Source organism: Canis aureus, chromosome 22 (assembly GCF_053574225.1).
Source record: "Canis aureus isolate CA01 chromosome 22, VMU_Caureus_v.1.0, whole genome shotgun sequence".
Taxonomy (NCBI): domain Eukaryota; kingdom Metazoa; phylum Chordata; class Mammalia; order Carnivora; family Canidae; genus Canis; species Canis aureus.
In genome coordinates this window covers 58,466,840-58,538,365 of record NC_135632.1, presented here as the reverse complement: position 1 = coordinate 58,538,365, position 71,526 = coordinate 58,466,840, and positions in this window count along the sequence as shown.

Here is a 71,526-nt window from a genome sequence, read left to right as displayed (position 1 = left end):
AAGAGAGTCACCAGGTACCAATGATGCCCAAGTGAACCAGAGTCACCAGATCTGGGTGAGGCGCAGATAGGATCAGAGTCACCAGTTGCAGGTGAGGCCAAGAAAGATTTCACAGCAATCAGGTCCAGGTGGGGAAGAAAGTCATCAGACCTGGGTGAGACCCAGATGGGGACCAGATTCACCAGGTCCAGGTGAGGCCCAGGGGGGATAGAGTCCCCGGGTCTGGGAAAGGACCAGGTAAGGACCAGATTCACCAGGTCCAAGAGGCTCACGTGGGGACCTGAGTCACCAGCTATGTGTGAGGCCTAGGTGGCAACCCCACTCACCAGGTCTAGGTGAGGCCAACCGGCGGGCCAGAGTCACCAGATCCAGGTGAGGCCCTAGAGGGGGCTGGAGTCACCAGGTACATGTGAGTATACAAGAACACCACAGTCACCAGGTCCAGGTGTGCTTCATCTGGGAAAGAGAGTCACCAGGTCCAGGTGAGACCCAGGTGGGGACCACAGTCACCAGGTCCAGATTGAGGCCTAGGTGGGGGACCAGAGTCATCAGGACCAGTTGAGGCCAAAGAGTGGAGCAAAGTTATCATATCCAGGTGAGGCCCAGTGGGGAACAGAGTAACAATGTCCCATTGATGCCAGGTGGGAAATGAGTCACAAGGTCCAGACGATGCCTAAGTGAGGAGTAGATTCACCAGGTCCTATTGAGGCCCAGTTGAGGACCAGTGTCCCCATTTCCGGGTGAGTCCCAGAGGGGGACCAGAGTCACCCGGTTCTGGTGATATCCAGGTGGGGACCAGAGTCACCACGTCAGGGTGAGGTCCAGAGGGGGACGAGAATAACTAGGTACAGGTGAGGCCCCGATGTGGAACTGAGAAACCAGTTACCATAATGCCCATATGAGGACCTGAGTCACCAGGTCCAGGTGAGGTCCCTGTGGGAACCAGACACCTCGTCCAAGTGAGGCCCAGGTGGGACCACAGTCACCAGGTCCAGGTGAGGCCCAGGTATATAAGTGAGTATCCAGGTCCCAATGAGGCCAGGTAAGGACCAGAGACAACAGATCCAGGATAGGTCCAAATATGGATCAGAGTCATTGTTGTCCAGGTGAGGCCAGATGGGACCACAGGAACCAGGTCCAGGAGAGCCCAATATGGGAACCAGAGCCACCAGATCCATGTGAGGTCCAGGTGGGAACACAGTCACAAGGTCCAGTTTAGGCGCAATTGGCAACAGGATTACCAAGTCCAGGGGAGGGCCAGGTGGCGACCAGTCACCACATTCAGGTGCGGACCAGCTAAGGTCCAGATTCACCAGGCCCAAGAGAAGTCAAAGGGGTGACCAGAGTCACCATGTAAGGGTGAGGCCCAGAGGGGGAACCAGAGGAACCAGTTTAGTTTGAGGCCCAGATGGGACCAGAGGTCCCTGGTCAGAGTGAGGCCCAGGTATTTAATAGAGTATACAGGTCCCAAAGATGCCTGGGTGTGGAACAGAGTTACTAGGGCCATGCAGGCCTAGATGGGGAACAGAATCACCAGTTCCTGGTGAGGCATAGAATAAGACCACAGTCAGCAGTATCAGGTGAGCCCCTTGTGGGACCCAGAGCCACTCTATCCAGCTGAGTCCCAGGTCCATGTGAGACCCACGTGAGGACCAGATTCATCAGGTCGAATTGAGGCATAGCTGGGGACAAGAGTCACCAGGTCTGGGTGCGGCCTAGGTGGGGCAAGATTCAGCAGTTCTGAGTTAGGTCAAAGTGGGGAAAAGAGTCAACAGGTCCAGGTGAGGCCAAACTGAGGACCAGAGTCACCAGGTCCAGGTGAGGTCCAGGTGGGGACCAGTGTCATCAGATCCATGTGAAGTCCAGGTGGGGACCAGAGTCACGAGATCCAGGTGAAGTCCAGGTGGGGACCAGAGTCACTAGGTCCAGATGAGGCCCAGGTGAGGACCAGAGTTACCAGGTACACGTGAGGCCCCGTTGGGGATCAGAGGCAACAGGAACATGTGAGGCCGGCTTAGGGACCATGGTCAACAGGTCTACTTGTGGCCCAGGTGTGGAACACAGTAAGTAGGTCCATGTGATTCCCCGGTGGTGACAAGTGTCACCACGTCCTGTTTTGGCCCAGGTGGGGACCAGAATCACCAGGTACAGTGGAGGCCCTTGAAAGAACCAGAGTCAACAGCTCGAGGTCAGGCGCAGGTGGCAACCAGGGTCAGCAGGGCCAAGTCATTCTAAAGAGGGGTTCACAGTCACTAGGGCACGTGTGACCCAGAGGGGGACCAGAGTGACTTGGTCCAGGTGAGGTCCAGTGGTGGAACACAGTCACTGGGTCCCAATTTTGCCCAGTTGAGGCCCAGGGTCAACAGGGCCAGGTGAGGCCCCGATGGGGACCGGAGTCCCGAAATCCAGGTGAATCCCAGGTGGGGACCACAGTCACCAGATCCAGGGTAGTCTCAGATGCAGACCAGAATCACCAGGTCCAGGTGAGGTGCAGGTGAAACCAAACTCACCAGGACCCGGTGAGTCCCTGGTGGGGATCAGAGTCACGAGGTACATGAGAAGCTAGAAACACTGCAGCCACCAGGTCCACATGATGTCCATGTGGGAAAGAGAATCTCCAGTTACAGGTGAGGACCAGGTGGGCATCCGACTCACCATGTCCAGGTGAGACCCAGGTGGGTACCAAGGTCACCATGTCCAGGTGTGGCCCATGTGAAGACCAGAGTTAATAGGTCCGGCTTGGTCACTGATAGTGAACAGGGTAACCATATCCTGATGCTACCCAGGTGGGTACCAGAGACACCAGGTCTCGGTGAGGCCCAGGTGGGATCAGAGACATGAGGTCCAGGTGAGGTCCTGATGGGAACCACAGTCACCAGGTCAGGTGATGTCATGCTTAGAATGAGTGTCACCAGATAAAAGTGAGGCCCAGGGGGTGCCAGAGTCTCCTGGTACAGACGAGGCCAAAGTCAGGACGAGAGTTACCAGGATCAGGTCAGTCCCAGTGGGGAATAGAGTAACCATGTCCCGATGATGCCCAGGTAGAACCAGAGTCACCAGGTCCAGATGAGGCGCAGGTGTGGAGCATGTTCACTAGGTCCCGGTGACGGCCAGTTGAGGACCAGAGTCACCAGGTCTAGTTGAGGCCTAGAGGGGTACCAGATTCACCTGGTCTAGGTGACATCCAGATGAGGACCAGAGTCAGCATGTCAGGGTGAGGCCCATAGGGGATCCAGAGTCATCATGTCCAGGTAGGGCTCAGGTGTGGAACAGAGTATCCAGGTCACAATGGACACAGGTGAGGACGAGACTCAGCAGATTTGGGTGAGGCCCAGTTAGGATCAGAGTCACCAGTTCCAGGTGAGCCCAAGAAGGAGTCCACAGCAATCAGGTCCAGGTGGGCTACAAATTCACCAGGACTGGGTGAGGCCCAGATGGGGACCAGATTCACCAGGTCCAGGTGACTTCCAGGTGGTGACCAGACTTACCAGTTCCGGGTGAGGACCAGGTAAGGACAAGATTCAACAGGTCCACGTGAGGCCCACGTGGGGACCTGTGTCACCAGGTATGGGTGAGGCCCAGGTGGCAACACCACTCCCCAGGTCCAGGTGAGGCCAACCTGCAGGCCATGCAGTGGAACCATGTCCCGATGATGCCCAGGTAGGGACCAGAGTCACCAGGGGCAAATGAGGCCCAGATGGAGCATATTCACTAGGTCCAGGTGAGGCCCATTTGAAGAGCAGAGTCACCAGATCTAGTTGAGGCCTATCGGGGTACAGACTCACCTGGTCCAGGTGACATCCAGATGGGGACCAGCCACACAAGATCAGGCTGAGGCCCAGAGAGGTTCCAGAGTCATCATGTCCAGGTGAGGCTCAGGTGTGGAACAGAGTCACCAGGTACCAATGATGCCCAGGTTAGAGTCAGAGTCACCAGGTCTGGGTGACGCGCAGATAGGATCAGAGTCACCTGTTCCAGGTGAGGCCAAGAAAGAGTCCACAGCAATCAGGTCCACGTATGGAATGAAGTCACCAAGATTGGGTGAGGCCCAGATGGGGACCAGATTCACCAGGTCCAGGTGAGGCCCAGGTGGTGACCAGAGTCCCTGGGTCTGGGAGAGGACCATGTAAGGACCAGATTCACCAGGTCCAAGATACCCACGTGGGGACCTGAGTCACCAGGTATGGGTTAGGTCCAGGTGGCAACCGCACTCACCAGGTCCAGGTGAGGCCAACGTGCAGGCCAGAGTCACCAGAACCAGGTGAGGTCCTAGTCGGGACCGGAGTCACCAAGTAAATGTGAGTCTACAAGAACACCACATTCACCAGGTCCAGGTGTGGTTCATGTGGGAACGAGAGTCACCATGTCCAGGTGAGACCCAGGTGGGGACCACAGTCACCAGGTCCAGATTGAGGCCTAGGAGGCGGGACCAGAGTCATCAGGACCAGTTGAGGCCAAAGAATGGAGCAAAGTTATCATGTCCAGGTGAGGCCCAAGTGGGGATCAGTGTAACCATGCCCCATTGATGCCAGGTGGGAAAAGAGTCACAGGTCCAGACAAGGCCTGAGTGAGGAGTAGATTCACCAGGTCTTGTTGAGGCCCAGTTTAGGACCAGTGTCCCCAGCTCCGGGTGAGTCCCAGAGGGGGACCAGAGTCACGCAGTTTTGGTCATATCCAGGTGGGGACCAGGGTCACCACATCAGGGTGAGGCCCAGAGGTGGGACGAGAATCACTAGGTCCAGGTGAGGCCCCGATGTGGAACTGAGAAACCACTTCCCATGATGCCCATATGAGGACATGAGTCACCAGGTCCAGGTGAGGTCCCTGTGGGAACCAGGCACCTCGTCCAGGTGAGGCCCAGGTGGGACCACAGTCACCGGTCCAGGTGAGGCCCAGGTATATAACAGAGTATCCAGCTCCCAAAGATGCCCAAGTAAGGACCAGAGTCAACAGGTCCAGGAGAGGCCCAAATATTGTTCAGAGTCATTGTGTTCCAGGTGAGGCCAGATGGATACCACAGCAACCAGGTCCAGGAGAGCCCCATATGGGAACCAGAGCCACCAGATCCAGGTGAGGTCCAGGTGGGACCACAGTCACAAGGTCCAGGTGAGGTGCAGGTGGCAACAGAATTCACCAAGTCCAGGTGAGGCCCAGGTGGCGAGCAGTCACGAGATACAGGTGCGAACCACCTAAGGTCCAGATTCACCAGGGCCAAGTAGAGCCCAGGGGGTGACCACAGTCACCAGGTAAGGGTGAGAACCAGAGGGTGTACCAGAGTAACCAGTTTAGTTTGAGTCCCAGAATGGGACCAGAGGTCCCTTGTCAGAGTGAGGCCCAGGTGTGGAATAGAGTATCCAGGTCCCATTGATGCCTGTGTGAGGACCAGACTCACTAGGGCCATGCAGGCCCAGATGGGGAACAGAATCACCAGGTCCTGGTGAGGCATAGTATAAGACCACAGTCACCAGTATCAGGTGAGCCGCTTGTGGGAACCAGAGCCACTCAATCCAGCTGAGTCCCAGGTCCATGTGAGGCCCACGTGAGGAGCAGATTCATCAAGTCGAATTGAGGCATAGCTGGGGACAAGAGTCACCAGGTCTGGGTGCGGCCTAGGTGGGGCAATATTCAGCAGTTCTGAGTTAGGTGAAAGTGGGGATGAGAGACACCAGGTGCAGGTGAGGCCAAACTGAGACCAGAGTCACCAGATCCAGGTAAGGTCTATGTTGGAAAGAGAGTCAGCAGGACCAGGAGAGGTCCAGGTGGGGACCAGTGTCACCAGATCAAGGTGAAGTCCAGGTGGGGACCAGAGTCATCAGATCCAGGTGAAGCCCAGGTTGGGACCAGAGTCACTAGGTCCAGATGAGGCCCAGGTGAGGACCAGAGTTACCAGGTACACGTGAGGCCCCGGTGGGGATCAGAGGCAAGTGTTCCATGTGAGGCCCGCTTGGGGACCATGGTCAACAGATCTACTTGTGTTCCAGGTGTAGAACACAGTAACCAGGTCCAGGTGAGTCCCCGGTGGTGACAAGAGTCACCAGGTCCAGGTGAGGCCCAGGTGGGGACCAGGATCACCAGGTAAAGGGGAGGTCCATGAAAGAACCAGAGTAAACAGTTCGAGGTCAGGCGCAGGTGGAAACCAGTGTCAGCAGGTCCAAGTCAGGCCAAAGTGGGGTTCACAGTCACTAGGGCACAGTGACACCCAGAGGGGGACCAGAGTTACCTGGTCCAGGTGAGATCCAGTTGTGGAACACAGTCACCGGGTCCCAATTTTGCCCAGTTGAGGACCATGGTCAACAGGGCCAGGTGACGCCCAGATGGGGACCGGAGTCCCCAAATCCAGGTGAAGCCCCGGTGGGGACCACAGTCACCAGATCCAGGGTAGTCTCAGGTGCATACCACAATCACCATGTCCAGGTGTGGCCCAGCTGAAGACCAGAGTAAATATGTCCAGCTGGTTCAGTGTTAGTCAACAATGTAACCATATCCTGATGCTACCCATGTGGGTACCAGAGACACCAGGTCCTGGAAAGGCCCAGGTGGGAACAGAGACATGAGGTCCAGGTGAGGTCCCGATGGGAACCACAGTCACTAGGACAGGTGAGGCCATGCTTAGGATCAGAGTCACCAGTTACAGGTGAAGCCCAGGTGGAGCCAGAGTCACCTGGTACAGAAGAGGCCAAAGTCAGGCCCAGAGTTACCAGAATCAGGTCAGTTCCAGTGGGGAATAGAGTAACCATGTCCCGATGATGCCCAGGTAGAACCAGAGTCACCAGGTCCAGAGGAGGCGCAGGTGGGGAGCATATTCACGAGGTCCCGGTGAGGCCCAGTTGAGGACCAGTGTCACCAGGTCTAGTTGAGGCCTAGAGGGGTACCAGATTCACCTGGTCTAGGTAACATCCAGATAGGGACCAGAGTCACCAGGTCAGGGTGAGGCCCAGAGTAGTTCGAGAGTCATCATGTCCTGGTGAGGCTCAGGTGTGGAACAGAGGCACCAGGTACCAAAGATGCCCAGGTGAGGACAAGAGTCACCAGGTCTGGGTGACGCGCAGATACGATCAGAGTCACCAGTTCCAGTTGAGGCCAAGAAAGAGTCCACAGCAATCAGGTCCAGGTGGGGAACAAAGTCACCAGGACTGGGTGAGGCCCAGATGGGGACCAGAATCACCAGGTCCAGGTGAGGCCCAGGTGGTAACCAGAGTCCCTGGGTCTGGGAGAGGTCAGGAAAGGACCCGATTCACCAGGTCCAAGAGGTCCACGTGGGGACCTGAGTCACCAGGTATGGGTGACGCCCAGGTGTCAACCCCACTCACCAAGTCCAGGTGAGGCCAACCTGCAGGCCAGAGTCACCAGATCCAGGTGAGGCCGTAGTGGGGACCGGAGTCACCAGGGAAATGTGAGTCTACAAGAATACCACAGTCACCAAGTCTAGGTGTGGTTCATGTAGGACCGAGAGTCACCAGGTCAGGGGAGACCCAGGGGGGGACCACAGTTACCAGGTCCTGATTGAGGCCTAGGTGGGGAGACCAGAGTCATCATGACCAGTTGAAGCCAAAGTGTGGGGCAATGTTATCATGTCGAGGTGAAGCCCAGGTGGGGAAGAGAGTAACCAAGTCCCATTGATGCCAGGTGGGAAAAGAGTCACAAGGTCCAGACGAGGCCTAAGTGAGGAGTAGATTCACCAGGTCCTGTTGAGGCCCAGTTGAGTGCCAGTGTCCCGAGCTCCGGGTGAGGCCCAGAGGGGGACCAGAGTTACCCGGTTCTGGTGATATCCAGGTGGGGACCAGAGTCACCACGTTAGAGTGAGGCCCAGAGTGGGACGAGAATCACTATGTCCAGGGGAGGCCCCGATGGGGAACTGAGAAACCAGGTCCCATAATGTCCATATGAGGACCTGAGTCACCAGATCCAGGTGAGGTCCCTGTGGGAACCAGTCACCTCATGCAGGTGAGGCCCAGGTGGGACCACAGTCACCAGGTCCAGGTGAGGCCCAGGTATATAAGAGTGTTCCCAGGTCCCAATGATGCCCAGGTAAGTACCAGAGTCAACAGGTCCAGCAGAGGGCAAATATGGAACAGAGTCATTGTGTTCCAGGTGAGGCCAGATGGAGACCACAGGATCCAGGACCAGGAGAGCCCCATATGGGAACCAGAGCCACCAGATCCAGGTGAGGTCCAGGTGGGACCACAGTCACAAGGTCCCGGTGACGCGCAGGTGGCAACAGGATTCACCAAGTCCAGGAGAGGCCCAGGTGGCGACCCGTCCCCAGATCCAGGTTCGGACCATCTAAGGACCAGATTCACCAGGCCCAAGTGAAGCCTAAGGGGTGACCAGTGTCACCAGGTAAGGGTGAGGCCCAGAGGGGGAACCAGAGTAACCAGTTTAGTTTGAGGCCCCGAGTTGGACCAGAGGTCCCTGGTCAAAGTGAGGCCCAGGTGTGGAATAGAGTATCCAGGTCCCAATGATGGCTGAGTGAGGACCAGAGTCACTAGGGCCATGCAGGCCCAGATGGGGAACAGAATCACTAGGTGCTGGTGAGTCATAGAATAAGACCACAATTAGCAGTATCATGTGAGCCCCTTATGGAAACCAGAGCCACTCTATCCAGCAGAGTCCCAGGTCCATGGGAGGCCCACGTGAGTAACATATTCATCAGGTCGAAATGAGGCATAGCTGGGGACAAGAGTCACCAGGACTGGGTGCGGCCTAGGTGGGGCAAGATTCAGCAGTTCTGAGTTTGGTCAATGTGGGGACGAGAGACGCCAGGTCCAGGTGAGGCCAAACTGAGGACCACAGTCACCATATCCAGTTGAGGTCCATGTTGGAAAGAGAGTCACCAGGTCAAGGAGAGCTCCATTGGGGACTAGAGTCACCAGATCCAGGTAAGCCCAGGTGGGGATAAGAGTCACTAGGTCCAGATGAGGCCCAGGTGAGGATCAGAGTTATCAGGTACACGTGAGGCACCGGTGGGGATCAGAGGCCACAGGTCCATGTGAGGCCGGCTTGGGGACCATGGTCAACAGATCTACTTGAGGCCCAGGTGTGGAACACAGTAAGCAGGTCCAGGTGAGTCCCCAGGGTTGACAAGTGTGAACACGTCCAGGTGAAACCCAGGTGGGAACCAGGATCATGAGGTCCCGGGGAGGCCCTTGTAAGAACCAGAGTCAACAGTTCGAGGTTAGGCGCAGGTAGCAACCAGGGTCAGCAGGTCCAAGTCAGGCCAAAGTGGGGTTCACAGTCACTAGGGCACGGTGAGACCCAGAGGGGGACCAGAGTCACCTGGTCCAGGTGAGGCCCAGTTGAGGACCAGTTTCACCATATCTGGTTCGGCTTAGAAGGGTACCAGAATCACCTGATCGAGGTGATATCCAGATGGGGACCAGAGGCACCAGGTCAGCGTGAGGCCCAGAGTGGTTCCAGAGTCATCGGGTCCAGGTGAGGCTCATGTGTGGAACAGAATCACCAGGTACCAATGATGCCAAGGTGAGGACCAGAATCACCAGATCTGGGTGACACGCAGATAGGATCAGAGTCACCAGTTCCAGGTGACGCCAAGTAGGCGTCCACAGCAATCAGGTCCAGGTGGTGAAGAAAGTCACCAGGACTTGGTGAGACCCAGATTTGGACAAGATTCACCAGGTCCAGATTATTTCCAGGTGGTGACCAAGGTCCTCGGGTCTGGGAGAAGACCAGCTAAGGACCAGATTCAACAGGTCCAAATGAGGCCCACGTGGGGACCTGAGTCACCAGCTATGTGTGAGGCCTAGGTGGCAACCCCACTCCCCAGGTCCAGGTGAGGCCAACCTGCAGGCCAGAGTCACCAGATGCAGGTGAGGTACAGGTGGGTACCAGAGTCACCAGATCCAGGTGAGGTTCATGTTGGAAAGAGAGTCACCAGGTCCAGGAGAGGTCCAGGTGGAGACCAGAGTCACCAGATCCAGGTGAAGTCCAGGTGGGGACCAGAGTCATCAGATCCAGGTGAAGCCCAGGTGAGGACCAGAGTCAGTAAGTCCAGATGAGGTCAAGGTGGGGACCAGAGATACCAGGTACAAGTGAGGCCCCGGGGGGGAGCAGTGGTAACAGGTCCATGTGAGGCCGTCCTGGGTACCATGGTCAACAGGTCTACTTGAGGCCCAGGTTTGGAACACAGTAAGCAGGTCCAAGAGAGTCCCCGGTGGTGACAAGTGTCACCACGTCCAAGTGAGACCCAGGTGGGGACCAGGATCACCAAGTCGAGGGGAGGCCTTTGAAAAACCAGAGTCTACAGTTTGAGGTCAGGCGCAGGTGGCAACCAGTATCAGCAGGTCCAAGTCAGGCCAAAGAGGGGTTCACAGTCACTAGGGCACGGTGAGACCCAGAGGGTGACGAGAGTCACCTGGTCCAGGTGAGGTCTAGTTGTGGAACACAGTCATCGGGTCCCAATTTTGCCCAGTTGAGGACCATGGTCAACAGGGCCAGGTGAAGACCAGATGGAGACCGGAGTCCCCAAATCCAGGTGAAGCCCAGGTGGGGACCACAGTCACCAGATCCAGGGTAGTCTTAGGTGTAGACCAGAATCACCAGGTCCAGGTGAGGTGCAGGTGGCAACCACACTCACCAGTTCCCGGTGAGGCCCTGGTGGGGACCAGAGTCACGAGGTATATAAGAAGCTAGAAACACTGCAGCCACAAGGTCCACATTATGTCCATGTGGGAATGAAAATCACCAGTTACAGGTGAGGACCAGGTGGGGATCCAACTCACCATGTCCAGGTGAGTCCCAGGTGGGAACCAGTGTCACCATGTCCAGGTGTGGCCCAGGTGAAGACCAGAGTTAATAGGTCCGTCTGTGTCACTGTTAGTGAACAGGGTCACCATATGCTGATGCTACCCAGGTGGGAACCACAGAAACCAGGTCCTGGTGAGGCCCAGGTGGGCCCAGAGACATGAGGTCCAGAAGAGGTCCCGATGGGAACCACAGTCACCAGGTCAGGTGAGGCCATGCTTAGGATCAGAGTCACCAGTTACAGCTGAGGCCCAGGTGGAGCCAGAGTCACCTGGTACAGAAGAGGCCAAAGTCAGGACCAGAGTTACCAGGATCAGGTCAGTCCCAGTGGGGAATAGAGTAACCATGTCCCGATGATGCCCAGGTAGAACCCGAGTCACCAGGTCCAGATGAGGCGCAGGTGGGGAGCATATTCACTAGGTCCCGGTGAGGCCCAGTTGCGGACCAGAGTCACCAGGTCTAGTTGAGGACTAGAGGGGTACCAGATTCACCTGGTCTAGGTGACATCCAGATGGGGAGCAGAGTCACCATGTCAGGGTGAGGCCCAGAGTGGATCCAGAGTCATCATGTCCAAGTGAGGCTCTGGTGTGGAACGTAGTATCCAGATCATAATGGTCCACAGGTGAGGACCAGAGTCACCAGATCTGGGTGAGACCAAGTTAGGATCACACTCACCACTTCCAGGTGAGGCCAAGAAGGTGTCCACAGCAATCAGGTCCAGGTGGGGAACAAAGACACCAGGATATGGTGAGGCCCAGATGGGGACCAGATTCACCAGGTCCAGGTGATTCCCAGGTGGTGACCAGAGTTACCAGTTCCATGTGAGGACCAGGTAAAACCAGATTCACCAGGCCCAAGTGAAGCCCAAGGGGTGACCAGAGTCACCAGGTAAGGGTGAGGCCCAGCGGGGGAACCAGAGAAACCAGTTTAGTTTGACGCCCAGAATGGGACCAGAGGTCCGTGGTCAGAGTGAGGCCCAGGTGTGGAATAGAGGATCCAGGTCCCAATGATGCCTCGGTGAGGACCAGAGTCACTAGGGCCATGCAGGCCCAGATGGGGAACAGAATCACTAGGTCCTGGTGAGGCATAGAATAAGAACATAGTCAGCAGTATCAGGTGAGCCCCTTGTGGGAACCAGAGCCACTCTATACAGCTGAGTCCCAGGTCCATGTGAGGCCCACGTGAGGACCATATTCATCAGATCGAATTGAGGTATAGCTTGGGACAAGAGTCACCAGGTGTGGGTGCGGCCTAGGTGGGGCAAGATACAGCAGTTCTGAGTTAGGTCAAAGTGGGGACGAGAGACACCAGGACCAGGTGAGGCCAAACTGAGGACCAGAGTCACCAGGTCCAGGAGATGTCCAGGTGGGGACCAGAGTCACCAGATCTAGGTAAGGTCCATGTTGGAAAGAGAGTCACCAGGTCCAGGAGAGGCCCAGGTAGGGACCAGAGTCACCAGATCCAGGTGAAGCCCAGGTGGGGACCAGAGTCACGAGGTCCAGATGAGACCCAGGTGAGGAACAGTGTTACCAGGTACACGTGAGGCCCCGGTGGTAATCAGAGGCAACAGGTACATGTGAGGCCGGCGGGGACCATGGTCAACAGGTCTATTGAGGCCCAGGTGTGGAACACAGTAACCAGGTCCACGTGAGTTCCCTGTGGTGACAAGAGTCACCAGGTCCCGGTGAGGCCCATGAGGGCACCAGGATCACCATGTCCAGGGGAGGCCTTTGAAAGAACAAGAGTCAACAGTTCGAGGTCAGGCGCAGGTGGCAACCAGGGTCAGCAGGTCCAAGTCAGGCCAAAGTGGGGTTCACAGTCATTAGGGCACGGTGAGATCCAGAGGGGGACCAGAGTCACTTGGTCCAGGTGAGGTCCAGTTGTGGAACACAATGACCGGGTCCCAATTATACCCAGTTGAGGACCATGGTCAACAGGGCCAGGCGAGGCCCAGATGGGGACCGGAGTCCTCAAATCCAGGTGAAGCCCAGGTGGGGACCACAGTCACCAGATCCACAGTAGTCTCAGGTGCAGACCAGAATCACCAGGTCCAGGTGAGGTGCAGGTGCAAACACACTCACCAGGTCCAGGTGAGGCCCTGGTGGGGACCAGAGTAACGAGGTACATGAGAAGCTAGAAACACTGCAGCCACCAGGTCCACATGATGTCCATGTGGGAACGAGAATCACCAGTTACAGGTGAGGACCAGGCGGAGATCCGACTCACCATGTCCAGGTGAGACCCACGTGGGAACCAGTGTCACCATGTCCAGGTGTGGCCCAGGTGAATACTAGAGTTAATAGGTCCGGGTGGGTCACTGTTAGTGAAGAGTGTAACCATATCGTGATGCTACCAAGGTGGGTACCAGAAACACCAGGTCCTGGTGAGGCCCAGGTGGGACCAGAGACATGAGGTCCAGGTGAGGTCCCGATGGGAACAACAGTCACCAGGTCAGGTGAGGCCATGCTTAGGATCAGAGTCACCAGTTACAGGTGAGGCCCAGGTGGAGCCAGAGTCACCCGGTAGAGAAGACGCCAAAGTCAGGAACAGAGTTACCAGGATCAGGTCAGTCCCAGTCGGGCATAGAGTAACATTGTCCCGATGATGCCCAGGTAGAACCCGAGTCACTACGTCCAGATGAGGCGCAGGTCGGGAGTATATTCACTAGGTCCCGGTGAGGCCCAGTTGAGGTCCAGATCACCCGGTCTAGTTGAGGCCTAGAGGGGTACCATATTCACCTGGTCTAGGGGACATCCAGATGGGGACCAGAGTCACCATGTCAGAGTGAGGCCCAGAGGGGATCCAGAGTCATCATGACCAAGTGACTCTCAGGTGTGGAAAAGAGTATCCGGGTCATAATGGTCCACAGGTGAGGACCAGAGTCACCAGATCTGGATGAGGCCCAGTTAGGATCAGAGTCACCAGTTCCAGGTGAGGCCAAGAAGGTGTCCACAACAATCAGGTTCAGGTGGGGAACAAAGTCACCAGAACTGGGTGAGGCCAAGATGGGGACCAGATTCACAAGGTCCAGGTTATTCCCAGGTGTGGACCAGAGTTACCAGTTCCGGGTGAGGACCAGTTAAGGACGAGATTCACCAGGTCCAAGTGAGATCCACGTGGGGACCTGTGTCACAATGTATGTGTGACGCGCAGATTACCACCCCACTCACCAGGTCCAGGTGAGGCCAACCTGCAGGCCATGAAGAGGAACCATGTCCCGATGATGACCTAGTAGGGAACAGAGTTACCAGGTCCAGGTGAGGACAACCTGCAGGCCATGCAGTGGAACCATGTCCCGATGATGACGAGTTAGGGACCAGAGACACCAGGTCCATATGAGGCCCAGATGGAGCATATTCACTAGGTACAGGTGAGTCCCCTTTGAAGACCAGAGTCACCAGATCTGTTTGAGGCCTAGGGGGTACCAGAATCACCTTGTCCATGTGACATCCAGATGGGGACCAGAGTCACTAGGTCAGGGTGAGGCCCAGAGCGGTTCCAGAGTCAACATTTCCAGGTGAGGCTCAGGTGTGGTACAGAGTCACCAGGTACCAATGATTCCCAGGTGAGGACAAGAGTCACCCGGTCTGGGTGACGCACAGATAGGATCAGACTCACCAGTCCAGGTGAGGCCAAGAAAGGGCACAGCAATCAGGTCCAGGTGGGGAACAAAGTCACCAGGACAGGGTGAGGCCCAGATGGGGACCAGATTCACCAGGTCCAGGTGAGGCCCAGGTGGTGACAAGAGTCCCCGGGTCTAGGAGAGGACTGGGTAAGGACAAGATTCACCAGGTCCAAGAGGCCCACGTAGGGACTTGAGTCACCAGGTATGGGTGAGGCCCAGGTGGCAACCACACTCACCAGGTCCTGGTGAGACCAACCTGCAGGCCAGAGTCACCAGATCCACGTGAGTCCCTTGTGGGGACCAGATTCACCAGGTAAAAGTGAGTCTACAAGAATGCCAGAGTCACCAGGTCCAGGCGTGGTTCATGTAGGAACGAGACCACCAGGTCCAGGTGAGACCCATGTGGGGACCACAGTCACCAGGTCCAGGTGTGACCCAGGTGGGGACCACAGTCACCAGGTTCAGTTTGAGGCCTAGGTGCGGGGATCAGAGTCATCAAGACCAGTTGAGGTCAAAGTGTGGAGCAAAGTTATCATGTCCAGGTGAGGCTCAGAGGGAACAGAGTAACCATGTCCCATTGATGCCAGGTGGGAAAAGTGTCACAAGGTCCAGACGAGACTTAAGTGAGGAGTAGATTCACCAGGTCCAGTTGTGCCCAGTTGAGGACCAGTGTCCCAGCTCCGGGTGAGTCCCAGAGGGGGAACAGAGTCACCCAATTCTGGTGATATCCAGATGGGGACCTGAGTCACCATGTCAGGCTGTGGACCAGAGGGGATCCAGCTTCATCATGTCCAGGTGAGTCTCAGGTGTGGAACAGAGTATCCAGGTCATAATGGTCCAGAAGTGAGGACCAGAGTCACCAGTTCTGGGTGAGTCCCAGTTACGATCAGAGTCACCCGTTCCAGGTGAGGCCCAAAGGAGTCCACAGTAATCAGGTCCAGGTGGGGAACAAAGTCACCAGGACTGGGTGAGGCCCAATGGGGACCAGATTCACCAGGTCCAGATGATTCCCATGTTGTGTCCAGACTTACTAGTTCCGAGTGAGGACCAGGTAAGGACCAGATTCACCATGTCAAAGAGAGGCCCACGTGGGGCCCTGTGTCACAAGGTATGGGGGAGGCCCAGGTGGCAACCCCACTTACCAGGTCCAGGTGAGGCCAACCTGCAGGCCATGCAGAGGAACCATGTCCTGGTGATGCTCAGGTTGGGACCAGATTTGCCAGGTCCAGTTGAGGCCAATCTGCAGGCAATGCAGTGGAACCATGTCCCGATGATGCCCAGGTAGGGACCAGAGTCACCAGGTCCAAATAAGGCCCAGATGGAGCATATTCACTAGGTCCAGGTGAGGCCCAGTTGAGGACCAGTTTCACCATATCTGCTTGAGCCTTAGAAGGGTAAAAGAATCATCTGGTCCAGGTGATATCCAGATGGGGACGAGAGTCACCAGGTCAGGAGGAGGCCCAAAGTGGTTCCAGAGTCATCGGGTCCAGGTGAGGCTCAGGTGTGGAACAGAGTCACCAGGTACCAATGATGCCCAAGTGAGGACCAGAGTCACCAGATCTGGGTGAGGCCCAGATAGAATCAGAGTCACCAGTTGCAGGTGAGGCCAAGGAGAGTTCACAGCAATCAGGTCTAGGTGGGGAACAAAGTCACCAGACCTGGGTGAGACCCAGATGGGGACCAGATTCACCAGGTCCAGGTGAGGCCCAGGTGGGGATAGAGTCCCCGGGTCTAGGAAAGGACCAGGTAAGGACCAGATTCACCAGGTCCAAGAGGCTCACGTGGGGACCTGAGTCACTAGCTATGTGTGAGGCCTAGGTGGCAACCCCACTCACCAGGTCCCGGTGAGGCCAACCGGCGGGCCAGAGTAACCAGATCCAGGTGAGGCCCTAGAGGGGACGGGAGTCACCAGGTACATGTGAGTATACAAGAACACCACAGTCACCAGGTCCAGGTGTGGTTCACCTGGGAACGAGAGTCACCAGGTCCAGGTGAGACCCAGGTGGAGACCACAGTCACCAGGTCCAGATTGAGGCCTAGGTGGGGGGACCAGAGTCATCAGGACCAGTTGAGGCCAAAGAGTGGAGCAAAGTTATCATGTCCAGGTGAGGCCCAGGTGGGGAACACAGTAGCAATGTCCCATTGATGCCAGGTGGGAAAAGTGTCACAAGGTCCAGACGATGCCTAAGTGAGGAGTAGATTCACCAGGTCCTATTGAGGCCCAGTTGAGGACCAGTGTCCCCATATCCGGGTGAGTCCCAGAGGGGGACCAGAGTCACCCGGTTCTGGTGATATCCAGGTGGGGACCAGAGTCACCACGTCAGGGTCAGGTCCAGAGGGGGACGAGAATAACTAGGTACAGGTGAGGCCCCGATGTGGAACTGAGAAACCAGGTACCATGATGCCCATATGAGGACCTGAGTCACCAGGTCCAGGTGAGGTCCCTGGGGGAACCAGTAACCTCATCCAGTAGAGGCCCGGGTGGGACCAAAGTCACAGGTCCAGGTGAGGCCCAGGTATATAAGAGAGTATCGAGGTCCCAATGATGCCCATGTAAGGACCATAGTCAACGGGTGCAGGAGAGGCCCAAATATGGATCAGAGTCATTGTGTTCCAGGTGAGGCCAGATGGAGACCACAGGAACCAGGTCCAGAAGAGCCCCATATGGGAACCAGAGCCACCAGATCCAGGTGAGATCCAGGTGGGACCACAGTCTCAAGGTCCAGGTGAGGCACATGTGGCAACAGTATTCTCCAAGACCAAGTGAGGCCCAGGTGGATACCATTCACCAGATCCAGGTGAGACCAGCTAAGGCACAGATTCACCAGGCCCAAGTGAAGCCAAACGGGTGACCAGAGTCACCAGGTAAGGGTGAGGCCCAAAGGGGAACCAGTAACTAGTTTAGTTTGAGTCCCAGAATGGGACGAGAGGTCCATGGTCAATGTGAGGCACAGGTGTCGAATAGAGTATCCAGGTCCTAATGATTCCTGGGTGAGGACCAGAGTCACTAGGGCCATGCAAGCCCAGATGGGAACAGAATCACTAGAACCAGGTGAGGCATAGAATAAGACCACAGTCAGCTGTATCAGGTGAGCCCTTGTGGGAACCAGAGCCACTCTATCCAGCTGAGTCCCAGGTCCATGTGAGGCTCACGTGAGGACCAGATTCATCAGGTCGAATATAGGCATAGCTGGGGACAAGAATCACCAGGTATGGGTGCGGCCTAATTGGGGAAAGATTCAGCAGTTCTGAGTTAGGTCAAAGTGGGGACGAGAGACGCCAGGTCAAGGTGAGGCCAAACTGAGGACCAGAGTCACCAGATTCAGGTGAGGTCCATGTTTGAAAGAGAGTCACCAGGTCCAGCAGAGGTGCAGTAGGGGACCAGAGTCACCAGATCCAGGTGAAGCCGAGGTGGGGATCAGAGTCACTAGGTCCAGATGAGGCCCACGTGAGGACCAGAGTTACAAGGTACACGTGAGGCCACGGTGGGGGTCAGAGGCAACAGGTCCATGTGAGGCCGGCTTGGGGACAATGGTCAACCAGTCTACTTGAGGCCCAGGAGTGGAACACAGTAAGCAGGTCCAGGTGAGTCCCCGGTTGGGACAAGTGTCACCACGTCCAGTTGAGGAGCAGGTGGGGACAAGGATCACCAGGTACAGTGGAGGCCTTTGAAAGAACCAGAGTCAACAGTTCGAGGTCAGGCGCAGGTGGCAACCAGGGTCAGCAGGTCCAAGTCAGGCCAAAGTGGGGTTCACAGTCACTAGGACACGTGAGACCCAGAGGGGGACCAGAGTGACCTGGTCCAGGTGAGGTCCAGTTGTGGAACACAGTCACCGGATCCCAATTTTGCCCAGTTGAGGACCATGGTCAACAGGGCCAGGTGAGGCCCAGATGGGGACCGGAGTCCCCAAATCCAGGTGAATCCCAGGTGGGTACCACAGTCACCAGATCCAGGGTAGTCTTAGGTGCAGACCAGAATCACCAGGTCCAGGTGAGGTGCAGGTGAAACCAAACTCACCAGTTCCCGGTGAGGCCCTGGTGGGGATCAGAGTCACTAGGTACATGAGAACCTAGAAACACTGCAGCCACCAGGTCCACATGATGTCCATGTGGGAACGAGAATCACCAGTTACAGGTGAGGACCAGGTGGGGATCCGACTCACCATGTCCAGGTGAGTCCCAGGTGGGAACCAAGGTCACCATGTCCAGGTGTGGTCCATGTGAAGACCAGTGTTAATAGGTCCGGCTTGGTCACTGATAGTGAACAGGGTAACCATATCCTGATGCTACCCAGGTGGGTACCAGAGATACCAGGTCTCGGTTAGGCCCAGGTGGGACCAGAGACATGAGGTCCAGTTGAGGTCCTGATGGGAACCACAGTCACCAGGTCAGTTGACGTCATGCTTAGTATCAGTGTCACCAGATAAAAGTGAGGCCCAGGTGGTGCCAGAGTCACCTGGTACAGACGAGACCAAAGACAGGACGAGAGTTACCAGGATCAGGTCATTCCCAGTGGGGAATAGAGTAACCATGTTCCAATGATGCGCAGGTAGAACCAGAGTCACCAGGTCCAGATGAGGCGCAGGTGTGGAGCATGTTCACTAGGTCCCGGTGAGGGCCAGTTGAGGAACAGAGTCACCAGGTCTATTTGAGGCCTAGAGGGCTACCAGATTCACCTGGTCTAGGTGACATCCAGATGAGGACCAGAGTCACCATGTCAGGGTGAGGCCCAGAGGGGATCCAGAGTCATCATGTCCAGGTAGGGCTCAGGTGTGGAAGAGAGTATCCAGGTCACAATGGACACAGGTGAGGACCAGAGTCAGCAGATCTGGGTGAGGCCCAGTTAGGATCAGAGTCACCAGTTCCAGGTGAGCCCAAGAAGGAATCCACAGCAATCAGGACCAGGTGGGCAACAAATTCACCAGGACTGGTTGAGGCCCAGATGGGCACCAGATTCACAAGGTCCAGGTGACTTCCAGGTGGTGACCAGACTTACCAGTTCCGCGTGAGGACCAGGTAAGGATAAGATTCAACAGGTCCACGTGAGGCCCACGTTGGGACCTGTGTCACCAGGTATGGGTGAGGCCCAGGTGGCAACACCACTCTCCAGGTCCAGGTGAGGCCAACCTGCAGGATATGCAGAGGAACCATGTCCCGATGATGCCGAGGTGGGGACTAGAGTTCTCAGGTCCAGGTGAGCCAACCTGCAGGCCATGCAGTGGAACATGTCCCGATGATGCCCAGGTAGGAACCAGATTTACCAGGTCCAGGTGAGGCCAACCTGCAGGCCATGCAATGGAACCATGTCCCGATGATGCCCAGGTAGGGATCAGAGTCACCAGGTCCAAAATTAGGCCCAGATGGAGCATATTCACTAGGTGCAGGTGAGGCCCAGTTGAGGATCACAGTCACCAGATATGGTTGAGTCCTAGAGGGGTACCAGAATCACCTGGACCAGGTGACATCCAGATGGGGACCAGAGTCACCAGGTCAGGGTGAGGCCCAGAGAGGTTCCAGAGTCATCATGTCCAGGTGAGACTCAGGTGAGGAACAGAGTTACCAGGTACCAATGATGCCCAGGTGAGGACCAGACTCACCAGATCTGGGTGACGTGCAGATACGATCAGAGTGACCAGTTCCAGGTGAGGCCAAGAAGGAGACCACAACAATCAGGTCCAGGTGGCGAACAAAGTCACCAGGAATGGGTGAGGCCCAGATGGGGACCAGATTCACCAGGTCCAGGTGAGGCCCAGGTGGTGAGCAGAGTCCCCGAGTGAGAGGACCAGGTAAGGACCAGATTTACAGATCAAAGAGGCCCACGTGGGGACCTGAGTCACCAGGATTGGGTGAGGCCTAGAGGGGTACCAGATTCACCTGGTCTAGGTGACATCCAGATGGGGACGATCGTAACCATGTCAGGGCGAGGCCCAGAGGGGATCCAGAGTCATCATGTCCAGGTGAGGCTCAGGTGAGGAACAGAGTATCCAGGTCATAATGGTCCACAGGTGAGGACCAGAGTCACCATATCTCAGAGAGGCCCAGTTAGGATCAGAGTTACCACTTCCAGGTGAGGCCAAGAAGGTGTCCACAGCAATCAGGTCCAGGTTGGGAACAAAGTCACCAGGACTAGGTGATGCCCAGGTGGTGACCAGATTTACCAGTTCCCGGTGAGGACTAGGTAAGGACCACATTCACCAGGTCCTAGTGAGGTCCACGTGGGGACCTGTGTCACCAGGCATGGGTAAGACGCAGGTGGGAACCCCACTCACCAGGTCAAGATAAGGCCAACCTGCAGGACAAGCAGAGGAACGAGGTCCCAATGATGCCCAGGTAGGGACCAGAGTTACCAGGTCCAGGTGAGGCCAACCAGCAGGCCATGCAGTGGAACCATTTCCCGATGATGCCCAGTGAGTGACCAGAGTCACCAGGTCCAAATGAGGCCCAGATGGAGCATATTCACTAGGTCCAGGTGTGGCCCAGTTGAGGACAAGAGTCACCAGATCTGGTTGAGGCCTAGAGGGGTATCAGAATCACCTGGTGCAGGTGACATCCAGATGGGGACCAGATCACCAGGATTGGGTGAGGCCCAGGTGGGAACCCCACTCACCAGGTCCAAGTGAGGCCAACCTACAGGCCAAAGTCACCAGATCCAGGTGAGGCACTAGTGGGGACCGGAGTCACCAGGTACAAGTGAGTCTACAAGTACACCACAGTCACCAGGTCCATGTGTGGTTCATGTGGGAACGAGAGTCACCAGGTCCAGGTGAGACCCAGGTGGGGACGACAGTCTCCAGGTCCAGATTGAGGCCTCGGATGGGGCCAGGGTCATCGGGACCAGTTGAGGTCAAAGTGCGGAGCAAAGTTATCATGTCCATGTGAGGCCCAGGTGCGGAACAGAGTAACCATGTCCCATTGTTGCCAGGTGGGAAAAGAGTCACAAGGTCCAGACGAGGCCTAAGTGAGGAGTAGATTCACCAGGTCCTGTTGAGGCCGAGTTGAAGACCAGTGACCCCAGCTCCGGGTGAGTCCCGAGGGGGACCAGAGTCACCCGGTTCTGGTGATGACAAGAGACACCACGTCCAGGTGTGGCCCAGGTGAAGACCAGAGCTATTAGGTCCGGCTGTGTCACTGTTAGTGAACAGTGTAACCATATCCTGATGCTACCCAGGTGGGTACCAGAGACACCAGGCCCTGGTGAGGCCCAGGTGGGACCAGAGACATGAGGTCCAGGTGAGGTCCCGATGGGAACCAGAGAGACCAGGTCAGGTGAGGCCATGCTTAGGATCAGAGTCACCAGTTACAGGTGAGGCCCAGGTGGAGCCAGAGTCACCTGGTAGAGAAGAGGCCAAAGTCAGGACCAGAGTTACCAGGATCAGGACAGTCCCAGTGGGGAATAGAGTAACCATGTCCCGAATTTGCCGAGGTAGAACCAGAGTCACCAGTTCGAGATGAGGCGCAGGTGGGGAGCTTGTCCACTAGGTCCCCGTGAGGCCCAGGTGAGGACCAGAGTCACCAGGTCTAGTTGAGGCCTAGAGGCGTACCAGATTCACCTGGTCTAGGTGACATCCAGATGGTGACCAGAGTGAACATATCAGGCTGAGGCCCAGAGTGGATCCAGAGTCATCATGTCCAGGTGAGGCTCAGGTGTGGAACAGAGTATCCAGGTCATAATGGTCCACAGGTGAGGTCCACAGTCACCAGATCTGGGTGAGGCCCAGTTAGGATCAGAGTCACCAGTTTCAGGTAAGGCCAAGAAGGAGTCCACAGCAATCAGGTCCAGGTGGGGAACAAAGTCACCAGGACTTGGTGAGGCCCAGATGGGGACCAGATTTACCAAGTCCAGCTGATTTCCAGGTGGTGAGCAGAGTTACGAGTTCCGGGTGAGGACCAGGTAAGGACCAGATTCACCAGGTCCAACTGAGGCCCACGTGGGGTCCTGTGTCACCAAGTATGGGTGAGGCCCAGTTGGCAACCGCACTCACCAGGTCCAGATGTGGACAACCTGCAGGCAACGCAGAGGAACAATGTCCCGATGATGCCCAGGTCGGGACCAGAGTTACCATGTCCAGCTGAGGCCAACCTGCAGGCCATGCAGTGGAACCATTTCCCGATGATTGCCAGGAAGTGACCATAGTCAGCAGGTCCAAATGAGGCCCAGATGAAGCATATTCACTAGGTCCAGGTGAGGCCCAGTTGAAGACCAGAGTCACCAGAACTGGTTGAGGCCTAGAGCGGTACCAGAGTCACCTGGTCCAGGTGACATCCAGATGGGGACCACAGTAACCAGGTTAGTGTGAGGCCCAGAGAGGTTCCAGTGTCATCATGTCCAGGTGAGGCTCAGGTGTGGATCAGAGTCTCCAGGTACCAATGATGCCCAGGTGAGGACCAGAATCACCAGGTCTGGGTGACGCTCAGATAGTCTCAGAGTCACCAGTTCCAGGTGAGGCCAAGAATTAGTCCACAGAAATCGGGTCCAGGTGGGGAACAAAGTCACCAGGACTGGGTGAGGCCCAGAAGGGGACCAGATTCACCAGGTCCAGGTGATTCCCAGGTGGTGACAAGGGTTACCAGTTATGGGTGAGGACAAGGTAAGGACCAGATTCACCAGGTCCAAGTGAAGCCCACGTGGGACCTGTGTCACCAGGTATGGGGAGACTCAGGTTGCAACCTCACTCACCAGGTCCAGGGGAGGCCAACCTGAAGGCCATGCAGAGGAACCGTGTCCCGATGACGGCCATGTAGGGACCAGAGTTACGAGGTCCAGGTGAGGTCAACCTGCATGCAATGCAGTGGAACCATGTCCCGATGATGCCCAGGTAGGGACCAGAGTCACCAGGTCCAAATGAGGCCCAGATGGAGCATATTCACTAGGTCCAGGTGAGTCCGAGTTGAGGACCAAAGTAACCAGATCTGGTTGAGGCCTAGAGGGGTACCAGAATTCCCTGGTCCAGGTGACATCCAGATGGGGACCAGAGTCACCAGGTCAGGGTGAGGCCCAGAGAGGTTCCAGAGTCATCATGTCCAGGTGAGGTTCAGGTGTGGAACAGAGTCACCAGGTACCAATGATGCCCAGTGGAGGACCAGAGTCACCAGGTCTGGGTGATGCGCAGATAGGATCAGAGTCACCAGTTCCAGGTGAGGCCAAGAAAGAGTCCACAGCAATCAGGTCCAGGTGGGGAACAAAGTCACCAGACTAGGTGAGGCCAGATGGCGACCAGATTCACCAGGTCCAAGTGAGGTCCAGGTGGTGACCAGAGTCCCCGGGTCTGGGAGAGTACCAGGTAAGGACCAGATTCACCAGGTCCAAGTGAGGCCCATGTGAGGACCTGAGTCACCAGCTATGGGTGAGGCCCAGGTGGCAACCCCACTCACCAGGTCCAGGTGAGGCCAACCTGCAGGACAGAGTCACCAGATCCAGGTGAGGCCCTAGTGGGGACCGGAGTCACAAGGTAAATGTGAGTCTACAAGAAGACCACAGTCACCAGTTTCAGGTGTGGTTCATGTGGGAACGAGAGTCACCAGGTCCAGGTGAGATCCAGGTGGGGACCACAGTCACCGGGTCCAGATTGAGGCCTAGGTGGGGGGACCAGAGTCATCAGGACCAGTTGAGGCCAAAGTGTGGAGCAAAGTTATCATGTCTAGGTGAGGCCCAGGTGGGGAACAGAGTAACCATGTCCCGTTGATGCCAGGTGGGAAAAGAGTCACAAGGTTCAGACGAGACCTAAGTGAGGAGTAGATTCAACAGGTACTGTTGAGATCCAGTTGAGGACCAGTGTCCGCAGCTCTGGGTTAGTCCCAGAGGGGGACCAGAGTCACCCGGTTCTGGTGATATCCAGGGGGGACCAGAGTCACCATGTCATGGTGAGGCCCAGAGGGGATCCAGAGTCATCATGTCCAGGTGAGGCTCAGGTGTGGAACAGATTATCCAGGTCATAATGGTCCACAGGTGAGGACCAGAGTTACCAGATCTGGGTGAGACCCAGCTACGATCAGAGTCACCACTTCTAGGTGAGGCCAAGAAGGAGTCCACAGCAATCAGGTCCAGTTGGGGAACAAAGTCACCAGGACTGGGTGAGGCCCAGATGGGGATCAGATTCACCAGGCCCAGGTGATTCCCAGGTGGTGACCAGAGTTAGCAGTTCCGGGGGAGGTCCAGGTAAGGACCAGATTCACCAGGTCCAAGTGAGGCCCAAGTGGGCACCTGTGTCATCAGGTACGGATGAGACCCAAGTGGCAACCCCACTCACCAGGTCCAGGTGAGGCCACCCTGCAGGCAATGCAGAGGAAGAGTGTCCCGATGATGCCCAGGTAGGGACCTGAGTTACCAGGTCCAGGTGAGGCCAACCTGCAGGCCAGGCAGTGGAACCATGTCCCGATGATGCCCAGGGAGGGACCAGAATCACCAGGTCCAAATGAGGCCCAGATGGAGCATATTCACTAGGTCCAGGTGAGGCCCATTGAGGACCAGAGTCACCAGATCTGGTTGAGTCTTGGAGGGGTACCAGAATCACCTGTTCCAGGTGATATCCAGATGGGGACCAGTGTCACCAGGTCAGTGTAGGCCCAGAGAGCTTCCAGAGACATCAGGTCCAGGTGAGGCTCAGGTGGGGACCACAGTCACCAGATACAGGTTAGTCTCAGGTGCAGACCAGAAACACCAGGTCCTGGTGAGGTGCAGGTGGCAACCACACTCACCAGGTCCCGGTGAGGCCCTGGTGCGGACCAGAGTCACGAGGTACATGAGAAGGTAGAAACACTGCAGCCACCAGGTCAATATGATGTCCATGTGGGAACGAGAATCACCAGTTACAGGTGAGGACCAGGTGGGGATCTGACTCACCATGTCCAGTTGAGACCCAGGTGGGAACCAGTGTCACCATGTCCAGGTGTGGCCCAGGTGAAGGCCAGAGTAAATAGGTCCAGCTGGGTCACTGTTATTGAACAGTGTAACCATATCCTGATGCTACCGAGGTGGGTACCGAGACACCAGGTCCTGTTGAGGCCCAGTTGGGACCAGAGACATGAGGGCCAGGTGAGGTCCCGATGGGAACCCCAGTCACCAGGTCAGGTGAGGCCATGCTTAGGATCAGAGTCACCAGTTACAGGTGAGGCCCAGGTGGAGCCAGAGTCACCTGGTACAGAAAAGGCCAAAGTCAGGACCAGTGTTACCAGGACCAGGTCAGTCCCAGTGGGAAATAGAGTAACCATGTCCCGATGATGCCCACGTAGAACCAGAGTCACCAGGTCCAGATGAGTCGCAGGTGGGGAGCATATTCACTAGGTCCTGGTGAGGCCCAGTTGAGGACCAGAGTCACCAGGTCTATTTGAGGCCTAGACGGGTACCAGATTCACCTGGTCTAGGTGACATCCAGATGGGGACCAGAGTCACCATGTCAGGGTGAGGCTCAGAGGGGATCGAGAGTCATCATGTCCAGGTGATGCTCAGGTGTGGAACAGAGTATCCAGGTCATAATGATCCACAGGTGAGGACCAGAGTCACCAGATCTGGGTGAGGCCCAGTTAGGATCAGAGTCACCAGTTCCAGGTGATGCCAAGAAGGAGTCCACAGCAATCAGGTCCAGGTGGGAACAAAGTCACCTGGACTCGATGAGGCCCAATGGGGACCAGAATCACAATGTCCAGGTGATTCCCAGGTGATGACCAGAGTTAACGGTTCCGGGTGAGGACAAGGGAAGGACCAGATTCACCACGTCCAAGTGAGGCCCACGTGCGAACCCGTGTCACCAGGTATTGGTGAGCCCCAGGTGGCAACCCCACTCACTAGGTCCAGGTGAGGCCAACCTGGCGGCCATGCAGAGGAACCGTGTCCCGATGATGCCCAGGTAGGGACCAGAGTTACCAGGTCCAGCTGAGGCCAACCTACAGGCCATGAAGTGGATCCATGTCCAGATGATGCACAGGTACGGACCAGAGTCACCAGGTCCAAATGAGGCACAGATGGAGGATATTCAATAGGTCCAGGTGAGGCTCAGTTGAGGACTAGAGTCACCAGAACTGGTTGAGGCCGAGAGGGGTACCAGAATCACCTGGTACAGGTGACATCCAGATGAAGATCAGAGTCACCAGGTCAGGGTTAGGCCCAGAGTGGTTCGAGAGCCCAGAGCCTCATGTCCAGGTGAGGCTCAGGTGTGGAACAGAGTCACCAGGTATCTATGATGCCCAGGTGAGGACCAGAGTCACCAGGTCTGGGTGACACGCAGAAAGGTCAGAGTCACCAGGTCCAGGTGAGGCCAAGAAAGAGTCCACAGCAATCAGGTTAAGGTGGGGAACAAAGTCACCAGTACTGAGTGAGGCCCAGATGGGGACAGGATTCACAAGGTCCAGGTGAGGCCCAGGTGGTGACCAGAGTCCCCGGGTCTGGGAGAGGACCAGGTAAGGACCAGACTCACCAGGTCCAAGAGGCCCACGTGGAGACCTGAGTCACCATGTATGGGTGAGGCCCAAGTGGCATCCTCACTAACCAGGTCCATGTGAGGCCAACCTGCAGGCCAAGTCACCCGATTCACGTGAGGCCCTAGTGGGGACTGGAGTCACCAGTTAAAAGTGATTCTACAAGAACAACACAGTCACCAGGACCTGGTGTGGTTCATGTGGGAACGAGAGTCAACAGGTCCAGGTGAGACCCAGGTGGGGACCACAGTCACCAGGTCCAGATTGAGGCCTAGGTCGGGGGACCAGATCATCAGGACCAGTTGAGGCCAAAGTGTGGAGCAAAGTTATCATGTCCATGTGATGCCCAGGTGGGGAAGAGTAACCATGTCCCGTTGATGCCAAGTGGGAAAAGAGTCACAAGGTCCAGACGAGGCCTTAGTGAGGAGTAGATTCACCAGGTCCTGTTGAGGCCCAGTTGAAGACCAGTGTCCCCAGCTCCGGGTGAGTCCCAGAGGGGGACCAGTGTCACCCGGTTCTGGTGATATCCAGGTGGGGACCAGAGTCACCACCTCAGGGTGAGGCCCAGAGGGGGACGAGAATAACTAGGTCCAGATGAGACCCCGATGTGGAACTGAGAACCCTGGTCCTATGATGCCCATATGAGGACCTGAGTCACCAGGTCCAGGTGAGTTCCCTGTGGGAACCAGTCACCTCATCCAGGTGAGGCCCAAGTGTGACCACAGTCCCCAGGTCCAGGTGAGGCCCAGGTATATAGAGAGTATCCAGGTCCCAATGATGCCCAGGTAAGGATCAGAGGCAACAGGTCCAGGAGAGGACCATATATGGATCAGAGTCATTGTGTTCCAGGTGAGGCCAGATGGAGACCACAGGAACCAGGTCCAGGAGAGCCCCATATGGGAACCAGAGCCACCAGATCCAGGTGAGATCCAGGGGAGACCACAGTCACAAGGTCCAGGTGAGGCGCAGGTGGCAACAGGATTCACCAAGTCCAGGTGAGGCCCAGGTGGCGACCAGTCACCACATCCAAGTTCGGACCAGTTAAGGACCAGATTCAGCACGCCCATGTGAAGCACAAGGGGTGACCAGAGTCAGCAGGTAAGGGTGAGGCCCAGAGGGGAACCAGAGTAACCAGTTTAGTTTGAGGCCCAGAATGGGACCAGAGGTCTGTGGTCAAAGTGAGGTCCAGGTGTGGAATAGAGTATCCAAGTCCCAATGATGCCTGGGTGAGGACCAGAGTCACTACGGCCATACAGGCCCAGATGGGGAACAGAATCACTATGTCCTGGTGAGGCATAGAAGAAGATCACAGTCAGTAGTATCAGGTGAGCCCCTTGTGGGAACCAGAGCCACTCTATCCAGCTGAGTCCCAGGTCCATGTGAGGCCCACGTGAGGACCAGATACATTTGTCGAATTGAGGTATAGCTGGGGACAAGAGTCAACAGGACTCGGTGCAGCCTAGGTGGGGCAAGATTCAGGAGTTCTGAATTAGGTCAAAGTGGGGACGAGGGACACCAGGTGCAAGTGAGGCCAAACTGAGGACCAGAGTCCCCAGATCCAGGTGAGGTCCATGTTGGAAAGAGAGTCACAAGGTCCAGGAGAGGTCCAGGTGGGGACCAGAGTCACCAGATCCAGGTGAAGTCCAGGTGGGGACCAGAGTCAACAGATCCAGTTGATGTCCAGGTTGGGACCAGAGTCACCAGACCCAAGTGAAGCCCACGTGGCGACCAGAGTCACTAGGTCCAGATGAGCCCCAGGTGAGGACCAGAGTTACCAGGTACAAGTGAGGCCCTTGTGGGGATGAGAGGCAATAGGTCCATGTGAGGCCGGCTTGCTGACCTAGGTCAACAGGTCTACTTATGCCCAGGTGTGGAACACAGTAAGCAGGTCCAGGTGAATCACTGGTGGTGACAAGAGTCACCACGCCCTTGTGAGGCCCCGGTAGGGACCAGAATCACCAGGTCCAGGTGAGGTGCAGGTTGCAACCACACTCGCCACGTCCCGGTGAGGCCCTGGTGGGGACCTGAGTCACGAGCTACATGAGAACCTAGAAACACTGCAGCACCAACCCAGGTTGGAACCAGTGTCACCATGTCCCGGTGTGGCCCAGGTGAAGACCAGAGTTAATAGGTCTGGCTGGGTCACTATTAGTGAACAGTGTAAACATATCCTGATTCTACCCATGTGGGTACCAGAGACACCAGGTCCTGGTGTGGCCCTGGTGGGACCAGAGATACGAGGTCCATGTGAGGCCCACGTGAACCAGATTCATCAGGTCGAATTGAGGCATAGCTGGGTACAAGAGTCACCAGGTCTGGGTGCGGCCTAGGTGGGGCAAGATTCAGCAGTTCTGAGTTAGGTCAAAGTGGGGACGAGAGATACCAGGTCCATGTGAGGCCAAACTGAGGACCAGAGTCACCAGATCCAGGTGAGGTCCATGCTGGAAAGAGAGTCACCAGGTCCAGGAGAGGTCCAGGTGGGGACCAGAGTCACCAGATCCAGGTGAAGTCCAGGTGGGGACCAGAGACAACAGATCCAGTTGATGTCCAGGTTGGGACCAGAGTCACCAGACCCAGGTGAAGCCCACGTGGCGACCAGAGTCACTAGGTCCAGATGAGCCCCAGGTGAGGACCAGAGTTACCAGGTACAAGTGAGGCCCTGGTTGGGATGAGAGGCAATAGGTCCATGTGAGGCCGGCTTGCTGACCTTGGTCAACAGGTCTACTTATGCCCAGGTGTGGAACACAGTAAGCAGGTTCAGGTGAATCACTGGTGGTGACAAGAGTCACCACGCCCTTGTGAGGCCCCGGTAGGGACCAGGATCACCAGGTACAGGGGAGGCCCTTGAAAGAACCAGAGTCAACAGTTCGAGGTCAGGCGCAGGTGGCAACCAGGGTCAGCAAGTCCAAGTCAGACCAAAGTGGGGTTCACAGTCACTAGGGCACGGTGAGACCCTGAGGGGGACCAGAATCACCTGGTCCAGGTGAGGTCCAGTTGTGGAACACAGTCACCTGGTCCCAATTTTGGTCAACAGGGCCAGGTGAGGCCCAGATGTGGCCCAGATGTGGACCGGAGTCCCCAAATCCAATGAAGCACAGGTAGAGACCACAGTCACCAGATCCAGGGTAGTCTCAGGTGCAGACCAGAATCACCAGGTCCAGGTGAGGTGCAGGTGGCAAACACACTCACCAGGTCCTGGTGAGGCCCCGGTGGAGGCCAGAGTCATGAGATACATGAGAAGCTAAAACACTGCAGCCGCCAGGTCCACATGATGTCCATGTGGGAAAGAGAATCACCAGTTACAGGTGAGGACCAGGTGGGTTTCCGACAAACCATGTCCAGGTGAGATCCAGGTGGGATCCAGTGTCACCATGTCCAGGTGTGGTCCAGGTGAAGACCAGTGTTAATAGGTCCAGCTGTGTCACAGTTAGTGAACAGTGTAACCATATCCTGATGCTACCCAGGTGGGTACCAGAGTCAACAGGTCCTGGTGAGGCCCAGGTGGGACCAGACCTATGAGTCCAGGTGAGGTCCCGATGGGAAGAACAGTCAGCAGGTCAGGTGAGGCCATACTTAAGTTCAGAGTCACCAGTTACAGGTGAGGCCCAAGTGGAGCCAGAGTCACCTGGTACAGAAGAAGCCAAAGTCAGGACCAGAGTTACCAGGTTCAGGTCAGTCCCAGTTTGGAATAGAGTAACCATATACTGATGATGCCCAGGTAGGGACCAGAGTCACCAGGTCCATATGAGGCCAGATGGAGCATATTCACTAGGTCTAGGTGAGGCCCAGTTTAGTACCAGAGTCACCAGATCTGGATGAGGCCTAGAGAGGTACCAGAATCACCTGGTCCAGGTGACATCCAGATGCGGACCAGAGTCACTAGTTCAGGGTGAGGCGCAGAGAAGTTCCAGAGTCATCATGTCCAGGTGAGTCTCAGGTGTGGAACAGAGTCACCAGGTACCAATGAGGCCCAGGTGAGGACCAGAGTCACCAGGTCAGGGTGGCGCGCAGATAGGATCAGAGTACCAGTTCCAGGTGAGGCCAAGAAAGAGTCCACAGCAATCAGGTCCAGGTTGAGACCAAAGTCACCAGGACTGGGTGAGGCCCAGATAGGGACCAGATTCACCGATTCCAGGTGAGGCCCAGGTGGTGACCAGAGTCCCCTGGTCTGTGAGACGACGAGGTAAGGACCAGATTCACCAGGTCCAAGAGGCCCACTTGGGGACCTGAGTCACCAGGTATGGGTGAGGCCTAGGTGGCAACCCCACTCACCAGGTCCAGGTGAGGCCAACCTGCAGGCCAGAGTCACCAGATGCAGGTGAGGCCCTAGTGGGGACCGGAGACACCAGGTAAATGTAAGTCTACAAGAACACCACAGTCACCAGGTTCAGGTGTGTTTCATGTGCGAACGAGAGTCACCAGGTCGAGGTGAGACCCAGGTGAGGACCACAGTCACCAGATCCAGTATGAGGCCTAGGTGGGGGGATCAGAGTCATCAGGACATTTTGAGGCCAAAGTGTGGAGCAAAGTTATCATGTCCAGGTCAGCCCTAGGTGGGGAACAGAGTAACCATGTCCTATTGAAGCCAGGTGGGAAAAGAGTCACAAGGTCCAGACGAGGCCTAAGTGAGGAGTAGATTCACCAGGTCCTGTTGAGCCCCAGTTGAGGGTCAGTGCCCCAGCTCCGGGTGAGTCCCAGAGGGGGACCAGAGTCATCTGGTTCGGGTGATATCCAAGTGGAGACCAGAGTCACCACGTCAGGGTGAGGCCCAGAGAGGGACGAGAATCACTAGGTCCAGGTGAGCACCGATGTGGAACTGAGAAAACAGGTCCCATGTTGCCCATATGAGGACCTGAGTCACCAGGTCCAGGTGAGGTCCCTGTGGGAACCAGTCACCTCGTCCAGGTGAGGCCCAAGTGGGACCACAGTCACCGGGTCCAGGTGAGGCCCAGGTATATAAGAGAGTATCCAGGTCCCAATGATGCCCAGGTAAGGAACAGAGTCACCAGGTTCAGGAGAGGCCCAAATATGGATCAGAGTCATTGTGTTCCAGGTGAGGCCAGATGGAGACCACAGGAACCAGGTCCAGGAGAGCCTCATATGGGAACCAGAGACACCGGATCCCGGTGAGGTAAAGGTGGGACCACAGTCACAAGGTCCAGGTGAGGCGCAGGTGGCAACAGGATTCACCAAGTCCAGGTGAGGCCCAGGTGGGGACCACAGTCACCAGATCCAGGGTAGTCTCGGGTGCAGACCAGAATCACCAGGTCCAGGTGAGGTGCAGGTGGCAATCACAATCACCAGGTCCCGGTGAGGCCCTGGTGGAGACCAGAGTCACGAGGTACATGAGAAGCTAGAAACACTGCAGCCACCAGGTCCACATGATGTCCATGTGGGAACGAGAATCACCAGTTACAGGTGAGGACAAGGTGGGGATCCGACTCACCATGTCCAGGTGAGACCCAGGTGGGATCCAGTGTCACCCTGTCCAGGTGTGGCCCAGGTGAAGACCAGAGTTAATAGGTCTGGCTGGGTCACCGTTAGTGAACAGAGTTACCATATCCTGATGCTACCCAGGTGGGTACCAGAGACACCAGGTCCTGGTGAGTCCTAGGTGGGACCGGAGACATGAGGTCCAGGTGAGGTCCCGATGGGAACCACAGTCACCAGGTCAGGTGAGGCCATGCTTAGGATCAGAGTCACCAGTTACAGGTGAGGCCCAGGTGGAGCCAGAGTCACCTGGTACAGAAGAGGCCGAAGTCAGGACCAGAGTTACCAGGATCAGGTCAGTCCCATTGGGGAATACAGTAACCATGACCCGATGATGCCAACGTAGAACCAGAGTCACAAGGTCTAGATGAGGCGCAGGTGGGGAGTATGTTCACTAGGCCCCGGTGAGACCCAGTTGAGGACTAGAGTCACCAGGTCTGGTTGAGGCCTAGAGGGGTACCAGATTCACCTGGTCTAGGTGATATCCAGATGGGGACCAGAGACACAATGTCAGGGTGAGGCCCAGAGTGGATCCAGAGACATCATGTCCAGTTGAGGCTCAGGTGTGAAACAGAGTATCCAGGTCATAATGGTCCACAGGTGAGGACCAGAGTGACCAGATCTGGGTGACGGGCAGATAGGATCAGAGTCACCAGTTCCAGGTGAGACCAAGAAGGTGTCCACAGCATCAGGTCCAGGTGGGGAACAAAGTCCCCAGGACTGGGTGAGGCCCAGATGGGGACCAGATTCACCAGGTCCAGCTGAGGCCCAGGTGGTGACCAGAGTCCCCGGGTCTGGGAGAGGACCAGGTAAGGACGAGATCCACCAGGTGCAAGAGGCCCACCTGGGGACCTGAGTCACCAGGTATGGAGTGGCAACCCCACTCACCAGGTCCAGGTGAGGCCATCTTGCAGGCCACAGTCACCAGATCCAGTTGTGGCCCTGGTGGGGACCGGAGTCACCAGGTAAATGTGAGTCTACAAGAACACCACAGTCACCAGGTCCAGGTGTGGGTCATGTGGGAACGAGAGTCACCAGGTCCAGGTGAGACCCAGGTGGGGACCACAGTCACCAGGGCCAGATTGAGGCCTAGGTGGTGGGACCAGTGTCATCAGGAGCAGTTGAGGCCAAAGTGTGGAGAAAAATTTTCATGTCCAGGTGAGGCCCAGGTGGGGAACAGAGTAACCATGTCCCATTGATGCCAGGTGGGAAAAGAGTCACAAGGTCCAGACGAGGCCTAAGTGAGGAGTAGATTCACCAGGTCCTGTTGAGGTCCAGTTAAGGACCAGTGTCCCCAGCTCCGGGTGAGTCCCCGAGGGGGACCAGAGTCACCCGGTTCTGGTGATATCCAGGTGGGGACTAGAGTCACCACGTCAGGGTGAGGCCCAGAGTGGGATGAGAATCACTAGGTCCAGGTGAGACCCCAATGTGGAACTGAGAAATCAGGTCCCATGATGCCCATATGAGGACCTGAGTCACCAGGTCCAGGTGACGTCCCTGTGGGAACCAGTCACCTTGTCCAGGTGAGGCCCAGGTGGGACCACAGTCACCAGGTCCAGGTGAGGCCCAGGTATATAAGAGAGTATCCAGGTCCCAATGATGCAAAGGTAAGGACCAGAGTCAACAGGTCCAGGAGAGGCCCAAATATGGATCAGAGTCATTGTGTTCCAGGTGAGGCCAGATGGAGACCACAGAAACCAGGTCCAGGAGAGCCCCATATGGGAACCAGAGACACCAGATCCCGGTGAGGTCCAGGTGGGACCACAGTCACAAGGTCCAGGTGAGGCGCAGGTGGCAACAGGATTCACCAAGTCCAGGTGAGGCCCAGGTGGCGACCAGTCACCAGATCCAATGCGGACCAGCTAAGGACCAGATTCACCATGCCCAACTGAATCCCAAGGTGTGACCAGAGTCACCAGGTAAGAGTGAGGCCCAGAGGGGGAACCAAGTAACCAGTTTAGTTTGAGGCCCAGAATGGGACCAGAGGTCCCTGGTCCAAGTGAGGCCCAGGTGTGGAATAGAGTATCCAGGTCCCAATGATGCCTGGGTGTGGACCAGAGTCACTAGGGCCATGCAGACCCAGATGGGGAACAGAATCACTAGGTCCTGCTGAGGCATAAAATAAGACCACAGTCAGCAGGATGAGGTGAGCCCCTTGTGGGATCCAGAGCCACTCTAACCAGCTGAGTCCCAGGTCCATGTGAGGCCCACGTGAACCAGATTCATCAGGTCGAATTGAGGCATAGCTGGGTACAAGAGTCACCAGGTCTGGGTGCGGCCTAGGTGGGGCAAGATTCAGCAGTTCTGAGTTAGGTCAAAGAAGGGACGAGAGATACCAGGTCCATGTGAGGCCAAACTGAGGACCAGAGTCACCAGATCCAGGTGAGGTCCATGCTGGAAAGAGAGTCACCAGGTCCAGGAGAGGTCCAGAAGGGTGCCAGAGTCACCAGATCCAGGTGAAGTCCAGGTGGGGACCAGAGTCACCAGATCGAGGTGAAGCCCAGGTGGACACCAGAGTCACTAGGTCCAAATGAGGCCCAGGTGAGGACCAGAGTTACCAGGTACACGTGAGGCACCGGTGGGGATCAGAGGCAACAGGTCCATGTGAGGCCGCCTTGGGGACCATGGTCAACAGGTCTACTTGAGGCCCAGGTGTGGAACACAGTAAGCAGATCCACGTGAGTCCCCGGTTGTGACAAGGGTCACCACTTCCAGGTGAGGCCCAGGTGGAGAACAGGATTAACAGGTACCGTGGAGGCCCTTGAAAGAGCCAGAGTCAACAGTTCGAGGTCAGGCGCAGGTGGCAACCAGGGTCAGCAGGTCCAAGTCAGCCCAATGTGGGGTTCACAGTCACTAGGGCACGGTGAGACCCAGAGGGGGACCAGAGTCACCTGGTCCAGGTGAGGTCCAGTTGTGGAACACAGTCACCGGGTCCCAATATTGCCCAGTTGAGGGCCATGGTCAACAGGGCCAGGTGAGGCCCAGATGGGGACCGGAGTCTACAAATCCAGGTGAAGCCCAGGTGGGGACCACAGTCACCAGATCCAGGGTATTCTCAGGTGCAGACCAGAATCACCAGGTCCAGGTGAGGTACAGGTGGCAACCACACTCACCAGGTCCCAGTGAGGCCCTGGTGGGGACCAGAGTCACGAGTTACATGAGAAGCTAGAAGACTGCAGCCACCAGGGCCACATGATGTCCATGTGGGAACGAGAATCACCAGTTACACGTGAGGCCCAGGTGGGGATCCGACTCACAATGTCCAGGTAAGACCCAGGTGGGAACCAGTGTCACCATGTCCAGGTGTGGACCAGGTGAAGACTAGAGTTAATAGGTCCGGCTGGGTCACTGTTAGTGAACAGTGTAACCATATCCTGATGATACCGAGGTGGGTACCGAGACACCAGGTCCTGTTGAGGCCCAGTTGGGACCAGAGACATGAGGGCCAGGTGAGGTCCCGATGGGAACCACAGTCACCAGGTCACGTGAGGCCATGCTTAGGATCAGAGTCACCAGTTACAGGTGAGGCCCAGGTGGAGCCAGAGTCACCTGGTACAGAAAATGCCAAAGTCAGGACCAGTGTTACCAGGATCAGGTCAGTCCCAGTGGGGAATAGACTAACCATGTCCCGATGATGCCCACGTAGAACCAGTCACCAGGTCCAGATGAGGCGCAGGTCGGGAGCATATTCACTAAATCCCGGTGAGGCCCAGTTGAGGACCAGAGTCAAAAGGTCTAGTTGAGACCTAGACGGGTACCAGATTCACCTGGTCTAGGTGACATCCAGATGGGGACCAGAGTCACCATGTCAGGCTGAGGCCCAGAGGGGATCCAGAGTCATCCTTTCAAGGTGAGGCTCAAGTGTGGAACAGAGTATCCAGGTCATAATGATCCACAGGTGAGGACCAGTCACCAGATCTGGGTGAGGCCCAGTTAGGATCAGAGTCACCACTTCCAGGTGAGGCCAAGAAGGAGTCCACAGCAATCAGGTCCAGGTGGGGAACAAAGTCACCAGGACTCGGTGAGGCCCAGATGGGGACCAGATTCACCAGGTCCAGGGGACTCCCAGGTGGTGACAAGGGTTACCAGTTCCGGGTGAAGACCAGGTAAGGACCAGATTCACCAGGTCCAAGTGAGGCCCACGTGGGACCTGTGTCACCAGGTATGGGTGAGGCCCAGGTGGCAAGCCCACTCACCAGGTCCAGGTGAGGCCAACCTGCAGGCCATGCAGAGGAACCGTGTCCCGATGATGCCCAGGTAGGGACCAGAGGTACGAGGTACAGGTGACGCCAACCAGCAGGCCATGCAGAAGAACCGTGTCCCGATGATGCCCAGGTTGGGACCAGAGTCACCAGGTCCAAATGAGGCCCAGATCGAGCATATTCACTAGGTCCAGGTGAGGCCCAGTTGGGGACCAGAGTCACCACATCTGGTTGAGGCCGAGAAGGGTACCAGAATCCCCTGGTCCAGGTGACATCCAGATTGGGACCAGAGTCACCAGGTCAGGGTGAGGCACAGAGAGGTTTGAGAGTCATCATGTTTAGGTGAGGCTCAGCTGTGGAACAGAGTCACCAGGTACCAATGATGCCCAAATGAGGACCAGAGTCACCAGATCCGGGGGACGCGCAGATAGGATCAGAGTCACTAGGTCCAGGTGAGGCCAAGAAAGAGTCCACAGCAATCAGGTCCAGGTTGGGAACAAAGTCACCTGGACTGGGTGAGGCCCAGATGGGGACCAGATTCACCAGGTCCAGGTGAGGCCCAGGTGGTGACCAGAGTACCCGGTTCTGGGAGAGGGCCAGGTAAGGACCAGATTCACCAGGTCCAAGAGGCCCACGTGGGGACCTGAGTCACCAGGTATGGGTGAGTCCCAGGTGGCACCCCCACTCACCAGGTTCAGGTGAGTCCAGCCTGCAGGCCAGAGTCACCAGATCCAGGTGAGGCCCTAGTGGGGACGGGAGTCACAAGGTAAATGTGCTTCTATAAGAACACCACAGTCACCAAGTCCAGGTGTGGTTCATGTGGGAACGAGAGTCACCAGGTGCAAGTGAGAACCAGGTGGGGACCACAGTCACCAGGTCCAGATTGAGGCCAAGGTGGGGGGACCAGAGTCATCAGGACCAGTTGAGGCCAAAGTATGGATCAAAGTTATCATGTCCAGGTGAGGCCCAGGAGGGGAACAGAGTAACCATGTCCCATTGATTCCAGGTTGGAAAAGAGTCACAAGGTCCAGACGAGGCCTAAGTTTGGAGTAGATTCACAAGGTCCTGTTGAGGCCCAGCTGAGGACCAGTGTCACCAGCTCCGGGTGTGAACCCGGTTCTGGTGATATCCAGGTGGGGACCAGTGTCACAAGTCAGGGCGAAGCCCAGAGGGGGATGAGAATCACTAGGTCCAGGTGAGGCCGCGATGTGGAACTGTGAAACCAGGTCCCAAGATGCCCATATGAGGACCTGAGTCACCAGGTCCAGGTGATGTCCCTGTGGGAACCAGTCACCCCGTCCAGGTGAGGCCCAGGTGGGACCACAGTCACCAGGTCCTGGTGAGGCCCAGGTATATAAGAGAATATCCAAGTCCCAATGATGCCCAGGGAAGGAACAGAGTCAACAGGTGCAGGAGAGGCCCAAATATGGATCAGAGTCATTGTGTTCCAGGTGAGGCCAGATGGAGACCACAGGAACCAGGTCCAGGAGAGCCCCATATGGGAACCAGAGCCACCAGATCCAGGTGAGGTCCAGGAGGGACCACAGTCACAAGGTCCAGGTGAGGCACATGTGGCAACATGATTCACCAAGTCCAGGTGAAGCCCAGCTGAAGACCAGTCAGCAGATCCATGTGCGGACCAGCTAAGAAAGAGATTCAACAGGCCCAAGTGAAGCCCAAGGGGTGACCAGAGTCACCAGGTAAGGGTGAGGCCCAGAGTGGTTCGAGAGTCCAGAGCATCATGTCCAGATGAGGCTCAGGTGTGGAACAGAGTCACCAGGTACCAATGATGCCCAGGTGAGGACAAGAGTCACCAGGTCTGGGTGAAACGCAGATAGGATCAGAGTCACCAGGTCCAGGTGAGACCATGAAAGAGTCCACAGCAATCAGGTCAAGGTTTGGAACAAAGTCACCAGGACTGAGTGAGGCCCAGATGGGGACCAGATTCACCAGGTCCAGGTGAGGCCCTGGTGGTGACCAGAGTCCCCAGGTCTGGGAGAGACCAGGTAAGGACCAGATTCACCAGGTCCAAGAGGCCCACGTGGAGACCTGAGTCACCAAGTATGGGTGAGGGCCAAGTGGGATCCCCATTAACCAGGTCCATGTGAGGCCAACCTGCAGGCCAAGACACACGATTCACGTGAGGCCCTATTGGGGACTGGAGTCACCAGTTAAAAGTGATTCTACAAGAACAAAACAGTCATCAGGACCTGGTGTGGTTCATGTGGGAACGAGAGTCACCAGGTCCAGGTGAGACCCAGGTGGGGACCACAGTCACCAGGTCCAGATTGAGGCCTAGGTCGGGGGACCAGAGTCATCAGGACCAGTTGAGGCCAAAGTGTGGAGCAAAGTTATCAGGTCCATGTGAGGCCCAGGTGGGGAAGAGTAACCATGTCCCATTGATGCCAGGTGGGAAAAGAGTCACAAGGTTCAGACGAGCCCTTAGTGAGGAGTAGATTCACCAGGTCCTGTTGAGGCCCAGTTGAGGACCAGTGTCCACAGCTCCGGGTGAGTCCCAGAGGGGGACCAGTGTCACCCGGTTCTGGTGATATCCAGGTGGGGACCAGAGTCACCACGTCAGGGTGAGGCCCAGAGTGGGACGAGAATCACTAGCTCCAGATGAGACCCCGGTGTGGAACTGAGAACCCTGGTCCCATGATGCCCATATGAACAGCTGAGTCACCAGGTCCAGGTGAGGTCCCTGTGGGAACCAGTCACCTCGTCCAGGTGAGGCCCTGGTGGGACCACAGTCACCAGGTCCAGGTGAGGCCCAGGTATATAGCGAGTATCCAGGTCCCAATGATGCCCAGGTAAGGACCAGAGTCAACAGGTCCAGGAGAGGTCCAAATATGGATCAGAGTCATTGTGTTCCAGGTGAGGCCCGATGGAGACCACAGGAACCAGGTCCAGGAGTGCCCCTTATGCGAAACAGAGACGCCATATCCAGGTGAGGTCCAGGTGGGACCACAGTCACAAGGTCCAGGTGAGGCGCAGGTGGCAACAGGATTCACCAAGTCCAGGTGAGGCCCAGGTGGCGACCAGTCACCAGATCCAGGTGAGGACCAGCTAAGGACCAGATTCACCAGGCCCAAGTGAAGCCGAAGGGGTGACCAGATTCACCAGGTAAGGGTGAGTCCCAGAGGGGGAACCAGAGTAAACAGTTTAGTTTGAGGCCCAGAATGGGACTAGAGGTCCCTGGTCATTGTGAGTCCCAGATGTGGAATAGAGTATCCAGGTCCCAGTGATGCCTGGGTGAGGACCAGAGTCACTAGGGGAATGCAGGCCCAGATGGGGAACAGAATCACTAGGTCCTGGTGAGGCATAGAATAAGACCAAATCACCAGTATCAGGTGTGCTTCTTGTGGGAACCAGAGCCACTCTATCCAGCTGAGTCCCAGGTCCATGTGAGGCCCACGTGAGGACCAGATTCATCAGGTCGAATTGAGGCATAGCTGGGGACAGAGTCACCAGGTCTGGGTGCGGCCTAGGTGGGGCAAGATTCAACACTTCTGAGTTAGGTCAAAGTGGGGACGAGAGACACCAGGTTCAGGTGAGGCCAATCTGAGGACCAGAGTCACCAGATCCAGGTGAGGTCCATGTTGGAAAGAGAGTCACCAGGTTCAGGAGAGGTCCAGGTGGGGACCAGACTCACCAGATCCAGGTGAAGTCCAGGTGGGGACCAGAGTCACCAGATCCATGTGAAGCCCAGGTGGGGACAAGAGTCACTAGGTCCAGATGAGGCCCAGCTGAAGATCACAGTTACCAGATACACGTGAGCCCCTGGCGGGGATCAGAGCCAAAGGTCCACGTGAGGCCGGCTTGGGGACCATGGTCAACAGGTCTACCTGAGGCCCAGGTGTGGAACACAGTAATCATGTCCAGGTGAGTCCCCGGTGGTGACAAGAGTCACCACGTCCAGTTGAGGCCGAATTGGGGACCAGGATCACCAGGGACAGGGGAGGCCTTTGAAAGAACCAGAGTCAACAGTTCGAGGTCAGGCGCAGGTGGCAACCAGGGTCAGCAGGTCCAAGTCAGGCCAAAGTGGGGTTCACAGTCACTAGGGCACAGTGAGACCCAGAGGGGGACCAGAGTCACCTGGTCCAGGTGAGGTCCAGTTGTGGAACACAGTCACCGGGTCCCAATTTTGCCCAGTTGAGGACCATGGTCAACAGGGCCAGTTGAGGCCCAGATGGGGACCCGGGTCCCCAATTTCAGGTGAAGCCCAGGTGGGGACCACAGTCACCAGATCCAGGGTAGTCTCAGGTGGAGACCAGAATCACCAGGTCCTGGTGAGGTGCAGGTGGCAACCACACTCACCAGGTCCCGGTGAGGCCCTGGTGCGGACAAGAGTCACGAGGTACATGAGAAGCTAGAAACACTGCAGCCACCAGGTCCACATGATGTCCATGTGGGAACGAGAATTACAAGTTACAGGTGAGGACCAGGTGGGGATCTGAGTCACCATGTCCAGGTGAGACCATGGGGGGAACCAGTGTCACCATGCCCAAGTGTGGACCAGATGAGTACTAGAGTTAATAGGTCCGGCCGGGTCACTGTTAGTGGACAGTGTAACCATATCCTGATGCTACTCAGGTGGGTACCAGATACAAGGTCCTGGTGAGTCCCAGTTGGGACCAGAGACATGAGGACCAGGTGAGGTACCGATGGAAACCACAGTCACCAGGTCAGGTGAGGCCATGCTTAGGATCAGAGTCACCACTTACAGGTGAGGTCCAGGGGGAGCCAGAGTCACATGGCACAGAAGAAGCCAAAGTCAGGACCAGAGTTCCCACGATCAGGTCAGTCCCACTGAGAATAGAGTAACCACGTCCCCATGATGCCCAGGAAGAACCACAGTTACCAGGTCCAGGTGCAGCCAACCTTAAGGCCATGCAGTGGAACCATGTCCCGATGATGCCCAGGTAGTGAAGAGAGTCACCATGTCCAAATGAGGCCCAGATGGTGCATATTCAATCTGTCCAGGTGAGGCCCAGTTGCGGACCAGAGTCACCAGACCTGGTTGAGGCCTAGAGGGGTACCAGAATCCCTGGTCCAGGTGACATCCAGATGGGTCCAGAGTCACCAGGTCAGGGTGAGACCCAGAGAGGTTCCAGAGTCATCATGTCCAGGTGAGGCTCAGGTGTGGAACAGAGTCACCAAGTACCAAAGATGCCCAGGTGAGGACCAGAGTCAACAGGTCCAGGAGAGGCCCAAATATGGATCAGAGTCATTGTGTTCCAGGCGAGGCCAGATGGATACCACAGTAAACAGGTCCAGGAGAGCCCCATATGGGAACCAGAGCCCCCAGATCCAGGTGAGGTCCAGGTGGGACCACAGTCACAAGGTCCAGTTGAGGCCCAGTTGGGACCAGAGACATGAGGTCCAGGTGAGGTCCCGATGGGAACCACAGTCACCAGGTCAGGTGAGGCCATGCTTAGGATCAGATTCACCAGTTACAGGTGAGGCCCAGGTGGAGCCAGAGTCACCAGGTCCAGATGAGGCGAAGGTGGGGAGCATATTCACTACGCCCCGTTGAGGCCCAGTAGAGGACAAGAGTCACCAGGTCTAGTTGAGGTCTAGAGGGGCTACGAGATTCACATGGTCTAGGTGCCGTCCAGATGGGGACCAGAGACACCATGTCAGGGAGAGGCCCAGAGCAGATCCAGAGTCACCATGTCCAGGTGAGTCTCAGGTGTGGAACAGAGTATCCAGGTCATAATGGTCCAGCAGGTGAGGACCAGAGTCAACAGATCTGGGTGAGGCCCAGTTAGGATCAGAGTCAACAGTTCCAGGTGAGGCTAAGAAGGAGTCCACAGCAATCAGGTCCAGGTGGGGAAAAAATCACTAGGACTGGGTGAGGCCCAGATGGGGACACAAATTCACCAGGACCAGGAGATTCCCAGGTGGTGACCAGAGTTACCAGATTCACCAGGTCCAGGTGATTCCCAGGTGGTGACCAGAATTACCAGATACACCAGGTCCAAGTGAGGCCCACGTAGGGGCCTGTGTCACCAGGTATGGGTGAGGCCCAAGTGGCAACCCCACTCACCAGGTTCAGGTGAGGCCTACCTGCAGGCCATGCAAAGTAACCGGGTCCCGATAATGACAAGGTAGGGACCAGAGTTACCATGTCCAGGTGAGGCCAACCTGCAGGCCATGCAGTGGAACGAGGTCTCCATGATGCCCAGGTAGGGACCAGAGTAACCAGGTCCAAATGAGGCCAAGATGGAGCATATTCACTAGGTCCAGCCGAGGCCCAGTTGAGGACCAGAGACCAGATCTGGTTGAGGCCTAGAGGGGTACCAGAATCACCTGGTCCAGGTGACATCCAGATGGGGACCAGAGTCACCAGGTCAGGGTGAGGCCCAGAGAGTTTCCAGAGTCATCATGTCCAGGTGAGGCTCAGGTGTGGAACAGAGTCACCAGGTACCAATGATGCCCAGGTGAGGACCAGAGTCACCAGGCCTGAGTCACGTGCAGAGAGGATAAGAGTCACCAGTTCCAGGTGAGGCCAAGAAAGAGTCCAAAGCAATCAGGTCCAGGTGGGGAACAAAGTCACCAGGACTGGGTGAGGCCCAGATGGGGAAGAGATTCACCAGGTCCAGGTCAGGCCCAGGTGGTGAACAGAATCCCCGGGTCTGGGAGAGGACAATGTAAGGACCAGATTAACCAGGTCCAAGAGGACAACGTGGGTTCCTGAGTCCCCAGATATGGGTGAAGCTCAGGTGGCAACCCCAATCACAAGGTCCAGGTATGGCAACCTGCAGGCCAGTTTCAGCAGATCCAGGTGAGGCCCTAGTGGGGACCGGTGTCACCAGGTAAATGTGAGTCTACAAGAACACCACAGTCACCAGGGCCAGGTGTGGTGCATGTGGGAATGAGAGTCACCAGGTCCAGGTGAGACCCAGGTGGGGACCACAGTCACCAGATCCAGATTGAGGCCTAGGTGGGGGGACGAGAGTCATCAGGAGCATTTGAGACCAAAGTGTGGATCAAAGTTTTCATGTCCAGGTGAGGCCAAGGTGGGGAACAGAGTAACCATGTCCCATTGATTCCAGTTGGGAAAAGAGTCACAAGGTCCAGAAGAGGCCTAAGTGAGGAGTAGATTCACCAGGTCCTGTTGAGGCCCAGCTGAGGACCAGTGTCCCCAGCTCCGGGTGTGTCACCCGGTTCTGGTGATATCCAGGTGGGGACCAGAGTTACCACGTCAGGGTGAGGCCCAGAGGGGGACAAGAATCACTAGGTCCAGGTGAGGCCCCTATCTGGAACTGAGAAACCAGGTCCCATGATGCCCATATAAGGACCTGAGTCACCAGGTCCAGGTGAGTTCCCTGTGGGAACCAGTCACCTCGTCCAGCTGAGGTCCAGGTGGGACCACAGTCACAAGGTCCATTTGAGGCGCAGGTGGCAACAGGATTCACCAAGTCCAGGTGAGGCCCAGGTGGCGACCAGTCACCAGATCCAGGTGGGGAACAGCTAAGGACCAGAAAATCCAGGCCCAAGTGAAGCCCAACGGGTGACCAGAGTCACAAGGTCAGGGTGAGGTCCAGAGGGGGAACCAGAGTAACCAGTTTAGTTTGAGGCCCAGAATGGGACCAGAGGTCCCTGGTCAAAGTGAGGCCCATGTGTGGAATAGAGTATCCAGTTCCCAATGATGCCTGGGTGAGGACCAGAGTCACTAGGGCCATGCAGGCCCAGATGGGGAACAGAATCACTAGGTCCTGGTGAGGGATAGAATAAGACCACAGTCAGCAGTATCAGGTGAGCCACTTGTGGGAACCAGAGCCACTCTATCCAGCTCAGTACCAGGTCCATGTGTGGCCCACGTGAGGACCAGATTCATCAGGTCGAATTGAGGCATAGCTAGGGACAAGAGTCACCAGGTCTGGGTGCGGCCTAGGTTGGGCAAGATTCAGCAGTTCTGAGTTAGGTCAAAGTGGGGACGAGAGACACCAGGTCCAGGTGAGGCCAAACTGAGGACCAGAGGCACCAGATCCAGGTGAGGTCCATGTTGGAAAGAGAGTCAACAGGTCCAGGAGAGGTCCAGGTGGGGACCAGAGTCACCAGATCCAGGTGAATTCCAGGTGGGGACCAGAGTCACCAGATCCACCTGAAGCCCAGGTGGGGACCAGAGTTACTAGGTCTAGATGAGACCCAGGAGAGGATCAGGGTTACAAGATACACGTGAGGCCCCGGCGGGGATCAGAGCCAAAAGGTCCATGTGAGGCCGGCTTGGGACCATGGGCAACAGGTCTACTTGAGGCCCAGGTGTGGAACACAGTAAGCAGGTCCAGGTGAGTGCCCGGTGGTGACAAGAGACACCACGTCCAGGTGTGGCCCAGGTGAAGACCGGAGTTAATAGGTCCAGCTGTGTCTCTGTTAGTGAACAGTGTAACCATATCCTGATGCTACCCAGTTGGGTACCAGTGACACCAGGCCCTGGTGAGGCCCAGGTGGGACCAGAGACATGAGGTCCAGGTGAGGTCCCGATGGGAACCAGAGAGACCAGGTCAGGTGAGTCCATGCTTAGGATCAGAGTCACCAGTTACAGGTGAGGCCCAGGTGGAGCCAGAGTCACCTGGTACAGAAAAGGCCAAAGTCAGGACCAGAGTTACCAGGATCAGGTCACTCCCAGTGGGGAATAGAGTAACCATGTCCCGAATTTGCCCAGGTAGAACCAGAGTCACCAGGTCGAGATGAGGCGCAGGTGGGGAGCTTGTCCACTGGGTCCCCGTGAGGCCCAGTTGATGACCAGAGTCACCAGGTCTAGTTGAGGCCTAGAGGCGTACCAGATTCACCTGGTCTAGGTGACATCCAGATGGGGATCAGAGTGAACATATCAGGCTGAGGCCCAGAGTGGATCCAGAGTCATCATGTCCAGGTGAGGTTCAGTTGTGGAACAGATTATCCAGGTCATAATGGTCCACAGGTGAGGTCCACAGTCACCAGATCTGGGTGAGGCCCAGTTAGGATCAGAGTCACCAGTTTCAGGTAAGGCCAAGAAGGAGTCCACAGCAATCAGGTCCATGTGGAGAACAAAGTAACCAGGACTTGGTGAGGCCCAGATGGGGACAAGATTCACCAAGTCCAGCTGATTTCCAGGTGGTGAGCAGAGTTACGAGTTCCGGGTGTGGACCAGGTAAGGACCAGATTCACCAGGTCCAACTGAGGCCCACGTGGGGTCCTGTGTCACCAAGTATGGGTGAGGCCCAGTTGGCAACCGCACTCACCAGGTCCAGATGTGGACAACCTGCAGGCAACGCAGAGGAACAATGTCCCGATGATGCCCAGGTCGGGACCAGAGTTACCATGTCCAGCTGATGCCAACCTGCAGGCCATGCAGGGGAACCATTTCCCGATGATTGCCAGGAAGTGACCAGAGTCAGCAGGTCCAAATGAGGCCCAGATGGAGCATATTCACTAGGTCCAGGTGAGGCCCAGTTGAAGACCAGAGTCACCAGAAATGGTTGAGGCCTAGAGCGGTACCAGAGTCACCTGGTCCAGGTGACATCCAGATGGGGACCACAGTAACCAGGTTAGTGTGAGGCCCAGAGAGGTTCCAGTGTCATCATGTCCAGGTGAGGCTCAGGTGTGGATCAGAGTCTCCAGGTACCAATGATGCCCAGCTGAGGACCAGAATCACCAGGTCTGGGTGACGCTCAGATAGGCTCAGAGTCACCAGTTCCAGGTGAGGCCAAGAATTAGTCCACAGAAATCGGGTCCAGGTGGGGAACAAAGTCACCAGGACTGGGTGAGGCCCAGATGGGGACCAGATTCACCAGGTCCAGGTGATTCCCAGGTGGTGACAAGGGTTACCAGTTATGGGTGAGGACAAGGTAAGGACCAGATTCACCAGGTCCAAGTGAAGCCCACGTGGGACCTGTGTCACCAGGTATGGGGAGACCCAGGTTGCAACCTCACTCACCAGGTCCAGGGGAGGCCAAACTGAGGGCATGCAGAGGAACCGTGTCCCGATGACGGCCATGTAGGGACCAGAGTTACGAGGTCCAGGTGAGGCCAACCTGCATGCAATGCAGTGGAACCATGTCCCGATGATGCCCAGGTAGGGACCAGAGTCACCATGTCCAAATGAGGCCCAGATGGAGCATATTCACTAGGTTCAGGTGAGTCCGAGTTGAGGACCAAAGTAACCAGATCTGGTTGAGGCCTAGAGGGGTACCAGAATTCCCTGGTCCAGGTGACATCCAGATGGGGACCAGAGTCACCAGGTCAGGGTGAGGCCCAGAGAGGTTCCAGAGTCATCATGTCCAGGTGAGGCTCAGGTGTGGATCAGAGTCACCAGGTACCAATGATGCCCAGTGGAGGACCAGAGTCACCAGGTCTGGGTGATGCGCAGATAGGATCAGAGTCACCAGTTCCAGGTGAGGCCAAGAAAGAGTCCACAGCAATCAGGTCCAGGTGGGGAACAAGGTCACCAGGCCTGGGGGAGGCCCAGAAGGGGACCAGATTCACCAGGTCCAAGTGAGGTCCAGGTGGTGACCAGAGTCCCCGGGTCTGGGAGAGGACCAGGTAAGGACCAGATTCACTAGGTCCAAGAGGCCCACGTGGGGACCTGAGGCACCAGGTATGGGTGAGGCCAGGTGGCAACCCCAATCACCAGGTCCATGTGAGACCAACCTGCAGGCCAGAGTCACCAGATCCAGGTGAGGCCCTAGTGGGGACCGGAGTCACCAGGTAAATGTGAGTCCACAAGGATACCACAGTCACCAGGTCCAGGTGTGGTTTATGTGGGAACGAGAGTCACCAGGTCCAGGTGAGTCCCAGATGGGGACCACAGTCACCAGGTCCACATTGAGGCCTAGGTGGGGGGACCAGAGTCATCAGGACCAGTTGAGGCCAAAGTGTGGAGCAAAGTTATCATATCCAGGTGAGTCCCAGTTGGGGAACAGAGTAACCATGTCCCATTGATGCCAGGTGGGAAAAGATTCACAAGGTCCAGACGAGGCCTAAGTGAAGAGTAGATTCACCATGTCCTGTTGAGGTCCAGTTGAGGACCAGTGTACCCAGCGCCGGGTGAGTCCCAGAGGGGGACCAGAGTCATCCGGTTCTGGTGATATTCAGGTGGGGACAAGAGTCACCACGTCAGGGTGATGCCCAGAGGGGTACGAGAGTCACTAGGTCCAGCTGAGGCCCCGATGTGGAACTGAGAAACCAGGTCCCAATATGCCCATATGAGGACCTGAGTCACAAGGTCCAGGTGAGGTCCCTGTGGGAACCAGTCACCTCGTCCAGGTGAGGCCCAGGTGGGACCACAGTCACCAGGTCCAGGCGAGGTCCAAATATATAAGAGAGTATCCAGGTCCCAATGATCCCCAGGTAAGGACCAGAGTCAACAGGTCCAGGAGAGGCACAAATATGGATCAGAGTCATTGTGATCCAGGTGAAGCCAGATGGAGACCACAGGAAGCAGGTCCAGGGGAGCCCCATATGGGAACCAGAGGAACCAGATCCAGGTGACGTCCAGGTGGGACCACACTTACAAGGACCAGGTGAGGCGCAGGTGGCAACAGGATTCACCAAGTCCAGGTGAGGCCCAGGTGGCGACCAGTCACCATCCAGGTGCGGACCTGCTAAGGATCAGATTCACCAGGCCCAGGTGAAGCCCAAGGGGTGACCAGAGTCACCAGGTAAGGGTGAGGTTCAGAGGGGGAACCAGAGTAACCAGTCTAGTTTGAGGCCCAGAAAGGGACTAGTGGTCCTTGGTCAAAGTGAGGCCCAGGTGTGGAATAGAGTATCCAGGTCCCAATGATGCCTGAGTGAAGACCAGATTCACTAAGGCCATGCAGGCCCAGATGGGGAACAGAATCACTAGGTCCTGGTGAGGCATAGAATAAGACCACAGTCACCAGTATCAGGTGAGCCCCTTGTGGGAACCAGAGCCACTCTATGCAGCTGAGTCCCAGGACCATGTGAGGCCCACGTGAGGACCAGATTCATCAGGTCGAATTGAGGCATAGCTGGGGACAAGAGTCACCAAGTCTGGGTGCGTCCTAGGTTTGGCAAGATTTAGCAGTTCTGAGTTAGGTCAAAGTGTGGACGAGAGACACCAGGTCCAGGTGAGGCCAAACTGAGGACCAGAGTCACCAGATCCAGGTGAGGTCCATGTTCGAAAGAGAGACACCAGTTCCAGGAGAGGTCCAGGTGTGGACCAGAGTCAGCAGATCCAGGAGAAGTCCAGGTGGGGACCAGAGTCACCAGATCCAGGTGAAGCCCAGGTGGGGACCAGGGTCACTAGGTCCAGATAAGGCCCAGGTGAGGACCAGAGTTACCAGGTACACGTGAATCCCCGGCGGGGATCAGAGGCAACAGGTCCATGTGAGGCCGGCTTGGGGACCATGGTCAAGAGGTCTACTTGAGTCCCAGGTGTGGAAAACAATAAGCAGGTCCAGGTGAGTCCCAGGTGGTTAACGGGTCACCACATCCAGGTGCGGCCCAGGTGGGGACAAGGATCACCAGGTCCAGGGGAGGACCTTGAAAGACCCAGAGTCAACAGTTGGAGGTCAGGCGCAGGTGGCAACCAAGGTCAGCAGGTCCAAGTCAGGCCAAAGTGGGTTTCACAGTCACTAGGGCACGGTGAGACCCAGAGTGGGACCAGAGTCACCTTGTCCACGTGAGGTCCAGTTGTGGAACACAGTCACCGAGTCCCAATTTTACCCAGTTGAGGACCATGGTCAACAGGGCCAGGTGAGGCCCAGATGGGGACCGGGGTCCCCAATTCCAGGTGAAGCCCAGGTGGGGACCACAGTCACCAGATCCAGGGTAGCCTCAGGTGCAGACCAGAATCACCAGGTCCAGGAGAAATGCAGGTGGCAACCACACTCACCAGGTCACGGTGAGTCCCTGGTGGGGACCAGAATCACGAGGTACATGAGAAGCTATAAACACTGCAGCCACCAATTCCACATTATGTCCATGTGGGAACGAGAATCACCAGTTATACGTGAGGACCAGGTGGGGATCCGACTTACAATGTCCTGGTGAGGCCCAGGTGGGAACCAGTGTCACCATGTCCAGGTGTGGCAAAGGTGAAGACCAGAGATAATAGGTCCAGCTGGGTCACTTTTAGTGAACAGTGTAACCATATCCTGATGCTACCCAGGTGGGTACCAGAGACACCAGGTCCTGGTGAGGCCCAGGTGGGACCAAAGACATGAGGTCCAGGTGAAGTCCAAATGGGAACCACAGAGACCAGGTCTGGTGAGGCCATGCTTAAGATCAGAGTCACAAGTTACAAGTGAGGCCCCATTGGAGCCAGAGTCACCTGGTACAGAAGAGGCCAAAGTCAGGACCAGAGTTACCAGGATCAGGTCAGTCCCAGTGGGGAATACAGTAACAATGTCCCGATGATGCCCAGGTACAGAGTCACAAGGGCCAGATGTGGCGCAGGTGGGGAGCATGCTCACTAGGTCCCGGTAATGCCCAGTTGAGGACCAGAGTCACCAGGTCTAGTTGAGGCCTAGAGGGGTACCAGATTCAACTGGTCTAGGTGACATCCAGATGGGGACCAGAGTCACCATGTCAGGGTGAGGCCCAGAGGGGATACAGAGTCATCATGTCCCGGTGAGGCTCAGGTGTGGAAGAGAGTATCCAGGTCATACTGGTCCACAGGTAAGGACCAGAGTCACCAGATCTGGGTGAGACCCAGCTACGATCAGAGTCACCAGTTCCAGGTGAGGCCAAGAAGGATTCCACAGCAATCAGGTCCAGGTGGGGAACAAAGTCATCAGGACTGGGTGAAGCCCAGATCGGGACCAGATCCACCAGGTCCACGTGATTCCCAAGTGATGTTCAGACTTACCAGTTCCGGGTGAGGACCAGGTAAGGACCAGATTCCACAGGTCCAAGTGAGGCCCTCGTGGGGACCTGTGTCACCAGTATTCGGTGAGGCCCAGGTGGCAATCCAACTCACAGGTCCAGGTGCAGCCAACCTGCAAGCCATCCAGTGGAAACATGGCCCGACAATGCCCAGGTAGGGACCAGAGTCACCTGTTCCAAATGAGGCCCAGAGGGAGCATATTCACTAGGGCAAGGTGAGACCCAGTTGAGGACCAGAGTCACCAATCTGGTTGAGGCCTAGAGGGGTACCTGAATCACTTGGTCCAGATGACATCCAGATGGGGACCAGAGTCACCAGGTCAGGGTGAGGCCCAGAGAGGTTTCAGAGTCATCATGTCCAGGTGAGGCTCAGGCGTGGAACGGAGTTACCAGGTACCATTGATGTCCAGGTGAGGACCAGAGTCACCAGGTCCGGGTGATTCGCAGTTAGGATCAGAGTCACCAGTTCCAGGTGAGGCCAAGAAAGAGTCTACAGCAATCAGGTCCAGGTGGGAAACAAAGGCACCAAGACTGGGTGAGGCCCAGATGGGTTCGTATTCACCTGGTCCAGGTGAGGCCCAGGTGGTAACCAGAGTGTCCGGGTCTGGGAGAGGACCAGGTAAGGACCAGATTCACCAGATCCAAGACGCCCACGTGGAGACCTGAGTCACCAGCTATGGGTGAGGCCCAAGGGGATCCCCACTAACCAGGTCCATGTGAGGCCAACCTGCAGGCCAAGTCACCCGATCGACGTGAGTCCCTAGTGGGGACTGGAGTCACCAGTTAAAAGTGATTCTACAAGAACAACACAGTCACCAGATCCTGGTGTGGTTCATGTGGGAACGAGAGTCACCAGGTCCAGGTGAGACCCAGGTGGGGACCACAGTCACCAGGTCCAGATTGAGGCCTACTTCGGGGGACCAGAGTCATCAGGACCAGTTGAGGCCAAAGTGTGGAGCAAAGTTATCATGTCCTACTGAAACCCAGGTGGGGAACAGAGTTACCATGTCCCAAAGATGCCAGGTGGGAACAGAGTCACAATGTCCAGACGAGGCCTAAGTGAGGAGTAGATTCACCATGTCCTGTTTAGGCCCAGTTAAGTACCAGTGTCACCAGCTCCCGGTGAGTCCCAGAGGGGGACCATGTCACCCGGTTCTGGTGATATCCAGTGGGGACCTGAGTTACCACATCAGGGTGAGGCCCAGAGGGGGACGAGAATCAGTAGGTCCAGATGAGGCCCCGATGTGGAACTGAGAACCCAGGTCCCATGATGCACATATGAGGACCTGAGTCACCAGGTCCAAGTGAGGTCCCTGTGGGAACCAGTCACCCCGTCCAGGTGAGGCCCAGGTGGGACCACAGTCATCAGGTCCAGGTGAGGTCCAGGTATATAAGAGAGTATCCAGGTCCCAATGATGCCCAGGTAAGGACCAGAGTCAACAGGTCCAGGAGAGGCCCAAATATGGATCAGAGTCATTGTGTTCCAGGTGAGGCCAGATGGAGACCACAGGAACCAGGTCCAGGAGAGCCCCATATGGGAACCAGAGCCACCAGATCCAGGTGAGGTCCAGGTGGGACCACAGTCACAAGGTCCAGGTGAGGCGCTGGTGGCAACAGGATTCACCAAGTCCAGGTGAGGCCCAGGTGGCGACCAGTCACCAGATCCAAATGTGGACCAGCTAAGGACAAGATTCACCAGGCCCAAGTGAAGCCCAAGGGGTGACCAGAGTCACCAGGTAAGGGTGAGGCCCAGCGGGGAACCAGAGTAAACAGTTTAATTTGAGGCCCAGAATGGGACCAGAGGTCCCTGGTCAAAGTGAGGCCCAGGTGTGGAATAGAGTATCCAGGTCCCAATGATGCCTGGGTGAGGACCAGAGTCACTAGGGCCATGCAGGCCCAGATGGGGAACAGAATCATTAGGTCCTGGTGAGGCATAGAATAAGACCAAAATCACCAGTTTCAGGTGTGCCCATTTTGGGAACCAGAGCCACTCTATCCAGCTGAGTCCCAGGTCCATGTGAGGCCCACGTGAGGACCAGATTCATCAGGTCGAATTGAGGCATAGCTGGGGACAAGAGTCACCAGGTCTGGGTGCGGCCTAGGTGGGGCAAATTCAGCAGTTTGGAGTTAGGTCAAAGTGGGGACGAGAGACACCAGTTCCAGGTGAGGCCAAACTGAGGAAGAGTCACCAGATCCAGGTGAGGTCCATGTTGCAAAGAGAGTCACCAGGTCCAGGAGAGGTCCAGGTGGGGACCAGAGTCACCAGATAGAGGTGAAGTCCAGGTGGGTACCAGAGTCTCCAGATCCAGGTGAAGCCGAGTTGGGGACCAGAGTCACTAGGTCCAGATGAGGCCCAGGTGAGGATCAGAGTTACCAGGTACACGTGATGCCCCGGCGGGGATCACAGCCAAAAGGTCCACGTGAGGCCAGCTTGGGGAACATGGTCAACAGGTCTACCTGAGGCCCAGGTGAGGAACACTGTAAGCCTGTCCAGGTGAGTCCCCAGTGGTGACAAGAGTCACCAGGTCCAGTTGAGGCCCAGTTGGGGACCAGGATCACCAGGTACAGGGTAGGCCCTTGAAAGAACCAGAGTCAACAGTTCGAGGTCAGGCGCAGGTGGCAACCAGGGTCAGCAGGTCCAAGTCAGGCCAAAGTGGGGTTCACAGTCACTAGGGCACGGTGAGACCCAGAGGTGGACCAGAGTCACCTGGTCCAGGTGAGGTCCAGTTGTGGAACACACTCACCGGGTCCCCATTTTGCCCTGTTGAGGACCATGGTCAACAGGGCCAGGTGAGGCCCAGATGGGGACCGGAGTCCCCAAATCCAGGTGAAGCCCAGGTGGGGACCACAGTCACCAGATCCAGGGTAGTCTCACGTGCAGACCAGAAACACCAGGTCCAGGTGAAGTGCAGGTGTCAACCACACTCACCAGGTCCCGGTGAGGCCCTGGTGGGGACCAGAGTCACGAGGTGCATGAGAAGCTAGAACCACTGCAGCCACCAGGTCCACATGATGTCCATGTGGGAACGCGAATCACCAGTTACAGGTGAGGACCAGGTGGGGATCCGACTCACCATGTCCAGGTGAGACACGGGTGGGAACCAGTGTCACCATGTCCAGGTGTGGCCCAGGTGAAGAACAGAGTTAATAGGTCCGGCTGGGTCACTCTTAGTGAACAGTGTAACCGTATCCAGATGCTACACAGATGGGTACCAGAGACACCAGGTCCTGGTGAGGCCCAGGTGGGACCAGAGTTATGAGGTCCAGGTGAGGTCCCGATGGGAACCACAGTCACCAGGTCAGGTGAGGCCATGCTTTGGATCAGAATCACCAGTTACAGGTGAGGCTCAGGTGAAGCGAGAGTCTCCTGGTACAGAAGAGGCCAAAGTCAGGACCAGAGTTACAAGGATCAGGTGAGTCCCAGTGGGGAATACAGTAAAAATGTCCCAATGATGCCCAGGGAGAACCAGAGTCACCAGGTCCAGATGAGGAGCAGGTAGTGAGCATATTCACTAGGTTCCTGTGAGGCCCAGTTGAGGACCAGTATCACGAGGTCTAGTTGACTCCTAGAGGGGTACCAGATTCACCTGGTCTAGGTGACATCACTATGGGGACCAGAGTCACCATGTCAGGCTGAGGCCCAGAGGGGATCCAGAGTCATCATGTCCAGGTGAGGCTCAGGTGTGGAACAGAGTATCCAGGTCATAATGGTCCACAGGTGAGGACCAGAGTCACTAGATCTTGGTGAGGCCCAGTTAGGATCAGAGTCACCAGTTCCAGGTTAGCCCCAGAAGGAGTCCACAGAAATTGCACAGTAGGCACCCCCAATCACCAGGTCCAGGTGAGTCCAACCTGCAGGCCATGAAGAGGAACAGTGTCCCGATGATGCCAAGGTAGGGACCAGAGTCACCAGGTCCAGAATCGGCGCAGGTGGCAGCATATTCACTAAGTCCCTGTGAGGCCCAGTTGCGGACCAGAGTCACCAGGTCTACTTGAGGCCTAGAGGGGTACCAGATTCACCTGGTCTAGGTGACATCCTGATGGGGACCAGAGTCACCATGTCAGCCTCACCGGGACATGATGACTCTGGGCCAGGTCTTGGTAGGCCCAGGTGGGACCAGAGACATGATGTCCAGGTGAGGTCCCGATGGGAACCACAGTCACCAGGTCAGGTGAGGCCATGCTTAGGATCAGAGTCACCAGTTACAGGGGAGGCCCATGTGGAGCGACAGTCACCTGGTACAGAAGAGGCCAAAGTCAGGATCAGAGTTACCAGGATCAGGTCAGTCCCAGTGGGAAATAGAGTAACTATGTCCCGATGATGCCCAGGTAGAACCAGAGTCACCAGGTCTAGAAGAGGCGCAGGTGGGGAGCATGTTCACTAGGTCCCGGTGAGGCCCAGTTGAGGACCAGAGTCACCAGGTCAAGTTGAGGCCTAGAAGGGTACCAGATTCACCTGATCTAGGCGACATCCAGATGGGGACCAGAGTCACCGTGTCAGGCTGAGGCCCAGAGGGGATCCAGAGTTATCATGTCCACGTAAGGCACACGTGTGGAACAGAGTATCCAGGTCATAATGGTCCACCGGTGAGGACCAAGTCAGCAGATCTGGGGGATGGCCAAGGTAGGATCAGAGTCACCAGTTCCAGGTTTGGCCAAGAAGGAGTCCACAGCAATCAGGTCCAGGTGCGGAACAAATTCACCAGGACTGGGTGAGGCCCAGATGGGGACCAGATTCAAAAGGTCCAGGTGATTCCCAGGTGACGACCAGAGTTACCGGTTTCGGGTGAGTACCAGGAAAGAACCAGATTCACCAGGTCCAAGTGAGGCCCACGTGGGGACCTGTGTCACCAGGTATGGGTGAGGCCCAGGTGGCAACCCCACTCACAAGTTAAGGTGAGGCCAACATGCAGGCCATGCAGTGGAAACATGTCCCGATGATGCCCAGGTAGGGACCAGAGTTACCAGGTCCAGGTGAGGCCAACCTGAAGGCCATGCAGTGGAACCATGTCCCGATGATGCCAGGTAGGGACCAGAGTCACCAGGTCCAAATGAGGCCCAGATGGAGCATATTCACTAGGTCCAGGTGAGGCCCAGTTGAGGACCAGAGTCACCAGATCTGGTTGAGGCCTAGAAGGGTACCAGAATCACCTGGTCCAGGTGCCATCCAGATGGGTCCAGAGTTACCAGGTCAGTGTGAGGCCCAGAGGGGATCCAGAGTCATCATGTCCAGGTGAGGCTCAGGTGTGAACAGAGTCACCAGGTACCAATGATGCCCAGGTGAGGACCTGAGTGACCAGGTCTGGTGGACGCGCAGATAGGATCAGAGTCACCAGTTCCAGGTGAGGCCAAGAAAGAGTCCACAGCAATCAGGTCCAGGTGGGGAACAAAGTCACCAGGACTGGGTGAGGCCCAGATGGGGAACAGATTCATTCACCAAGACCAGGTGAGGCCCAGGTTGTGACCAGAGTCCCCGGGTCTGGGAGAGGACCAGGTACGGACCAGATTCACCAGGTCCAAGAGGCCCACGTGGGGACCTGAGTCACCTGGTATGGGTGATGCCCAGGTGGCAACCCCACTCACCAGGTCCAGGTGAGGCCAACCTGCAGGCCAGAGTCACCAGATCCAGGAGAGGCCCTAGTGGGGACAGGAGTCACCAGGTAAATATGAGTCTACAAGAACACCACAGTCACCAGGTCCAGGTGTGGTTCATGTGGGAACTTAGTCACCAGGTCCAGGTGAGACCCAGGTGGGGACCACAGTCACCAGGTCCAGATTGAGGACAAGGAGGGGCGACCAGTGTCATCAGAACCAGTTGAGGCCAAAGTGTGGAGCAAAGTTATAATATCCAGGTGAGGCCCAGGTGTGGAACAGAGTAAAAATGTCCCATTGATGCCAGGTGCGAAAACAGTCCAAGGTCCAGACGAGGCCTAAGTGAGGAGTAGATTCACCAGGTCCTGTTGAGGCCCAGTTGAAGACCAGTGTCGCCAGGTCCGGGGGATCCCAGAGGGGGCGAGTCATCCGATACTGGTGATATCCAGGTGCGATCAGAGTAACCACGTCAGAGTGAGGCCCAGAGGGGGTCGAGAATCACTAGGTCCAGATGAGGCCCCAATGTGGAGCTGAGAAACCCGGTCCCATGATGCTCATATAAGGACCTGAGTCACCAGGTCCAGTTGAGGTCCCTGGGGGAACCAGTCACCTCGTCCAGGTGAGGCCCAGGTGGGACCACAGTCACCAGGTCCAGGTGAGGCCCAGGTATATAAGAGAGTATCCAGGTCCCAATGATGCCCAGGTAAGGACCAGAGTCAACAGGTCCAGGAGAGGACCAAATATGGATCAGAGTCATTGTGTTCCAGGTGAGGCCAGATGGAGACCACAGGAACCAGGTCCAGGAGAGCCCCATATGGGAACCAGAGCCACCAGATCCAGGTGAGGTCCAGGTGGGACCACAGTCACAAGGTCCTGGTGAGGCGCAGGTGGCAACAGGATTCACCAAGTCCAGGTGAGGCCCAGGTGGCGACCAGTCACCAGATCCAGGTGAGGACCAGCTAAGGACCAGATTCACCAGGCCCAGGTGAAGCCCAAGGGGTGACCAGCGTCACCAGGTAAGGGTGAGGCCCAGAGGGGGAACCAGAGTAACCAGTTTAGTTTGAGGCCCAGAATGGGACCAGAGGTCCCTGGTCAAAGTGAGGCCCAGGTGTGGAATAGAGTATCCAGGTCCCAATGATGCCTGGGCGAGGACCAGAGTCACTAGGGCCATGCAGGCCCAGATGGGGAACAGAATCACTTGGTCCTGGTGAGGCATAGAATAAGACCACAGTCACCAGTATCAGGTGAGGCCACTGTGGGAACAAGAGCCACTCTATCCAGCTGATTCCCAGGTCCATGTGAGCCCCACTTGAGGACCAGATTCATCAGGTCGTATTGAGGCATAGCTGGGGTCAAGAGTCACCAGGTCTGGGTGCGGCCTAGGTGGGGCAAGATTCAGCAGTTCTGAGTTAGGTCCAAGTGGGGACGAGAGACACCAGTTCCATGTGAGGCCAAACTGAGGACCAGAGTAAACAGATCCAGGTGAGGTCCATGTTGGAAAGAGAGTCACCAGGTCCAGGAGATGTCCAGGTGGGTACCAGAGTCACCAGATCCAGGTGAAGTCCCGGTGGGGACCAGAGTCACCAGATCCAAGTGAAGCCCAGGTGGGGACCAGAGTCACTAGGTCCAGATGAGGCCCAGGTGAGGACCAGAGTTACCAGGTACACGTGAGGCCCCGGTGGGGATCAGAGGCAACATCTACATGTGAGGCCGGCTTGGGGACCATGGTCAACAGGTTTACTTGACGCCCATGTGTGGAACACAGTAACCAGGTCCAGGTGAGTCCCTGGTGGTGACAAGAGTCACCACGTCCAGGTGAGACCCAGGTGGGGACCAGGATCACCAGGTACAGGGGAGGCCCTTGAAGGAACCAGAGTCAAAAGTTCAAGGTCAGGCACAGGTGGCAACCAAGGTCAGCAGGTCCAAGTCAGGCCAAAGTGGGGTTCAGAGTCATTAGGGCACGGTGAGACCCGGAGGGGGACCAGAGTCACCTGGTCCAGGTGAGGTCCAGTTGTGGAAGAAAGTCACCGGGTCCCCATTTTGCACAGTTGAGGACCATGGTCAACAGAGCCAGGTGTGGCCCAGATGGGGACCGGAGTACCCAAATCCAGGTGAAGCCCAGGAGGAGACCACAGTCACCAGATCCAGGGTAGTCTCAGGTGCAGACCAGAATCACCAGGTCCAAGAAAGGAGCAGGTGTCAACCACACTCACCAGGTCCTGGTGAGGCCCTGGTGGACACCAGGGTCACGAGTTACATGAGAAGCTAGAAACACTGCAGCCACCAGATCCACATGGTGTCCATGTGGGAACGAGAATCACCAGTTACAGGTGAGGACCAGGTGGGGATCCGACTCACCATGTCCAGGTGAGACCCAGGTGGGATCGAGTGTCACCATGTCCAGGTGTGGCCCAGGTGAAGACCAGAGTTAATAGGTCTGGCTGAGTCACTGTTAGTGAACAGTGTAACCATATCCTGATGCTACCCAGGTCCAAGTGAGGCCCACGTGGGACCTGTGTCACCAGGTATGGGTGAGGCCCAGGTGGCAAGCCCACTCACCAGGTTCAGGTGAGGCCAACCTGCAGGCCATGCAGTGGAACAATGTCCCGATGATGCCCAGGTAAGGACCAAGTCACCAGGTCCAAATGAGGCCCAGATGGAGCATATTCACTAGGTCCAGGTGAGGCCCAGTTGAGTACCAGAGACACCAGATCTGGTTGAGGACTAGAGGGTTACCAGATTCACCTGGTCAAAGTGACATCCAGATGGGGACCAGAGTCACCAGGTCAGGGTGAGGCCCAGAGAGGATCCAGAGTCATCATTTCCAGGTGAGGCTCAGGTGTGAAACAGTCACCAGGTATCAATCATGCCCAGGTGAGGACCAGAGTCACCAGGCCTGAGTCACGCGCAGAGAGGATAAGAGTCACCAGTTCCAGGTGAGGCCAAGAAAGAGTCCAAAGCAATCAGGTCCAGGTGGGGAACAAAGTCAATAGGACTGGGTGAGGCCCAGATGGGGAAGAGATTCACCAGGTCCAGGTGAGGCCAACCTGCAGGCCACAGTCAGCAGATCCAGGTGAGGCCCTAGTGGGGACCGGTTTCACCAGGTAAATGTGAGTCTACAAGAACACCACAGTCACCAGGTCCAGGTGTGGTTCATGTGGGAACAAGAGTCACCAGGTCCAGGTGAGACCCAGGTGGGGACCACAGTCACCAGGTCCAGATTGAGGCCTAGCTGGGGGGACGAGAGTCATCAGGAGCATTTGAGGCCAAAGTGTGGAGAAAAGTTATCATTTTCAGGTGAGGCCCAGGTGGGGAACAGAGTAACCATGTCCCATTAATGCCAGGTGGGAAAAGAGTCACAAGGTCCATACGAGGCCTAAGTGAGGAGTAGATTCACCAGGTCCTGTTGATGATCAGCAGAGGACCAGTGTCCCCAGCTCCGGGTGAGAACCAGAGGGGGACCAGAGTCACCCGGTTCTGGTGATATCCAGGTGGGGACCAGAGTCACCAGGTCAGGGTGAGGCCCAGAGGGGGAACCAGAGTAACCAGTTTCGTTTGAGGCCCAGAATGGGACCAGAGGTCCCTGGTCAAAGTGAGGCTCAGCTGTGGAATAGAGTATCCAGGTCCCAATGATGCCTGGGTGAGGACCAGAGTCACTAGGGCCATGCAGGCCCAGATGGGGAACAGAATCACTAGGACCTGGTGAGGCATAGGATAAGACCACAGTCACCAGTATCAGGTGAACCCCTTGTGGGAACCAGAGCCACTCTATCCAGCTGAGTCCCAGGTCCATGGGAGGCCCACGTGAGGACCAGATTCATCAGGTCGAATTGAGGCATAGCTAGGGACAAGAGTCACAGGTCTGGGTGCGGCCTAGGTGGGGCAAGATTCAGCAGTTCTGAGTTAGGTCAAAGTGGGGACGAGAGACACCAGGTCCAGGTGAGGCCAAACTGAGGACCAGAGTCACCAGATCCAGGTGAGGTCCATGTTGGAAAGAGAGTCACCAGGTCCAGGAGAGGTCCAGGTGGGGACCAGATTCACCAGATCCAGGTGAAGTCCAGGTGGGGACCAGAGTCACCAGATCCAGGTGAAGCCCAGGTGGGGACCAGAGTCACTAGGTCCAGATGAGGCCCAGGTGAGGATCAAAGTTACCTGATACACGTGAGGCCTCGGCGGGAATCAGAGCCAAAAGGTCCACGTGAGTCCGGCTTGCGGACCATGGTCAACAGGTCTACCTCAGTCCCAGGAGTGGAAAACAGTATTCATGTCCAGGTGAGTCCCCGGTGGTGACAAGAGTCACCACGTCCAGTTGAGGCCCAATTGGGGACGAGGATCACCAGGTACAGGGGAGGCCCTTGAGAGAACCAGAGTCAACAGTTCGAGGTCAGGCGCAGGTGGCAACCAGGGTCAGCAGGTCCAAGTCAGGCCAAAGTGGAGTTCACAGTCACTAGGGCACAGTGAGACCCAGACGGGGACCAGAGTCACCTTGTCCAGGTGAGGTCCAGTTGTGGAACACAGTCAACGGGTCCCAATTTTGCCCAGTTGAGGACCATGGTCAACAGGGCCAGTTGAGGCCCAGATGGGGACCGGAGTCCCCAAGTTCAGGTGAAGCCCAGGTGGGGACCACAGTCACCAGATCCAGGGTAGTCTCAGGTGGAGACCAGAATCACCAGGTCCTGGTGAGGTGCAGGTGGCAACCACACTCACCAAGTCACGGTGAGGCCCTGGTGGGGACTAGAGTCACGAGGTACATGAGAAGCTAGAAACACTGCAGCCACCAGGTCCACATGATGTCCATGTGGGAACGAGAATGTCCAAGTGTGGACCAGGTGAAGACGAGAGTTAATAGATCCGGCCGGGTCACTGTGAGTGAACAGTGTAACCATATCCTGATGCTACTCAGGTGGGTACCAGATACAAGGTCCTGGTGAGTCTCAGTTGGGACCAGAGACATGAGGACCAGGTGAGGTACTGATGGAAACCACAGTCACCAGTTCAGGTGAGGCCATGCTTAGGATCAGAGTCACCAGTTACAGGTTAGGTCCAGGGGGAGCCAGAGTCACATGGCACAGAAGAGGCCAAAGTCAGGACCAGAGATACCACGATCAGGTCAGTCCCTCTGGGAATAGAGTAACCACGTCCCGATGATGCCCAGGTAGAACCAGAGTCACCATGTCCAGATGAGGCGCAGGTGGGGAGCATATTCACTAGGTCCCGGTGAGGCCCAGTTGAGGACCAGAGTCACCAGGTCTAGTTGAGTCCTTACGGGTACCAGATTCACCTAGTCTAGTTGACATCCAGATGGGGACCAGAGTCATCATGTCACGGTGAGGCCCAGAGGGGATCCAGAGTCATCATGTCCAGGTGAGTCTCAGGTGTGGAACAATGTATCCAGTTCATAATGGTCCATAGGTGAGGACCAGAGTCACCAGATCTGGGTGAGGCCCAGTTAGGATCAGAGTCACCAGTTCCAGGTGAGGCCAAGAAGGAGTCCACAGCAATCAGTTCCAGGTGGGGTGACAAAGTCACCAGGACTGGATGAGGACCAGATGGGGACCAGATTAACCAGGTTCATGTGATTCCCAGGTGGTGACCCGAGTTAGGAGTTCCGGGTGAGGACCAGGTAAGGACCAGATTCACCAGGCCCAAGTGAGGCCCACGTGGGGACCTGTGTCACCAGGCATGTGTGAGGCCAAGGTGACAACGCCACTCATCAGGTCCAGGTGAGGCCCACTCACAGGCCATACAGAGGAACCATGTCCCGATGATGCCCAGGTAGGGACTAGAATTACCAGGTCCAGGTGAGGCCAACCTGCAGGCCATGTTTGGAACCATGTCCCGATGATGCCCAGGTAGAGACCAGAGTTACCAGGTCCAGGTGAGGTCAACCTGCACGTCATGCAGTGGAACCATGTCCCGATGATGCGCAGGTAGGGACCAGAGTCACCAGGTCCAAATGAGGCCCAGATGGAGCATATTCACTAGGTGCAGGTGAGGCCCACTTGAGGACCAGAGTCACCAGATCTGGTTGAGGCCTAGAGGGGTACCAGAATCACCTGGTCCAGGTGACATCCAGATGGGGACCAGAGTCACCAGGTCAGGGTGAGGCCCAGAGAGGTTCCAGAGTCATCATATACAGGTGAGGCTCAGGTATGGAATAGAGTCACCAGGTACCAATGATGCCCAGGTGAGGACCAGAGTCACCAGGTCTGGGTGACGCGCAGATAGGATCAGAGTCACCAGTTCCAGTTGAGGCCAAGAAAGAGTCCACAGCAATCAGGTCCAGGTGGGGAACAAAGTCACCAGGACTGGGTGAGGCCCAGATGGGGAACAGATTCACCAGGTCCAGGTGAGGCCCAGTTGGGGACCAGAGTCCCCGGGTCTGGGAGAGGACCTGGTAAGGAACAGATTAACAGGTCCAAGAGGCCCACGTAGGGACCTGAGTCACCAGGTTTGATTGAGGCCCAGGTGGCAACCCCACTCACCAGGTCCAAGTGAGGCGAACCTGCAGGCCAGAGTCACCAGATCCAGGTGAGGCCCTAGTGGGGACCCGAGTCACCAGGTAAATGTGAGTGTACAAGAACACCACAGTCACCGGGGCCAGGTGTGGTTCATGTGGGAACGAGAGTCACCAGGTCCAGCTGAGACCCAGGTTGGGACGACAGTCTCCAGGTCCAGATTGAGGCCTAGGTGGGGGGACCAGAGTCTTCAGGACCAGTTGAGGCCAAAATGCGGAGCAAAGTTATCAAGTCCATGTGAGGCCCAGGTGCGGAACAGAGTAACCATGTCCCATTGATGCCAGGTGTGAAAAGAGTCACAAGATCCAGAGGAGGTCTAAGTGAGGAGTAGATTCACCAGGTCCTGTTGAGGACCAGTGTCCCCAGCTCCGGGGGAGTCCCAGAGGGGGACCAGAGTCACCCGGTTCTGGTGATATCCAGGTGGGGACCAGAGTCACCAAGTCAGGGTGAGGCCCAGAGGGGGACGAGAATCACTAGGTCCAGGTGAGACCCCGATATGGAACTGAGAAACCTGGTCCCATGATGCCCGTAGGAGGACCTGAGTCACCAGGTCCAGGTGAGGTCCCTGTGGGAACTAGTCACCTCGTCCAGGTGAGGCCCAGGTGGGACCACAGTCACCAGGTCCAGGTGAGGCCCAGGTATATAAGAAAGTATCCAGGTCCCTTTGATGACCAGGTAAGGACCATAGTCAACAAGTCCAGGAGAAGCCCAAATATGGATCAGAGTCATTGTGTTCCAGGTGAGGTCAGATGGAGACCACAGGAACCAGGTCCAGGAGACCCCCATATGGGAACCAGAGCCACCAGATCCAGGTGAGGTCCAGGTGGGACCACAGTCACAAGGTCCATTTGAGGCGCTGGTGGCAACAGGATTCACCAAGACCAGGTGAGGCTCAGGTCGCGACCAGTCACCAGATTCAGGTGAGGACCAGCAAAGGAACAGATTCACCAGGCCCAAGTGAACCCCAAGGGGTGACCAGAGTCACCAGGTAAGGGTGAGGCCCAGAGGGGGAACCAGAGTGACCAGTTTAGTTTGAGGCCCGGAATGGGACCAGAGGTCCCTGGTCCAAGTAAGGCCCTGGTGTGGAATAGAGTATCCAGGTCTCAGTGATACCTGGGTGAGGACCAGAGTCACTAGGGCCATGCAGGCCCAGATGGGGAACAGAATCACTACGTCCTGGTGAAGCATAGAATAAGACCACAGTCAGTAGTATTAGGTGAGCCCCTTGTGGGAACAAGAGCCACTCTATCCAGCTGAGTCCCCCGTCTATGTGAGGCCCACGTGAGGACCAGATTCATCAGGTCGAATTGAGTAATAGCTGGGGACAAGAGTCACCAGGTCTGGCTGCGGCCTAGGTGAGGCAAGATTCAGCAGTTCTGAGTTAGGTCAAAGTGGGGACGAGAGACACCAAGTCCAGGTGAGGCCAAACTGAGGACCAGAGTCACCAGATCCTGGTGAGGTCCATGTTGGAAAGAGAGTCACCAGGTCCAGGAGAGGTCCTTGTGGGGACCAGAGTCACCAGATCCAGGTGAAGTCCCGGTGGGGACCAGAGTCACCAGATCCAGGTGAAGCAAAGGTGGGGACCAGAGTCACTAGGTCAAGATGAGGCCCAGGTGAGGACCAGAGTTACCAGGTACACGTGAGGCCCCGGTGGGGATAAGAGGCAACATGTCCATGTGAGGTCGGCTTGGGGACCATGGTCAATAGGTCTAATTGAGGCCAAGGTGTGGAACACAGTAAGCAGGTCCAGGTGAGTCTACGGTGGTGACAAGGGTCACCACGTCCAGGTGAGGCCCAGGTGGTGACCAGGATCATCAGGTACAGCGGAGGCCCTTGAAAGAACCAGAGTCAACAGTTCGACGTCAGGCACAGCTGGCAACCAGGGTCAGCAGGTCCAAGTCAGGCCAAAGTGGGGTTCACAGTCACTAGGGCACGGTGAGACCCAGAGTGGGACCAGAGTCACTTGGTCCAGGTGAGGTCCAGTTGTGGAACACAGTCACCGGGTCCCAATTTTGCCCAGTTGAGGACCATGGTCAACAGGGCCAGGTGAGGCACAGATGGGGACCAGAATCACCAGGTCCAGTTGAGGCCCAGGTGGTGAAAAGGGTTACCAGTTCCGGGTAGGATAAGGTAAGGACCAGATTCACAAGGTCCAATTTAGGCCCACGTAGGGACCTTTGTCACCAGGTATGGGTGAGGGCAGGTGGCAACCCCACTCACCAGGTCCATGTGAGGCCAACCTGCAGGCAATGTAGAGGAACCATGTCCCGATGATGCCCAGGTAGGGACCAGAGTTACCAGGTCCAGGTGAGGCCAACCTGAAGGCCATGCAGTGGAACCATGTCCCGATGATGCTCATTTATTGACCAGAGTCACCAGGCCCAAATGAGGCCCAGAAGGAGCATATTCACTAGGTCCAGGTGAGGCCCCGTTGAGGACCAGAGACAGCAGATCTGATTGAGGCCTAGAGGGGTACCAGAACCACCTGGTCCAGGTGACATCCAGACGGGTCCAGAGTCACCAGGTCAGGGTGAGGCCCAGAGAGGTTCGAGAGTCATTATGTCCAGGTGAGGCTCAGGTGTGGAACAGAGTTACCAGGTACCAATGATGCCCAGGTTAGGACCAGAGTCACCAGGTCAGGGTGATGCGCAGATAGGATCAGAGTCACCAGTTCCAGGTGAGGCCAAGAAAGAGTCCACAGCAATCAGGTCCAGGTGGGGAACAAAGTCACCAGTACTGGGTGAGGCCCAGATGGGGACCAGATTCATTCACCAGGTCCAGGTGAGGCCCAGGTGGTGACCAGAGTCCCCGGGTCTAGTAAAGGACCAGGTAAGGACCAGATTTTCCTGGTCCAAGAGGCACACGTGGGGACCTGAGTCACCAGATATGGGTGTGGCCCAGGTGGCATCCCCACTCACCAGGTCCAGGTGAGGCGAACCTGCAGGCCAGAGTCACCAGATCCAGGTGAGGCCCTAGTGGGGACCAGTGTCACTAGGTAAATGTGATTCTACAAGAACACCACAGTCACCAGGTCCAGGTGTGGTTCATGTGGGAACAAGAGTCACCAGGTCCAGGAGAGACCCATGTGGGGACCACAGTTACCAGATCCAGATTTAGACCTAGGTGGGGGGACCAGAGTCATCAGGACCAGCTGAGGCCAAAGTGTGGACCAAAGTTATCATGTCCAGGTGAGGCCCCGTTGGGAAACAGAGTAACCATGTCCCATTGATGTCAGGTGGGAAAAGAGTCACAGGCCCAGACGAGACCTAAGTGAGGAGTAAATTCACCAGGTCCTTTTGAGGCCAAGTTGAGGACCAGTGTCCCCAGCTGCGGGTGAGTCCCAGAGGGAAACCAGAGTCACCCGGTTCTGGTGATATCCAGGTGGGGACCAGAGTCACCACGACAGAGTGAGGCCCAGAGGGGGACAAGAATCACTAGGTCCAGGTGAGGCCCCGATGTGGAACTGAGAAACCAGGACCCATGATGCACATATGAGGACCTGAGTCACCTGGTCTAGGGGAGGCCCCTGTGGGAACCAGCCACCTCGTCCAGTTGAGGCCAGGTGGGACCACAGTCACCAGGTCCAGGTGAGGCCCAGGTATATAAGAGAATATCCAGGTCCAAATAATGCCAAGATAAGGACAGAGTCAACAGGTCCAGGAGAGGCCCAAATATGGATCAGAGTCATTGTGTTCCAGGTGAGGCCAGATGGAGACGTCATTAACCAGGTCCAGAGGAGCCCCATATGGGAACCAGAGCCACCAGATCCAGGTGAGATCCAGGTGGGACCACAGTCCCAAGGTCCAGGTGAGGAGAAGGTGGCAACAGGATTCACCAAGTCCAGGGGAGGCCCAGGTGGTGACCAGTCACCACATCCAGGTGCGGAGCAGCGAAGGACCAGAATCACCAGGCCCCAATGAAGCCCAAGGGGTGACCAGACACCAGGTAAGGGTGAGGCCCAGAGGGGGAACCAGAGTAACCAGTGTAGTTTGAGGCCCAAAATGGGACCAGAGGTCCTTGGTCAAAGTGAGGCCCAGGTGTGGAATAGAGTATCCAGGTCCCAAAGATGCCTGGGTGAGGACCAGAGTCACAGGGCCATGCAGGTCCAGATGGGGAACAGAATCACTAGGTCCTGGTGAGGCATAGAATAAGACCACAGTCACCAGTATCAGGGGAGCCCCTTGTGGGAACCAGAGCCACTCTATCCAGCTGAGTCCCAGGTCCATGTGAGGCCCACGTGAGGACCAGATTCATCAGGTCGAATTGAGGCATAGCTGGGGACAAGAGTCACCAGGTGTGGGTGCGGCCTAGGTGGGGCAAGATTCAACAGTTCTGAGTTAGTTCAAAGTGGGGACGAGAGACACCATATCCAGGTGAGGCCAAACTGAGGACCAGAGTCACCAGATCCAGGTGAGGTCCATTGTGGAAAGAGAGTCACCAGGTCCAGGAGAGGTCCAGGTGGGGAGCAGAGTCACCAGATCCACGTGAAGTCCAGGTGGGGACCAGAGTCACAAGATCCAGGTGAAGCCCAGGTTGGGACCAGAGTCACTAGCTCCAGATGAGGCCCAGGTGAGGACCAGAGTTACCAGGTACAAGTGAGGCCCCGGTGGGGATCAGAGGCAACAGGTCCATGTGGGGCCAGCTTGGGGACTATGGTCAACAGGTCTACTTGAGGCCCAGGTGTGGAACACCATAAGCAGGTCCAGGTGAGTCCCTGGTTGTGACAAGAATCACCACGTCCAGGTGAGGCCCAGGTGAGGTCCAGGTTCACCAGGTCCACGGGAGGCCCTTGAAAGAACCAGATTCAACATTTCGAGTTCAGGCGCAGGTTTAAACCAGGGTCAGCAGGTCCAAGTCAGGCCAAAGAGGAGTTCACAGTCACTAGGGCACCGTGAGACCCAGAGAGGGACCAGAGTCACCTGGTCCAGGTGAGGTCCAGTTGTGGAACACAGTGACCGGGTCCCAATTTTGCCCAGTTGAGGAAGATGGTCAACAGGGCCAGGTGAGGCCCAGATGGGGATCGGAGTCCCCAAATCAAGGTGAAGCCCAGGTGGGGACCACAGTAACCAGATCCAGGGTAGTCTCGGGTGCAGACCAGAATCACCAGGTCCAGGTGAGGTGCAGGTTGCAACCACACTCACCAGGTCCCGGTGAGGCCCTGGTGGGGACCAGAGTCACGAGGTACATGAGAAGCTAGAAACACTGCAGCCACCAGGTCCACATGGTGTCCATGTGGGAATGAGAATCACCAGTTACAGGGGAGAACCATTTGTGGATCATACTCACCATGTCTAGGTGAGACCCAGGTGGGAACCAGTGTCCACATGTCCATGTGTGGCCCAGGTGAAGACCAGAGTTAATAGGTCCGGATGAGTCACTGTTAGTGAACAGTGTAACCGTATCCTGATGCTACCCAGGTGGGTACCAGAGACAACAGGTCCTGGTGAGGCCCAGGTGGGACCAGAGACATGAGGTCCAGGTGAGGTCCCGATAGGAACCACAGTCACCAGGTCAGGTGAGGCCATGCTTAGGATAAGAATCACCAGTTACTGGTAAGGCCCAGGTGGAGCCAGAGTCACCTGGTACAGAAGAGGCCGAAGTCAGGACCAGAGTTACCAGGATCAGGTCAGTTCCAGTGGGGAATACAGTAACCATGACCCGATGATGCCCACGTAGAACCAGAGTCACAAGGTCCAAATGAGGCGCAGGTGGGGAGTATGTTCACTGGGTCCCGGTGAGACACAGTTGAGGACTAGAGTCACCAGGTCTAGTTGAGGCCTAGAGGGGTACCAGATTCACCTGGTCTAGGTGACATCCAGATGGGGACCAGAGTCACAATGTCAGGGTGAGGCCCAGAGTGGATCCAGAGACATCATGTCCAGTTGAGGCTCAGGTGTGAAACAGAGTATCCAGGTCATAATGGTCCACAGGTGAGGACCAGAGTGACCAGATATGGGTGACGGGCAGATAGGATCAGAGTCACCAGTTCCAGGTGAGCCCAAGAAGGAGTCCAAGCAATCACACAGGGGGCACCCCCAATCACCATGTCCAGGTGAGGCCAACCTGCAGGCCATGAAGAGGAACCATGTCCCGATGATGCCAAGGAAGGGACCAGAGTCACCAGGTCCAGAATCGGCGCAGGTGGGAGCATATTCACTAAGTCCCTGTGAGGCCCAGTTGTGGTCCAGAGTCACCAGGTCTACTTGAGGCCTAGAGGGGTACCAGATTTACCTGGTCTAGGTGACAACCTGATGGGGACCAGAGTCACCATGTCAGCCTCACCGGGACATGATGATCTGGTCCAGGTCCTGGTGAGGCCCAGGTGGGACCAGAGACATGAGGTCCAGGTGAGGTCCCGATGGGAACCACAGTCACCAGGTCAGGTGAGGCCATGCTTAGGATCAGAGTCACCAGATACAGGTGAGGCCTATGTGGAGCGACAGTTACCTGGTACAGAAGAGGCCAAAGTCAGGATCAGAGTTACCAGGTCAGGTCAGTCCCTGTGGGGAATAGAGTATCTATGTCCCGATGATGCCCAGGTAGAACCAGAGTCACCAGGTCCAGAAGAGGCACAGGTGGGGAGCATGTTCACTAGGTCCCGGTGAGGCCCAGTTGAGGACCAGAGTCACCAGGTCAAGTTGAGGCCTAGAGGGGTACCAGATTCACCTGGTCTAGGTGAAATCCAGATGGGGACGAGAGTCACCATATCAGGCTGAGGCCCAGAGGGGATCTAGAGTTATCATGTCCACGTGAGGCACACGTGTGGAACAGAGTATCCAGGTCATAATGGTCCACAGGTGAGGACCAATTCTGCAGATCTGGGGGATGGCCCAGGTAGGATCAGAGTCACCAGTTCCAGGTGAGGCCAAGAAGGAGTCCACAGCAATCAGGTCCAGGTGGGGAACAAAGTCACCAGGACTGGGTGAGGCCCTGATGGGGACCAGATTCACCAGGTCCAGGTGATTCCCAGGTGGTGACCAGAGTTACGAGTTCCGGGTGAGGACCAGCTAAGGACCAGATTCACCAGGCCCAAGTGAAGCCGAAGGGGTGACCAGAGTCACTAGGTAAGGGTGAGGCCCAGAGGGGGAACCAGAGTAACCAGTTTAATTTGAGGCCCAGAATGGGACCAGAGGTCCCTGGTCAAAGAGAGGCCCAGCTGTGGAATAGAGTATCCAGGTCCCAATGATGCCTGGGTGTGGACTAGAGTCACGAGGGCCACGCAGGCCCAGATGGGGAACTAATCACTAGGTCCTGGTGAGGCATAGAATAAGACCACAGTCAGCAGTATCAGGTGAGCCCCTTGTGGGATCCAGAGCCACTCTATGCAGCTGAGTCCCAGGTCCATGTGAGGCCCACGTGAGGACCAGATTCATCAGGTCGAATTGAGGCATAGCTGGGGACAGGAGTCACCAGGTCTGGGTGCGGCCTAGGTGAGGCAAGATTCAGCAGTTTTGAGTTACGTCAAAGTGGGGACGAGAGACACCAGGTCCAGGTGAGGTCCATGTTGGAAAGAGAGTCACCAGGTCCAGGAAAGGTCCAGATGGCACCAGAGTCACCAGTTCCAGGTGAAGTCCATGTGGGGACCAGAGTCACCAGGTCAGGGTGAGGCCCAGAGAGGCTCCAGACTCATCATGTCCAGGTGAGGCTCAGGTGTGGAACAGAGTGTCCAGGTCATAATGGTCCACAGGTGAGGACCAGAGTGACCAGATCTGGGTGACGCGCAGATAGGATCAGAGTCACCAGTTCCAGGAGAGGCCAAGAAAGAGTCCACAGCAATCAGGTCCAGGTTGGGATCACAGTCACCGGGTCCCAATTTTGCCCAGTTGTGTACCATGGTCAACAGGACCAGGTGAGGCCAAGATGGGGACCGGAGTCCCCAAATCCTGGCGAAACCCAGGAGGGGACCACAGTCACCAGATTCAGGGTAGTCTCAGGTGCAGACCAGAATCACCAGGTCCAGGTGAGGTGCAGGTTGCAACCACACTCACCAGGTCCCGGTGGGGCCCTGGTGAGGACCAGAGACACGAGGTACATGAGAAGCTAGAAACACTGCAGCCAACAGGTCCACATGATGTCCATGTGGGAAGAAGAATCACCAGCTACAGGTGAGGACCAGGTAGGGATCCGACTCACCATATCCAGGTGAGACCCAGGTGGGAACCAGTGTCACCATGTCCAGGTGTGGCTGAGTTGAAGACCAGAGTTATTAGATCCGGCTGGGTCACTGTTAGTGAACAGTGTAACCATATCCTGATGCTACCCAGTTGGGTACCAGAGACACCAGGTCCTGGTGACCCCGAGATGGGACCAGAGACAAGAGGTCAAGGTGAGGTCCCGATGGGAACCACAGTCACCATGTCAGGTGAGGCCATGCTTAGGATCAAAGCCACCAGTTACAGGTGAGGCCCAGTTGGAGCCAGAATCACCTGGTACAGAGAGGTTAAACTCATGGCCAGAGTTACCAGGATCAGGTCAGTCCCAGTGGGGAACAGAGTAACCATGTTCCGATGATGCCCAGGTAGAACCAGAGTCACCAGGTCCAGATGAGGCGCAGGTGGACCACATTCACCAGGTCCATGTGAGGCCCAGATATATAAGAGAGAATCCATGTCCCAATGATGCCCATGTAAGGACCAGAGTCAATAGGTTCAGGAGAGACAAAAATATGGATCAGAGTCATTGTGTTCCAGGTGAGGCCAGATGGAGACCACAGGAACCAGGTCCAGGAGAGCCCCATATGGTAACCAGAGTCACCAGATCCAGGTGAGGTCCAGGTGGGGACCAGAGTCACCATATCCAGGTGAAGTCCAGGTTCGGACCAGAGTCACTAGGTCCAGAAGAGGCCCAGGTGAGGATCAGAGTCCACAGCAATCAGGTCCATGTGGGAACGAGAATCACCAGTTACAAGTGAGGACCAGGTGGGGATCTGACTCACCATGTCTAGGTGAGACCCAGGTGGGAATCAGTGTCACCATGTCCAGGTGTGGACCAGGTGAAGACAAGAGTTAATAGGTCTGGCTAGGTCACTATTAGTGAACAGTGTAACCATATCCTGATGCTACTCAGGTGGGTACCAGATACAAGGTCCTGG